General features: G+C 43.0%; 1 protein-coding gene across 1 annotated transcript; it reads left to right on the top strand.

The window, feature by feature from the left end:
* The first annotated feature begins 22,812 nt into the window (after positions 1 to 22,812).
* Positions 22,813 to 50,967, top strand: CDX2 (caudal type homeobox 2). Its single transcript, XM_060767145.2, has 3 exons — positions 22,813 to 23,329; positions 41,325 to 41,470; positions 50,761 to 50,967. The coding sequence occupies exons 1-3, from the start codon at positions 22,813 to 22,815 to the stop codon at positions 50,965 to 50,967; spliced, it is 870 nt and encodes a 289-aa protein (XP_060623128.2).
* The last annotated feature ends 425 nt before the right edge of the window (positions 50,968 to 51,392 follow it).

Below are 51,392 nucleotides of genomic sequence, written 5' to 3'. Positions count from 1 at the left end.
AAATCATGACACTGTAACTGACCCAAGGTGGCAACTGTAGGTTTCTAACTTTTGGAGTTTGAAAATGGAGGAAAGCGTTGGATTGCAACTTGTTATGAACATGAATAAAATTAAAGAAGTTGCAGCCAGAAGAAAATAGTCACTACCAAGAAAATAGTCAGCTTCAGATGTGTGGCTCTTTTTTCAGCATAATGGATTTACTTCTCTAATACATTTCCATTTTCTGTATATGACTGAGCAACACTGGAAAGTAAGCCATGTAGCATAGTGTCTCAAATATATTCTGGTCTAGACAACCCTAAAACAGGCATGGGCAAACTTTGACCCTCCAGGTGTTTTGGACTTCAACTCCAACAATTCTTAACAGCCTCGGGCCCTCCCCCCCCCCCCCCCCCAACCACTTAAGTGCAAAATACATATGATGGACGGAATCCACTATATTGCAGCATGGGGGATGTCTTCCCCCTAAAGGCCCAGTTGATTCCATCCTTGATTTCATTCTTATGATAAGACTTTTTATTAAAGCCTTTGGAACCAAATGATATTGTTTCAATTTGCTAATGTATCTGATTTTGAACTGTTAAAACAGTATCTTGGGAGGTAGGACTTGGCCAAGGTGGTCCACGCTCTGGTTACATCCCAAATAGATTACTGGAATGCACTTCCTTCTGAAGACTGTTTGGAAGCTTCAGTTAGTCCAACACTCGGCAGCCAGGCTGCTTATGGGAGCGGGGTATTGAGAGCGCACAATGCCTTTGCTACGTCAGCTCTACTGGCTGCCTATTAGCTTCCGAGCAAAAATTCAAAGTGCCTATAAAGCCATTAACAGTTCTGGCCCAGTTTACCTGTCTGAATGTATCTCCCTCTATGAACCACCTAGGACTTTAAAATCATCTGGAGAGGCCCTGCTCTTGGTCCCTTCACCATTGCAATCGTGTTTGGCAGGAGACAGGGCCTTCTCTGTGATAGCCCCTCAGCTATGGAATTCCCTCCCAAATGAGATCAGATCTGCTCCATCACTCCTGACCTTCTGGAAAAAAGTGAAATCCTTACTGTGGGATCAAGCATTTACAAATTAGACTGACTTGCTGGCAAAGATACGGTTTTAATGAAATATGATAGACTGCTTTTAGGATGATGACTTAAATCGGTGAGCTGTTTTAATGTTTTTATATTTGTTTTTTTAATATCATATGTATATTTATGCTTGTTTTACTCTTTTGTTGGCACTGTGCTGTGCCCGTTGGTAGCCACCTTGAGTCCCTCTGCAGAGGTTGTGATAGGACGGGAAACAAATACCCTAAATAATAAATAAATAAATAAATAAATAAATAAATAAATAAAATCAATTAAAGTGATCAAGTATTTGATATGCTTTGATTTGTTTCAGTTACTTCTACTGTTTTCAGTGCTTTGTTTTCATTGTTTTGCAAAATATGTATTTATTAGTAAAAGCTGTAGAACTTTACAATTTTTTACATTTTTCATCTCCATCTCCCAGAATTCACACTACCAGCATGGTCATGTGGATTGGGGAAATCTGGGAGTCATCCTTGAGAAAAGTAATTGTCCACAGCACTGAAAAAAATGCATAGGAAAATGCAAACTTTTGTGCATTTTTTCTTTACTCCAGACAGATATGAAAATTGGACTGAAGAGACCCATAACTGGATATGCCTGAAGCTAACATAGTCTGGGCACAGCGCATTTTGTTCAAAATCTATCTCAAATGTTAACATATCCTCATCCTTGAAACTATGTGCACTTATCTGGATCAGAGGGTGCAAAAGTTTGCACTAGACTAGCATGATTGCTGAAGTATTCTGCAACTTGTAGTTAATAGAGTAAATTTTCCAGGCTCAGATTTGGGCCAAATATCCAAAGGATTCTCCAAATTTGAACAAAGAGTATAGATAGCTAAATAAAATAAATAGGTAAATTAAACAGATGGTAGGATAGGTAGGTAGGTAGGTAGGTAGGTAGATAGATAGATAGATAGATAGATAGATAGATAGATAGATAGATAGATAGATGTCGATAGGTCAATAGATCGATAGATCAATACATCAATACATCGATACATGGATAGATAGTAGAGAGATGATACAGACAGATATTCAGATATTCATGTTCAATGCAAGTCTTGAGAAGGCACTGCTTCATTCCCAAAGGTACCCGCAACATGCCTTGCTTGGCCATTTCACTTCTCCGCCTGGATAAACTGGCCCTGTGATCCCAGAGGCATGTATTTCAACAAACCCAATATCATCTCCAGGATAAAAGTATTGGCTTATGCTGCAATGTAATCTACATCAAAGCCCCAGGGTAGCCAGCTTGAAAAGACCCAAGATGCTTTTAAACTTCTTATCGGGCCTGTGCTTAGGGGGAGCCATAAATTCCACAAGTCGGCTCTCACAGAGTTTCTCCTTTTCTTCTCCTCCTCCTTGGCCACCAAAGGCATTCAGAAAGAGCCATTTAAACAAGAAAGCAAGAGGGAGGAATGGCAAACAAAGCAGTGGGAGGGAGGGAAGGAAGGAAGGAAGACAACTCCAAGAGAACCAGGTGGGGTCCTAAATGTGTTTTTGCCAAGATGAAACAAAAAGAGTAACTGGGATCCTATCAGAACTTGGAAAAATGCCTTTTCGGACTGCCTTTTCCAGAACCTCTCTGCCATTCTGGATATTATAATATAGCGGGTTGTTGTAAGTTTTTCAGGCTGTATGGCCATGGTCCAGAAGCATTCTCTCCTGATGTTTCGCCTGCATCTATGGCAGGTATCCTCAGAGGTCCTTGAACGTCTGTTAGAATCCAAGTCAGAAATCATGAAGAACATCTAAGGAAAATGGGAATAAGTCAGTTTCCACTCTACCCCTTGGAGCCCTTGTGTTTACTCCTCTTTCTGTGAATGACTATGGTTAAAAGAACAATACAATCTATTTATTTCAGAAACAGAAAGCTCATTCCTTAAAACCTCAACTACACTGCCACATAATGCTGTTCAATGCAGTTAAACTTCATTACGAAACTGTGCGATATGGCAACGTAAATGGGGCCCAGGAATTAAGACTGTCCTCTTGGAATACAAAAAAATTGTTAGAGTTATCATGTAATAGAAAAATAGACTCAACAAGTGGGCTTAAAATATGTAAGTGAGTTATACCATTTTCCTAGTTTCATTTTGGGCATATCCACCTGCAACATGGCTGAGAATTTTGCACTACACTGAAGATTCACTAAACCAAAAAGCGGCAAGCATTTCAGACTTTAAATCTAATTCTACAACAGCAAATGACTAAAAATTTACATTTTGACATAGATTGAAGCTTGTTGTATGTCAGCAATGGGACTCAATCTGCAATGCCGAAAGACAGATTTTGCTGCAGTTGGGAAGACTCATGAATGCATACCAGAAGCAGGGAGAGGACTAAATAGAGGTGGGAAGGAGCAAATGTTTTGCATCATATCTTTTTCTGTTCACATGCAAAAATTAGAATCCTCCACATGTTAAATGTCCATTAGGTTTGATTACGATCAAACAAGGGCTTCAATGGGTTTCATAAGGTGTAGTAAGATCTTCAAATTTTTAAAATTTTTAAATGTTTCTTTTTATTTGAGTGGAGTTTGCATGCATGCAGATATCTACCCTTGAGGAGAAAGATGTTAACATCTACTTAGATCTCTGCACAACCCAATAGGACACATAGGGGCTGCTTCATTATCTCTACTCCTGTTTAGGCTTATCTCGATTTCACAATCGCTTGTATGTGCGTGTTTTGGTGTGCACTTCTGAGTGAAATTTCCTAAGGCCAAACATATTTGCTGTGTGAAATGAGAACCTCTCTTAAGTTTTCCCTGAGAGGTGTCTTTTGTGCAATTCCTAAAGAACCTAAAAGTGCATGCCCTCCCATAAACCATTATATAAATAGTAGGTAAACAGTAGCAACTAGTATAATTGCAGAGATGGGAACCAGGTTATCGCTAGTTCAGAAATTATGCTCTCTTCTTCCCTATCCTATATCTCCTGTGTTTGCCCTCCCCCAATGGCTGGGAAAATCGAATGAATGTGGGAAGACTATCCCATTTCCTGCCCTGCATTCCTGTCATCAAATGCTATCCTAGTATGCATCTACACTGTGGAATTAATGCAGTTTGACATCACTTTAACTGCTGTGGCTCAATGCTGGGAATCTTTGAATCTGTAGTTTGATGAAGCACTAGCCTTCTTTGTCTGAAAAGGCTACAGACCCTGCAAAATTGGAGTTCCCATGATTCCAGAGAACTGAACTGTGCCACTTAAAGTGGTATCAAACTGTATTAATTCAACATTCTAGACCAGCCATGGGCAAACTTGGGCCCTCCAGGTGTTTTGGACTTCAACTCCCACAATTCCTAACAGCCTACCGGCTGTTTGCCCATGTCTGGTCTGGATGCATTCCTTCTGACATATGTGAGATCTTTTGCCACAGATTATACAATCTGCCCTCCATATTTGCAGGTTTTGTGGATTTGATTATTCATGGATTTGATTAATATGCCATCTCTAGAAATCTCTAAGACTTCCAGCTTGATGCTATAGTTACCTTTTGCTGAAAACTGATTGTAAAGTCATACTAGAAGACCGAGAGATTCTTAAACAGAACATTTTTCTAAGCATTTCTTTCTGACATCCTGCCAAAGCTGACCAGGATCCTGCTAGAGGATCTAGATCAGTGATTCTCAGCCTTCCTAATCCTTTAATACAGTCCCTCATGTTGTGGTGACTCCCAACCATAAAATTATTTTCATTGCTTCTTCATAACTGTAATTTTGCTACTGTTATGAATCATAATGTAAATGTGTGATATGCAGGATATGTTTTCATTCACTGGACCAAATTTGGCAGAAATACCCAATATGCTCACATTTCAATACTGGTGGGGTTTGGGCAGAGGCGGTCCTAGGTAATTTTCAATGGTAAGCAAACAGTATTTTGCCCCCCCCCCCCAACCAATCATTGATGTATATTTTCTGTTCATCATGGGAGTTCTGTGTGCCATATTTGGTTCAATTCCATCATTGGTGGAGTTCAGAATGCTCTTTGATTGTAGGTGAACTATACATCCCAGTAACTACAACTTGCATATGTCAAGGTCTATTTTCCCCCAAGAGCGCCTCAAGAGTGCCCCTGGGCAAAATCAACTATACTGTGAATGCTTACTTTGTGTAATGGGTTGAGCCGCCCCTGGGTTTGGGGGCGGGGAAATTGATTTTGTAATTTGGGAGTTGCAGTTGTTGGGATTTATAGTTAACCTACAATCAAAGAGCATCTGAACTCCACCAATGATGGAATTGAACCAAACTTGGCACACAGAACTCCCATGACCAATAGAAAATACTAGAAGGTTTTGATGGGCACTGGCCTTGAGTTCTGGAGGTGTAGTTCACCTACCTCCAGAGAGCATTGTGAATTCAAATAATGATGGATCTGGACCAAACATGGCATGAATACTCAATATGCCCAAATGTGAACACTGGTGGAGTTTGGGAAAAATAGACCTTGACATCTGGGAGTTGTAGTTGCTGGGATTTATAGTCCACCTCCAATCAAAGAGCATTCTGAACTCCACCGATAGAATTGGGCCAAACAGTTTCCACACAGAACCTCCATGACCAACAGAAAATACTGTGTTTTCTGATGGTCTTTGGCAACCTCTCTGACACTCCCTCATGACTCACCCAGGGGTCCCGACACCCAGGTTGAGAAACAGTAATCTAGATATTCTTCAAGAGATGTTCTTTGAGATACATTTTTAGCTTTGTCCCTAAACCCAGTGAACATGGGAGGCTGATTGTATTTCCCTTCTTTCAAAATGTAGTAGGTTGACCCTACACTGTGTAGGTTTAGAGACCCTCCTTCAGCATTCCTTTTTTGAAGGGGGCCCAGAGCTTTGCCCCAAAGTTCTACCTGGATCACAGAATCTGCAGTGATGAATGATGTCACATCCCTTTGTATAGGGAACCACTATACTACTAAATGGTTCCGATCCAAATTATTTGAAGGAACAGATCATTCCAAATGAGCATGTCTCTGGTCAATTAATTTGAAATAAAATCACACCGAAGAAATGAAAGGTCTAACCATGTGATACCTTAGATCTGAGATGGCTGGCCTTGTTCCTCATTTTCCTGCATCCACAAGCGGATATGGGAGCAATGGAGATATGGAAGAAGCTGAAGGAAGATTCAGGTACTGTACTTCTATTTCTTTCTTCATCACACTAAAGAATGAATCCACTTAAAATCCAGGTTCTCCCTCCTGCAGAATTCTGGGGTTTGTAGTTTAGTGACACTGTTAAAGGCTCCTCCCTAAACTACAAACCCCAGAATTCTGCAGGAGGCAGAACCCAAATTTAAAGTGGATTCATTCTCTAGTGAGATGAGGGGTATCAGAATCAGGGGCATCCTGAAAATAAGGACAGATAATAGCTCTTGAGTTGCACTGCTTCCTTCCAAATGGCCACAGGATTGCACTGCATTTCAGAACAGTGTCTTGTTTGAATTCAAGTTGTGCTTGGCTTGTTTCTTACATATTAGATGGGAAGGGCACTCAGCAAAGCCGATGCTTCCTCTCTCCTGGAAATGCTCAGACCATTTCCTGAAGAGAGGAAATGCTCAGGCTGTTTCAGTACCTGAACAATGCTGGGTGGTCCCTGGCATTGTAATTTATAGCTTTTCTCCTCCGGAGTTTTTGCTTTGCTTAGGCTCCCGCATGAGTTGGCAGAGCATCACTCTGGACCCATTTTATATCAACTGGAAGAGGGGTCCAGTTGGCCCCAAGACCATAATCTAGGAAAGCTCCGGAAGAAGTTGAGTGCAATAAACATTCCAGGTGTTGCTTGCAAGGGCCTGGTTGGAGACACACAAAAAATGGCTCATTCATAGCCCTGTTAGGTCTGAATCAGTATGAAAAGAGATCTTGTAGGAGGTTTGCAACTAACTGGGAGAGAGAAGTTCGTAGTATAAGTGTTCAAGTCTATCAAAGTTTATGCTGTCAACTTTTTTCTCTCAGCTAGTGTGCATCCAGTGGAATTTTTTTTTGTTTGTGTCAGGAGCAACTTGAGAAATTGGTCATCTGCAAGGACGTTGACCAGGGAATGCCCAGATGTTTTCCATCCTGTGGGAGGCTTTTCTCATGTCCCCTCATGGGAAGCTGGGCTGACAGATGGGAGCTCACCCTGCTCCCCAGATTCAAACCTCCAACCTTTCGGTCAGCAGTCCTGCCGACACAAGGACTTAACCCATTGTGCCACCGGTGAATCCAGTTCAACATCACTTTAACTGCCCTGGCTCAATAGTATGAATTCATGGGAATTGTAGTTTTGCAATATCTTTGGCCTTCTCTTTCAGAGAGAGCTGGTGCCTCACCAAACTACAGCTCTCATAATTCCATAGCATTCAGCCAGTGCAGCTAAAGTGGAGTCAAACGGTATTAATTCTACAATGGAGATGCAACCTGAATCCTAAAAGGGGCTACAAAATGCATTTAGTAATTCTGCTTAATTTAACTGCTCTACCAGATATCATTCTTGATCAATCTTCTGATCATCTTGAAAGGGCAGCTTTCCTGACCATTATAACAGGTAAGTATGAGGCATTTGAAAACTGGAGTTGGTCTGCAGGGCATGTAGTCCCCGTCCTTATTCATCTGCATGATTTGCCTTATTTGAGGGAAATAAGGAACAGGGAAGAAGCAACACACTTCAGCCTCCTCTAAAGAAGTTGGTTTGGTGTGTTTGCATTGGACCCTGAGATGCAGAAAATGGTTGAGGTACACATATCTTTCCAGGTTTAGATGTGGATATCATCTAATGAATTATACACAAACAGAGAGAAATGTAGGGTACTCCACTTTGGCAATAAAATGGAATCACAGATGTAAGGTGAGTGACACTTGGCTTGACAATAGTACATGTGAATGGGGTCAGCAGTCTTAATAGATCACACTGCTGAACATGAGTCAGCAGTGTGATGCGGCTGCTAAAAAAGCCAATGCCATTCTAGGCTGCATTAGTATGAGTATGTTTCCATGGAGGGAAGTAACAGTTCTGCATTGGTCAGACCTCACCTGGAATACTGTGTCCAGTTCTAGGCACCACAATTCAAGAACTGTGTTTAGAAGCCAAACCCTATGAGGAACATCTGAGGGAGCTGGGGATGTTTAGCTTCCAGAAGAGAAGGCTGAGAGGGAACATGATGGCCATGTTTACATATCTGAAAATATGTCACATTGAAAAGGAGGCAAGCTTGTTTTCTGCTGCTCAAGAAACATGGAGCAATGGATTCAAATTGTAGGAAAATAAATGCCACCTAAATATTAGGAAGATGTGTCTGATGGTTAATGCTGTTCGATAGTGGAATAGGCTACCCGAGAATGTGGTAAAATATCCTTCTCTGGGTCTTTTTAAGCAGAGGCTGGGTGGCCATCTGTCAGGAGTGCTTTGATTGTGTCTTCCTGCATGCCAAGGAGTTTGGATTGGACTTTATATTTTTATGATTCTATGATGGCCAAGTTTTGAGTGTTGGATAAGATACAGCAGGGTTTTAATCCTGCTCCTACTGAAAACGTGGTGACCTTGGGTGAATCACACCCTCTCAGCCTAAAAGAAGGAGAAGGAGCAAACTGTCTCTGAAGAAATCTTATCAAGAAAACCTTAAGGAGAGTGTGCAGTAGAAAGTTAAATTAATGCCTTAGGTTAAAAGCCTATTTATACAGTCATGAGAGTGGGATAAAATGGTATAGGATCCAGAGAGATGCAAATTATGACCCTTGCTTATCAAAGGTATCAACTGGTCCTTCAAATCCTTACAGTAGTCAGTTGGTGTGTATGTGTGAAAGCAATAAATCCCCTCACCAGAAATCAGTTTCTCTGGGTTTCAAAAGAGTCTGAGAAGATTCCTTTCATTAGATGCGCTGTCATGAGGACACATATGTGCCTATAAGTATGTCACTCTGAAACCGATGTCTTTGTCCATACCTCTGCTAATGGATTAGGATTTTGTAAATATATCCAAATTTGTTGTGTGGAGTGTCTGATGGTGCCATCAGTTTAATAGTAGCATGGAAGGCCTTGCATTGAAAAGTCAATGTTGACTTTTGTGGAGATGTGGCTGCTAAAGTAGCGGAAATGGTCAACGTTTTCTAATGTTACACCATTAAGCTATATTTCTGGCATTGCAGATGGGTTGGTTGGTGACTACTCAGTATAGCAGAGATCAAGCCTGTATCCTCCATTTTATGGCATCTCTTATTTAAAGAGACTTCACTACTCTTCATGGCAGCTCCTTCAACCTCTTCTATGTTTTCTTCTCCATAATTCATACCATCCTTGTTGCCCTTTTCTAAACTGGCTCCATTTTTTTTTCCTGGATCCTTCTCCCATAACTGAATATATGTGGCTCCTGCTAACCATCCAGATACTTTCAGATGGAGTCTTGTGTAATCCAGTCTAATATGTTTCCTCACTAGGTAAGCGAGGTTTATATATCTGTGGGATGTCCAGGGTGGGAGAAAGAACTCTTGCCTGTTTGAGGCAGGTGTGAATGTTACAATTGGCCACCTTGATTAGCATTTAATGGCCTTGCAGCTTCAAGGTCTGGCTGCTTCCTGCCTGGGGGAATTCTTTTTTGGGAGGTGATCACCCCCCCCCCCTTTCTCCCAACATGGAAATTCTGCAGATACATAAACCTTACTTGCCTAGTTTCCAACAGACCTCACAACCTCTGAGGGTGCCTGACATAGAAGCAGGCGAAACGTCAGGAGAGAAGGCTTCTGGAACATGGCCATACAGCTGGAAAACTCACAACAGTCCAGTTTTATAACTTCCATAAATTTTATAAATTCAACCATATATAAGAAACTAGAGCTGATGCAGTCTATCCAATGCAGTTTTCTGAACCAGTGCCCCAAGTAACCCCAGGATACTACCTAAAAACCAAAAATGTGCAGTCTGGAACCCACCACGGATTCTGTTTATCAGAAGTGTGAGGGTGGTAAGGGTGGGGGTGTTATAGTAAGAGTGTTTCTGCGTTTTTGAAATCTTGGAATAGACTTGAATGGAGAGAGCCACCCCTTGGGTTGCTCCAAAAAGCGTGCGGAAGCCCTTGAAAGGCAATCTGTCCCGCGCCCTTGTCAGTTTAATGGCCTTGTTCCCCAGTTTATGGCTCCATCAAATGCACCACAGAGCCATAGATCTGCTTTGTGAGGCCTTATCGGGAGTGGCGATTGCCCGACAGGACAAGGCTGAGCCTGGTGTGTGTAAACCTTTCCTCGCCAGGCTCTGGATTCAAAAGGAGCCCTGGGTGGGCGAGGAGGGGGAAGGAAAGCCAGTGATGATGGGGAGACTTTAAAAGCAAAGCTCTCTAAAGCCCCTTCTTCCCTTTCTCTAAAGAGAGACCAGTCGGCACATTCCCTGCAAGGATCGTTTCCTCGTCTGCTTTTGATAGCGACCCAATAAATCTTGCTGCCTGAGGCTGAGAGGCGAGGAGTGCCCTCCCTGTACCTCATGGTCAAGGCACCAAGTACCAAGAGCCAGCCAAACCTTTCTGGCATCCAAAAGAGATGCCAAGTGACTCCTTCCTTTCCTGATGTTTTTTTTAAAGCTATTATAATATCTCTCACTATCTGGCTATTAATTATGGTCTTTTCATTATAATCAGTGTAGAGCATCAATTAATGCAGTTTGGCCCAACTTGACCTTTTATGTCTCAATGCTAAGCATCCTGGGACTGGTAATTTGGTGAGACACCAGCCCTCTTTTCACTGGGTTGCTGTGAGTTTTCTGGGCTGTATGGCCATGTTCCAGAAGCATTCTCTCCTGATGTTTCGCCTACATCTGTGGCGAGCACCCTTAGAGGTTGTGAAGTATGTTGAAAACTAGGGAAGTGGGGATTATATATCTGTGGAATGTCCATGGTGGGAGAAAGAACTCTTGTCTGTTGGAGGCAAGTGTGAATGTTGCCATAGGCCACCTTTATTAGGATTTAATGGCCTTGCAGCTTCAAAGCCTGGCTGCTTCCTGTCTAGGGGAATCCTTTGCTGGGAGGTGTTAACTGGTCCTTATTTTTTCTTGTCTGGAATTCTCCTGCTTTTTGAGTGTTGCTGTTTTTTTTACTGACCTGATTTTAGAATTCTTTAATACTGGTACTCAGATTTTGTTCATTTTCATGGTTTCCTCCTTTCTTTTGAAATTGTCCACATATCTGTGGAATTTCACTGGCTTCTCTGTGTAGTCTAACATGGTGGTTGTGAGAGTGGTCCAGCAGTTCTGTGCTCTCAAAAGATATGCCGTGTCCAGGTTGGTTCATCAGGTGCTCTGCTATGGCTGACTTCTCTGGCTGAATCAGTCTGCAGTGCCTTTCATGTTCCTTGATTCGTGTTTAGGTGCTACATTTGGTGATTCCTACGTAGACTTGTCCACAGCTACATGATATACAGTAGACTCCTGCAGTGGTGAGAGGATCCTTCTGGTCCTTTGCTGAGCATAGCATTTGTTGGATTTTCTTAGTTGGTAGAAGGTTTGTAGGTTGTGTTTCTTCATCAGCTTCCCCATGTAGTCAGTAGTTCCCTTAATGTATGGTAAGAACCCTTCCTCTGGGTGGATCTTTGTCTTTACTCTCATGGCTAGTTCTTGGTCTTGCAGCTCTTCTGATGTCTGTGGTGGAATATACAGCCCGGAAAACTCACAGCAATCTAGTGATTCTGGCCACAAAAGCCTTCGACAATACATTATTTCTGGGGTTTTTGGTATGGTAAAGCGCTAGAGATGAGAATTCTAACTGCAAATCCCAGGATTCCTGAGGATGAAACCATGGCAGTTAACGTGGAATCATAGCGCTCTAAAAGTGCAGCGAGGAAAGGAAACAACTTTGTCCTCAGATTATTTTGGAGAAAAGGAGTTTTACCGGGTAGGATTGGAAAGATTTGGTTCTTGTTTCTATCCTTATTCTTTCTTCATCGACATTGCGCCCTTGAAGTATACAGCTCTGTACAGAAATAAAACCATAAAACGGACAGCTGGGTCAAAGGCGTGAAGTTTAATTTTCTTTGGAAGTCTGTGGGGCAGAAGTCACAGATAAGGTTAGAAATGTGGGAACTGAACAGTTCAATTTAGTAGGACGAAATTCTTCTATGGGATGGGAAATAACTTTATCCTCACCACTACCCCTGTTCCCTCCTTTCCAGCCTGCCCTGGGGTCTTTCCTTCGAGGTGCTCAAGATGCACACAGGGGCCGTCTACACTGATCATTTGATCAAACCTACACTGATCAAACCAAAATTGAAGAAAGTGGAGATGATTACATAGAAAACCCTGCTTCTTGGAAGAGGATTGGACTGGATGGCCCACGAGGTCTTTTCCAACTCTATGATTCTATGAATCCTGGGACCAGTTGGAAGCTCGGGAAGGAAGTGATTATACAAAGCACCGATGCGCATTAAAGGCTTTCTTTCTTGTGCTTTTGTGTTTGTTGTCTGCCCAGCCTGCATTTAGTGGTCAGTAAAGATGGGGCTTCGGTTTTTGAGCGGCATAGTTTGGTGGAATTTCCAACTCTGTCCAGTTTGGAAAAATTATTTTGGAAGGATTCTCACTTCCGAATTTGGCCGGTTAATTCTGGGAGTTGTAAACACAGAGATACCGTTTCTCCGGCTCTGTGATGCTTCTAGATGTTGTTGTCTCTTCAAGAAATTAAACCTTTCCTTTTCTTCTTTCCTTCCTTTCCTTTCCTTTGTCTCTTCCAAGGCGAAATCTTCCTTTCCTTTCCCCCTCCCTTCCTTCCCTTTTCTTTGTCTCTTCCAAGGTGAAATCTTCCTTTCCCTTTCCTATTCTTTGTTTCCTCAAGAGGGGAAATCTTTCCTTTCTTTTCCCCTTCCTTTCCTTTCCTTTGTCCCTTCCAAGGCGAGATCTTCTTTTCCCTTTCCTTTTCTTTGTTTCCTCTAGAAAGGAAATCTTTCCTTTCCTTTCTCCTTCCTTTCCCTACCTTTCCTTTCCTTTCCTTTTCTGTGTCTCTTCCAAGGCGAGATCTTCCTTTCCCTTTCCTATTCTTTGTTTCCTCAAGAGGGGAAATCTTTCCTTTCCCCCTTCCCTTCTTTTCCTTTCCTTTGTCTCTTCCAAGTCGAAATCTTCCTTTCCCTTTCCTTTTCTTTGTTTCCTCAAGAGGGGAAATATTTCCTTTCCTTTCTCCTTCCTTTCCCTTCCTTTCCTTTCCTTTTCTGTGTCTCTTACAAGGAAGGATCTTCCTTTCCCTTTCCTTGTTTCCTCTAGAAAGGAAATATTTCCTTTCCTTTCCTTTACCCCTTCCTTTCCCTTCCTTTCCTTTTCTGTGTCTCTTCCAAGGCGAAATCTTCCTTTCCCTTTCCCTTTCTTTGTTTCCTCAAGAGAAGAAATCTTTCCTTTCCTGTCCTTTCTTTTGCTTCTTCTTCCCCTTCTTCCTTTCCATTCATGTCATTTCCTTTCTTTTCCTTAAGAGGCGAATTTTTCCCTTTCTTCGTGTCCATTCATGTCCTTTCCTTTCCTTTGTTTCCTCAAAAGGAGAAACTTTTCCTTTCCTTGTTTTTCTTTGTCTTTTCAATAAATAATCTTTATTTACACCCGCCCACCATCTCCCAGAGCGCCTCGGGGGAGGCTTACAAAATGCACACAGTGGTGAAACCTTCCCTTTCTTTCCCTTTCCTTTTTTAGGAAGACAGCGCATAAAACCACAGGCTTGGAAGTCTCAATCCAAACACGCACGCACCAGCTTTAGGTGTGTGTGTGTTTTCCTTCCCTTGAATAATCATCATCATCATCATCATCATCATCATCATCTGTGTTTATACCTGCCACCATCTCCCATAGGAACTCCGGGGTGGCGTACAAATAGCACACAATAGAATAATAATAATAATAATAATAATAATAATAATAATAATTTTATTTTTGTACCCGCCTCCGTCTTCTCAAGGGACTCGGTGGGCTTACATATGACTCTAAGTGCCTAAAACAACACATTAAAATGAACACACAGTACAATACAAAGAAGTCAAAGCAATAGCATATAAATAATGGGTTGTTGTAGGTTTTTTCGGGCTATACGGAGAGAATGCCTCTAGACCATGGCCATATAGCCCGAAAAAATCTACAACAACCCAGTGATTCCGGTAATGAAAGCCTTCGACAATACAGCATATAAATAATTTAAAACACAGATCAGCGCCCAAAAACCTATGGTGACAGCTGCCTAAAAACATGGCCCAACTGTAAACCAGACAAGGGAATGGGATAGTGCAAATTGTAGCTAAGGAACAAGAGCATGGGATGAAAATGCAGTGCTGTAAAATACAATGTATGAACTTTAAAACCAATAACACATTTGACACCAGACATACAAAATTAACAAGCGCAATGGGATCAATAAAATATGGTCATGGCCGTTGATCAAAGGTCCATACAATAACTATAGCCATCCTCCAGCCTCCCACAGTCACAGTGGAGTGTGAATTGCCTCGGTTTCTGGGAACCTTCCCGCAGGCAAAGCTGTCTTTCTGCCCTGGAAAGACTGGAGGCTGGGTTTTAAAAAAGGGAGAGCAAACCTTCCTTGGCCCACGTAGGCAGAGAAGCAAGAGGAAGGGCCTGTGAAGAGCTGGAGCAAAAGGGACCCAGAGGGAGAAAGTGCGGCATTGAGCAACAAACCTCGCTTTCCCAAGAATGATCTGCGCCCAGATTTCATCTGTCCTTGAAAGAGGTTGATCCACATTCATCTCTGGATCGCTTCCCGTGAAAGAAACGCTTTGGAGACTCCGGGTTTCTTTCTTCCAGAAGTATCCTCATAGAAACCAAGGGGATCTTTGTGTAGGCAGAAAGATAGGTGCGACCTTAGCATATACTGTGTTTTAAATCATCTACTCCTCTTATTTCAGTTGATAGAGCTTGACAAAAAGGTCAGGCGTTGGGCGGTTGGACATCCTGTTATTTTCACACACTGGTAAATGCCGCAATTAGTCATCCCTTGATGTATATCTGTAGGCATAACACTGGTACCTATGTGACTGAGACGTCCTGAGACCCAAATTAAACCGGATTGAAATGTAGACACTAGATAGGGATATTTCAAAGTGCACTTAAATAGTAAAGGCACTGACACATAGCCAGAGAAGTAGAGAGAACAAGATACGGTTCAAGGAAGAGTTGTGAGTAAGAGCAAAGACTCAAAAATACTTGGTGCAGATTGAAAACATCATTTTAACTCCTAGATGGCGTTGAAATGTTCATGACTGGGGATGCAAATTTAGGACGGCCATATTAATTTAATTTTACTTTTAATTTAATTTAATATATATATATTATTTTTTTCTTTCAAGTCAACCAAAAAGAGAGATATATGGCTGGGCTCTTGTTGACTAGGCTCGGTTAAAGCAGATGCAGGATGCGTCTACACCAGGTTATGGGCAAACTTGGTTCCTCCAGGTGTTTTGGACTCCAACTCCCACAATTTGGCTCGGTTAAAGCAGATGCAGGATGTGTCTACACCAGGTTATGGGCAAACTTGGTTCCTCCAGGTGTTTTGGACTCCAACTCCCACAATTTGGCTCGGTTAAAGCAGATGCAGGATGCGTCTACACCAGGTTATGGGCAAACTTGGTTCCTCCAGGTGTTTTGGACTCCAACTCCCACAATTTGGCTCGGTTAAAGCAGATGCAGGATGCGTCTACACCAGGTTATGGGCAAACTTGGTTCCTCCAGGTGTTTTGGACTCCAACTCCCACAATTTGGCTCGGTTAAAGCAGATGCAGGATGCGTCTACACCAGGTTATGGGCAAACTTGGTTCCTCCAGGTGTTTTGGACTCCAACTCCCACAATTCCGAACAACATCAGGTGCTTAAGGGGGGGAAAGGAAGGGGCCTAAGGATGTTCTGAATTGTGGGAGTTGGAGTCCAAACACCTGGAGAAACCAAGTTTGCCCAGACCTAATCTATGCTGTAAAATTAATAAAGTTTGACATCACTTTAAAATTGTACGCTTGTTATTGTTTGAAATCTCAGTTTACTTTTGCAGATTACTGCAAGCTGGCATCACTATTAGCCGATTGAATAAAATACATCTGTGGCTTCTTCTTCAACTTGGTGTGATTTATTCTGTCAGGGGTGCTTTGAATGCAACATTCCTGCTTCTTGGCAGGGGGTTGGACTGGATGGCCCATGAGGTCTCTTCCAACTCTATGATTCTATTATTTAGCTTCTTCCTTTGGCCAAGCTCTGCCCACACCAGCCTAGAAGCCTGGATCTCAGTATCCAAGAGCGGCCTGGATCTCACTATCCACAACTGCTCTAAATTGCTTTATTTCACTGCCTTGGCTTAATGCTAGGGGTCCTGGTCTTTGCACTTTGGTGAGGCACCAGCTCTCCTATTATTCCATAGCACTGAGCAATGGCACTTCAAGTGATGTCAATGCATCCTCAGACTGGAGTGTTTTAGCCCCCCCCCCCCCGAAAGGCTCACAAAAGCAGGTGCGTCTTTAACCTACTAAAACTGCCACAAGATGCAATAGTCTGAGCTTTTGTGTGTCAGTAGCGACTTGAGAAACTGCAAGTTGCTTCTGGTGTGAGAGAATTGGCAGTCTGTAAGGACGTTGCCCAGGACACACCCTGATGTTTTGATGTTTTACCATCCTCGGTTGTTGTGAGCTTTCCGGGGTGTATGACTATGTTCCAGAAGCATTCTCTCCTGATGTTTCACCTGCATCTATGGCAGGCATCCTCAGAAATTGTGCAGCCTGTTCGAAACTAGGAAAATGGAATTTTCCTAGTTTTCCTAGAATGGATGGGAGAAATAACTCTTGTCTGTTTGAGGTAGGTGTAAATGTTTTCTGCCATAGATGCAGGCGAAAGGTCAGGAGAGAATGCTTCTGGAACATGGCCATACAGCCCGGAATACAACCCAGTGATTCTGGCCATGAAAGCCTTGGATAATACATTTTTACCATCCTTGTGGGAGGCTTCTCTTATGTCCCAGAATGGGGAGCTGGAGCTGACAGAGGGAGCTCAACCCTCTCTTTCAACCGCTAACCTGTAGGTCACCAACACCAACACTCATAGGGCTCCTGGGCTTTGGACTAAAAGCAGTGAAGCTAGGGTTGAAATCCACACTCATCACACTAGAGAAAAAATCTACTTAATATCCGGTTTCTGACTCCTGCAGAATTCTGGGGTTTGCAGTTTAGTGAGGCTTAATATAGGCCAAACCCCATTGCTCCTCTTTCTTGGGCTCCTCCCTCACAAAAACACCTTTTCTATTCTTATTTTAACATTTTGTCTCGTGCGTTTGGCCTGCCCTTTTGAATGGTAAAAAGGCTGCTATGGAGTTTGTCGGAGTCTCCTTCTCTGGAGGTTTTGAAGCAGAGGTTTTGATGTCCTTGGATGCCCAGGGTTCTTGGATTGTGTCTTCCTGTATGGACTGGATGATCCTTGGAAGTCTCCTCCAACTCTGTGATTCCCTGAAGAGCATGGTAAGGTCGCTTTAGGGTCGCAGCAAGTTGGCAGACAGAAAGCAACAAGGAAAAATCGAGACGGTGACCCTAAGCGTTTCCTCGGTGCTGGGTTCGAGACAACCTCCTGCTGTCCCAGTCGAGGCCCCGAAAGAAGGAGGGGAGCGGGGTCCTTTGTAGCATCCGGGGAGAAGGAAGGGGGATTGCTCTCTGCGTTGGGTATGAAAGGGATGCAAACCTCCGCCGGCCTCTTCCCTTTGTCCTGGCTCAAGGTGAAAAGGTAAAGCATAAAAGGTGAAAAGGTAAAGCATAACAGTGGGTAGTGCCTCTGATCGGGGGATCTGGGGGTGTTTCGGGCGGCGTGTCGCCTCTTCAAAGGGGCAAGTTGTGTGTCTGTTCAGGGCAAAGACAAGAGGGGAGGAGAACAGGAGAGATTCTCATATCAAAGCCACATCTCCCTATCTGCTTTGCAGAGACACTGAGGTCTGGGTGAAAGAAAAAACTCTACAAACTCTTCTGGAAAGTTTGCTCATCGCGGTTTTAACTAGAATATGCATTATTTACGTATTAATACTCTGCTCTTCAGCCAGAAATGGTGCATCTGCATTGTCGAATTTATGCAGGTTGGAACCTCATGGCCCAATACTATGACATCATGGGAAATATAGTTTTAAGAGGTCTTTCACCTTATCCGCTAATGAATGTTAATGCCTCACCAAGATTACACATTCCATCAGTAGGGAGTCTGGTCAGTTCAAGTGGTGTGAAATTAGGTTGCTGTGAGTTTTCAAGGCTGCATGGCCATGTTCCAGAAGCATTCTCTCCTGACGTTTTGCCCACATCTATGGCAGGAATCCTCAGAGTTTGTGAGAACCGCACAACCTCTGAGGATGCCATGAAAAGTCAGGAGATAATGTTTCTGGAACATGGCCATAATAATAATAATAATAATAATAATAATAATAATACTTTATTTATATACTACTCTAACTCCCCTCGGGGGGGGGGGGGGACTCAGGGCAGTTTCCAAACAGCAACATCAAAACATACAAAGTCACAACATGAACAAAAAAAATAACAGTAACAGCAATATAAGCATGAAATTACCCAACAACACATAAATATTAAAAGGAAAAATCCTGCCTGCTCATTTGTTAGGGCATGAGAAAGGAATGGGTCAGAACAATTAAAAGGCTGGGTCAAGATTGATACAAATTGAAATAAGATGGGATGGCCATACAGCTCGGAAAACACACAACAACCCATCCCAGGATTATTTTGAAAAATGGAAATCTGTGAGGTCTGTAGGAAACTAAGCAAGTGAGGTTTATGTATCTGTAGAATAATATCCAGGGTGGGAGAAAGAAGTCTTGTTTGTTTGAGGCAGGTGTAAATGTGAAAGTGTGGAACAGGGGAATTCCTTGCAGAAAACAATCAGGGCCAGCTAACATCTCCCAACAAAAGATTCCCCCTCCAGGCAGGAAGCAACTAGGCTTTGAAGCTGCAAGGCTATTCGATGGATGGCGTGATTTTAATAGCGATTATAATAACTATATGTTTTAATGTGGATTTTAATTGTAATTTTTAAATTCTAACTTAAACGTATTTAATTGTCTGTTGTCTAAAGGCATCAAATAGTTGCCATATGTAAAGCGACCTTGAGTCCCCTTCAAGGGGATAGAGGAAGGCGGGATATAAATAGAGCAAATAAATAAATAAATATTCTTTTTTAAAAAAATTGTATTATTTTATCATAGTTCAATACATTTGTTATACATTGTTTACAGCAGATACATATTATTCAATGCAACCTATCATACTTTAATTTTCAGCATCTACTGTTATTTTTCTGCTTATACATATTATTTATCCCTCACCACTGTAATAAATAAATATTGAATGGGAATCAAGGTGATCAATTGCAGCATTCACACAATTTCAACAGAAAGGAAGAAACCATGAAAATGAACAAAATCTGGCTACCAGTATTTAAAAACTCTAAAATCATAACAGTAAATAAAGAGCAACACTCAAAAACAGGGGGATTCCAGACAAGAAACAATCAGGGCCAGGTAATCACCTCCCAACAAAAGATTCCCCCAGGCAGTAAGAAGCCAGACTTTGAAACTGCTAGGCCATTAAATGCTAATCAAGATGGCCAATAGAAACATTAACACCTCCCTCAAACAGGCAAGAGTACTGGACACTCCACAGATATATAAACCCCACTTGCCTAGTTTCCAACAGACCTCACAACCTCTGAGGATGCCTGCCACAAATGTGGGCGAAACATCAGGAGGGAATGCTTCTGGAACATGGCCATACAGCCTGGAAAACTCACAGTAACCCGGTGATTCCGGCCATGAATGCCTTCGACAACACGGTGTGAAATTACATTAATTCCAGAGTGTAGATGCATCCAAAGGCTCTCCCAGCAGTTTACAGATTGTTCTCTCTCTCTCTTGAATATACTTTGATCCCTCGGTTGGATAAAGGGCGAAGGCTTCCTCGCCACGCGCCCCAACCCTAAAGAAATTAAGATAATCCTTTGACGTTCCCAATTCACTTTTTTTGGAGTTGGGGAGAGTGTCAGGGGTGGTTTGTTGCGACTTGTTTCCTCCTTATCCTGGATTAGCCTGGCAATTGGTCAATAATGAGTAAAGTGATTTAAAAGAAAGGCGAATCTTCCTTCCTTCCTTTCTTTCTCTCTCTCTCTCTCTCTCTCTCTATTTATCTTTCCGACCCTGCGAAGAGGAGACTCTGGCCTCCTGGTAAAGCCAAACCACCGACTGGAACATTTTAACAGGATTTTAGTCAACAGATTAGGCCGAAAACATGTCTTAACTTTGGTTGGGAGATACCTGGGGGATTTGGACAAGCAGATACAGATAGGCCTTGGAAGGCCTTGTGGGGCCTTAGCTTTGTCAACTTCTGGGTCCTTAAAAAAAAGAAGGGGCGGGAGGGGTTTGACAGATCAAATCTCAAATCAAATCTTTGTTTACTGTCAGCAACCAGTATAGAATCCTTCCTTACAATCATCCATCCGCATCTGTGCAGTGTTTACATTAGGTTAGGATATAAATTACAATTCGAAAGCTGACATACGCACAATATAATCCCATCTATACTCTACACACACACATCTAATATAATCTCGTCTATACTCTACATCAGGCATGGGCAAACTTCGGCCCTTCGGCTGTTTTGGACTTCAACTCCCATAATTCCTAATAGTTCAAGTCCAAAACACCCGGAGGGCTGAAGTTTTCCCATGCTTGCTCTACACACACTTCTACTACAACGTGTGGTCAAAATTTTATTTATTTATGTATTTACTTCATTTCTACCCTGCCTTTCTGGACCTGCAGGAGACACAAGGCAGTTTGCAAATAGGCAAACATTTAATGCCGCACAGATAAATAATAAAACACATATCAACAAAATATAAGACAATCTAAACGTATAAGCAACTAGAATACATATCAATCAAACAGATTAAAAACCATATCCATATCAAAGGCTTTCATGACCGGAATCACTGGGTTGCTGTGAGTTTTCCGGGCTGTGGGGCCATGTTCCAGAAGCATTCTCTCCTGACTTTTCACCCACATCTATGGCAGGCATCCTCAGAGTGTGAGGGCTCTGTCCAGATATACAACATATTTTATCTTATTATATATATATATATATATATATATATATATATGGAATCAGCTAGGCTTTGAAGCTGCAAGGCCATTCAATGATAATCAAGGTGGTCAATTGCAACATTCACCCTTGCCTCAAGCAGACAATAGTTCTTTCTCCTACCCTGAACATTATTCCATAGATATAGAAACCCCACTTGTCTAGACTTCACAACCTCTGAGGATGCCTGCCATAGATGTGGGTGAACCTTCAGGAGAGAATGCTTCTGGAACATGGCCATACAGCCCGGGAAACTCACAGCAACCCAAAATAAAATCAGTTTATCATACAAAGTTTTTGCTAGAGACCTAGAATTTAGCTGCAAGTCTTGGCCAAGGAGACACTATAGCGAAAACCTGGGTTTGTTGCAATGCAGTAAATGACTAGAAATGTTTGTCATATAGAAATTGTGAACAGATGCTTTCCTTTTCATTTGGGAGTTTTTAAAATGTAATTCTTTATTTAATTTTAATGTTTAATAATTGAAAACAGTCAGGCCACTTCTACACTGAAATATAATCCAGTTTCTGAGTATCTGCTTTGAACTGGATTATATGGATTAATCTCATATATACACTACATTCATAGGCTCTTTTTACCAAGCCAGATTGTCCTCTTTCTCTCTGGACATGTTTCCTTCTCCCTCTCCTCCCTTGATCCCCTCCTTTCTGGCTTGCTTTCTCTGGAGAGCTTCCTCCTCCTCCTCTTCTTCTTCTTCTTCTGCTTCTTCAGTTTCTTCCTCCTCCTCTTATTCTTCTTCTTCTTCTTTCTCTTCCTCTTCTTCTTCTTCTTCAGTTTCTTCCTCCTCCTCTTCCTCTTCTTCTTCCTCCTCTTCTTCTACTTCCTCCTCTTCCTCTTCTTCCTCCTCCTCTTCCTCTATCTCCTACTACTCGTCATCTTCCCCTCCTCTTCTTCAGTTTCTTCCTCCTCTTCTTCAGTTTCTTCCTCCTCTCCCTATTCCTCTTCCTCCTCTTCTCCTCCTCCTCCTCTTCCTCTTCCTAGTTTTCTTCCCCCTCTTCCTTCCTTCCTTCCTCCTCCCCCTCCTCTTCCTCCTCGTCTTCCTCCTCCTTTCTCCCCCTCCTCCTTCTTCCCCCACTCGTTTGAACCTGCACTCGGGGGTGAAAGTGCGCCTGCTCAAAGGGGAAAAGTAGCCACTCCACTTTCCCGGCGGTGGGGAATCAGGAAGCCCGTCCCTAGCCCTCCTCCCTCCCTCCCACCCGTGGCCAAGGCGAACCCTCCTCAAGAGCAGGGTCGGAACAGCTGGGTTGTCCCTCCCTCCGTTCCTCCCACCTTCTCTTTCCCTGTATCTCTTCTTCCCTCCCCTCTTTCTCTTCTCCCTCCCCCTCCCCTTCCCTCCTCCCTCCAGGCCACCTGCCTTCCTCCGAGGCTCGGCCGCCCATTCCTTCAGCGCTCAATCTGCGGCCGGTCCTGCTCCTTGCACCCTCCGATGGAGCCGGCTCCTTGAGGAAGGGAAGGAGGAGGGAGAAGAGGAGGAGGAGGAGGGAGCCCTGCGAGAGACCCCCTTTTGGAGAGACCCCCCCCCCACCTGGGCCCCTCCCTCCCTCCCCGGCCCCTTGTGGCCGCAGCATGCGGAGGCGCCCCCGGTCCTCCTTCTCCCCCCTCCCGCCATGTACGTGAGCTACCTGCTGGACAAAGAGGGGCCCGCCATGTACCCGCCGGGCTCCTCGGTGCGCCACGCCGCGGGGCTCAACTTGGCCGCGCAGAACTTCGTCCCGGGACCCCCTTACGCGGACTACGGCGCCTACCATGTGGGCCCCGCCGCCGCCGCCATGGGGCTGGACAACGCGGGGCAGGCGGCCTCCTCGCCCGGCTCGCCTTGGCCCTCGCCTCCGCCGGGCGCCTACGACTGGAACGGCTACGGGCACGGGCAAGCCGCCGGCTTGGCTTACAACCCCGTCACGGGAGACTACCACCCGCACCCGACGCACCCGCCGCCGCCGGGAGGGCCCTCTTGCGGGGGCCTGGCCCCCTCTTCCGCGGGGCTGCTCCACTCCCTCAACGCGGCGCCCCTCCAGCCCACGCCCGAGCAGCTCTCTCCGGGAGGAGGACTGGGAGGAGGAGGAGGAGGAGGGCAACGGAGGAGCCTGTGTGAATGGATGAGGAAGCCCACGTCGGGGGGACCCGGTAAGGAGACAGGGAGGGAGCGAAGGGGCACAAAGAAGGGGTGCATCTATAGCAGGCATGGGCCAACTTGGGCCCTCCAGGTGTTTTGGACTCCAACTCCCCTCAGCTTAAGCGGCAGAGGGGGGAAAGGAAAGGGCCTGGGGCTGTTAGGAATGGGGAGAGTTGGAGTCCAAAACACCCGGAGGGCCCAAAGTTGGCCCATGCCTGGGCTAGAGGCTAGAATTGGCCTTGTTGTCGTTGGGGTGTCAGGCCAAATGTTTCAGAATAGTTGAAGAAGAAGCCACCGAGGTATTTTATTCAATCAGCTGAAAGTGATGCATTGAGTTTACAGTGTAGACCAGGCAGGCCCCTAGCCAGGATTTTGATTGGGGGTGGGGGGGCTGAATTTGGTTGGGGGGGGCGAGTCAGTGAAAGAGGGTCTACCCTAACAAACCTTTTGTATCGTTACCCCAATACCCCCATGCATATGGGATATATTGAGCATGGTGATCAGATCATGATATGAATAAACATAACAGTTTAAATAATGTACCAGTAAGGCCTTCTCGCGGACCACCACCCCCACTACATGCCTGAGACCAGGTATGGGCAAACTTGGTTCCCCCAAATACTTTAGACTCCAACTCCCATAATTCCTAACAGTCTCAGGTCCCTCCCTTTAGCAGCTGAGGAGGAAAGGGGAAGGGCCTGAGGCTGTTAGGAATGGTGAACCTTGGAGTCCAAAATACCTGGAGGGCTCAAGTTGGCCCATGCCTGGGCTAGAGGCTAGAATTGGCCTTGTTGTCCATGGGGTGTCAGGCCAAATGTTCCAGAATAGTTGAAGAAGAAGCCTCCGAGGTATTTTATTCAATCAGCTGAAAGTGATGCCAGCTTGCGGTAATCCGCAAAAGTAAGCCAAGATATCAAACAATAGCAAGCATGCAATTTTGAAGTGATGTCAAACTGCATTAATTTTACAATGTAGACCAGGTATGGGCCAACTTGGTCCCTCCAAGTGTTTTGGACTCCAACTCGCACCATTCCTAACAGCCTCAGACCCCTCCCTTAAGCGGCTGAGGGGGGGGGGGGAGGAAAGGGCCCGAGGCTATTAGGAATGGTGCGAGTTGGAGTCCAAAACACTTGGAGGAACCAAGCTGGCCCATGCCTGGGCTAGAGGCTACAATGTTGTCTTTGGGATGTCAGGCCAAAACGTCTATGTAAAGGCAGGTTTTGAAAAAAGAGAGTTCTTAAGACTAACCCAGAGAGGTACTGTTTGGTGATGCAAACTGTCTTGTAGTGTTTCAAGGCATTATAACTGTTTGGCTGTAGCCCCCAGTGATGCAATGGGTCAAATCCTTGTGCCGGAAGGACTGGTTGACCCATTGGTTGGCGGGAGTAGGTGAGCTCCCTGTTTGTCGAGCTCTACCTTCCCATGCGGGGATATGAGAGAAACCTCCCACAGGATGGTAAAATTGTCCGGGGACGTCTCCTCGGGATCGTCCTTGCAGACGGCCAATTCACTCACACCAGAAGCGACTTGCAGTTTCTTAGCTTCTGACACACACAAAAACCTGTTTGGCTGTTTAATTGTGTTTTAGTATTTAAGGGTTTTAAACTGCGCTCTTGTTTCATGTTGTGCCTCAGGGCCCTTTCCCACAGCCCTATATCCCAGAATATCCATTCAGAACATTCCACATTATCTGAATGTGGACTCAGATAATCCAGTTCAAAGCAGATATTGTGGGATTTTCTGCCTGGATGTTCTGGGATATAGCGCTGTGTGGAAGGGTTATACAGTATGAGTCCGCACTGCCACATAATCTAGGATAAACAGAAAACCTGGGATCAGATCCTAGGATATAAGGCCTGCCTGGAAGGGCCCGCATATATGGTTACAATAGGGCCCTTTCACACAGCTAAATAAAATCCCACATTATCTGCTTTGAACTGGGATATATGGCAGTGTGGACTCAGGGCCCTTCCACACAGTTATATAACCCAGAATATCAAGGCAGAATATCTCACAATATCTGCTTTGAACTGGGTTATCTGAGTCCACACTGCCATATATTCCAGTTCAAAGCAGATAATGTGAGATTTTATTCAGCTGTGTGGAAAGGCCCTAAAATAACTCAGTTCAAAGCAGATATTGTGGGATTTTCTGCCTTGATATTCTGAGTTACAGGGCTGTGTGGAAGGGCCCTCCGTTTAGAGCAGAAAACCTGGGATTAGATCCCAGGCCTGCGTGGAAGGGTCATGAGAAACTAACAAAGCAGGCGACAATGACAAACTGCCCGAAGAGAGTCAACACTCCCCTCTGTCCATTTTGGTATAGATCCTGGCATAAGGCTGCAAAGACAAAGCAGTTCAGGGCCCATCCACACAGCTCTATATCCCAGAATATCAAGGCAGGAAATCCCATAATATCTGCTTTGAACTGGGTTATCTGAGTCCACACTATCATGTATTCCAGTTCAAAGCACGGGTTAAACCGCTGAGCTGCTGAACTAGCTGAACTAAAGATTGGAGGTTCAAATCCGGGAGTGGGGTGAGCTCCCGCTGTTAGCCCCAGCTTCTGCCAACCTATCATCTGTTCGAAAAGGTACCTCTTCTGCTGGCCACATGATTTAGGAGGTATCTATGGACAACTCGGCTGGCGGCTCTTCAGCTTAGAAATGGAGATTAGACTTAATGTCGGGGAAAACCTTTACTTGTTATATCATGTCTCTCTCCCAACTCTCCCAAGGCGAGAGTTCCAAGTTTAGATAGGAATAAAAGTGAAAGCAAAATACACTGGGTCACACTGAATAAATAACCACATTTAATACGTTAATTAAAACATAATCATGACGAACATAGTCCATTTTGAACTGTGGATTTTGCAGGGACATTTGTTGGTTTACATTCTTTGGATGGGTTTTAGTTTTAGTTCTCTATTTTTAATATACTATTTTAGTAGTCACGAGCTTTATATGTGTGCGCGTGTGTGTATTTTAATTATGTTGCACTCTGACCCCTGCCTTGAGGAGAAGCGTGTAACCAATAAATTTATGTTGTTGTTGTTTGAAACACAACAAGATGAGTCCACAGCAGACACTCTGCTGGCTGTTGAATTGGATCACACGTCCGACACTTCCCAGGTGTCTAGGACTGTGTGATGTATCTTCGAATGATGCGTGCAGATCCCAATAAGGTGGCATTTTGCAGTTGGCAGATGGTAATTTTGTCAGCGCCCGATTGTGTTTAAGTGCAGGCCAAGGTCTTTAGGCACTGCACCCAGTGTGCCGATCACCACTGGGACCACCTTGACTGGCTTGTGCCAGAGTTTTTGCAGTTCGATCTTTAATTCGTGTCAACTTTTCCAGTTGTTTCTCTTCAGTCCTACTGTCACCTGGGATTACAATTATTATTATTATTATTATTATTATTATTATTATTATTATTTTACTGACACAAAACACAGTATGTCATAGTAAATTAGATCTATATGCTGGATTTCATATCACAAAATCACAAGTCGAACACTTCCCAAGCGTCTAGGACTGTGTGATATATTATTATTATGTGATATTATTATGTGATTATTATTGTTAGATACATATCAAGATTAATACACAGCAAGCAAGATCATTATGCTGGTTTTTGTATTTTCCAAGTGTTATTGTTGTTATTGTTATTGTTATTGTTATTATTATTATTATTATTAGAACTCCTCTGAGAAGTCCTTTCGGCACAAAAAAGTGAAGCACAAAAATGCATTTCCTCTGGCGCTCTTTGCCTGTTAGCTAAAGTAAACCCATCTCATCCATTCTTGGAAGGCTGAGTCAACTCATAGCAGGCATTTAGGGGGGGGGGAGCTTTGGGGGCTTCACCCCCCCCCCCCGAAATTCTCATTGTGGTCTGCGAAAAGGCCTTACTGGTGCATTATTTAAACTGTTATGCTTATTCATATCATGATCTGATCACCATGCTCAATATATCTCATATGCATAGGGGTATTGGGGTAACGATACAAAAGGTTTGCTAGGGTAGACCCTCTTTCACTCAGACTCAGCCCCCCCCCCCAAAAAAAATCAAACTCAGCTCCCCCCACCCCATTCAAAATCCTGGCTACAGGCCTGACTCATAGTAAACCCAATTGAGCCAATAGGCTACTTTGGTCAGGGCTACCAATGAGATTTTGGCTTAGGGGTCCCTGGGGTGCATCTACACTGTGGAATTAATGCAGTTCGACCCCACTTAAACCGCCAGGGCTCAATGCTAAGGAATCCTGTGAATTGCAGTTTGGTGAGGCATCAGTAGTAATTGGCAGAGAAGGAAAAAGACCTTGTGAAACGATTCCACAGCGTTGTGGAACTCCAAGTTTGCAGAAATCATGTGCGGGAATAGGCCTGTCGTTCTACTTCCTGTTGGGTTTTTACATATGTCCATTCGGACTTGAAACCATTTCCGAAAAAGGGGAAAGTTGCGAAGTCTGTCGCAACGAGAACACCCAGAAATCCCATCAAGACGTAATAATAAATGTCTCTTTCTCTCTCTTCAAAGTGCCACCGGGTTCTATGCTAAATCTCAACCGAGACAGGCAGATTTATCTCCCAGCCAGCTAAACTGAAGCATGGGGGCTATAAAACTGCCATTCTAAACCCACTCAACACATTTCCTAGGAAATCACTGCTTTCAAACCTTCGGAAGTCAGCAATATCTGGCTGGGTTTGAGCTTTGTGAGCAGCGGGGAATATCCTTCCCTCTTTCTCTCTCCTCGAATTTGGCAAATGCGTGTTAACCCCCCCTTCCCCCCCCCCCCCCCCACCTTTATTGGGGATGCTAACCTTACTACTCCATTAGCATTTGTGTGACTTTTCCTCCCTTTCAATGTAAGGAGTTTCCCTATCAATGCAAGGTTGTAATGTTTACAACTCGGTTTGGTAGGCCTTTCAGGAGATAGGTGTGGGCTCTTAGAAGGGATGGGGCGCCCTTCACTTCTCAAAGCATGGAGACAAGTTCTCTACAGAGAGGGATATTTTCCCCTTAGAAAGGATAACAGAAAATGTGTTACAGATGCGAAGCAGAATAGAGGATAGGCCTATAAATGAAGTATTATTATTATTATTATTATTATTATTATTATTATTATAGAGATGTATATGCCAATATGGAGAGAGATACAGAGAGAGATCCATATATGTGTGTGTCTGGTATATACCCAGATCCATCTTTGTCTTCCTTCAGATCAGTAACATATTTTCTACTTTTTCAGCGTGTGTATATATGTATAATATATATGTATATATGTATATGTGTATATTGTTACGTTATATTATTTATTACAGAGATGTGTATGCCAATATGGAGAGAGAGAGAGAGAGAGAGAGAGAGAAAAGAGGGATCCATATATGTGTGTGCGTGTGTGTGGTATATATATATATATATACCCAGATCCATCTTTGTCTTCCTTCAGATCTGTAACATATTTTCTACTTTTTCAGTGTGTGTATATATGTATAACACGGGTGTATGTGTGTGTGTGTGTGTGTATATGTGTGTGTATGATTTATATTATTACCATTATAATATTATTTATTATAGAGATGTATATGCCAATATGTAGAGAGAGAGATCCCTATGTGTGTCTCTCTATAAATGCATACACACACACACATATATCTTCACATGCATGTTGTCTTCCTTCAGATCGGTAACCTATTTTCTACTTTTTTCAGTATGTGTAAGTATGTATGTGTGTGTGCACGCATAAATGTATAATATATGTGTGTGTGTGTAATATATTATATTTGTTGTTGTTGTTGTTATTATTATTATAGAGATGTATATGCCACTATGGAGAAAAAGATCCATATGTGTGTATGTGTGTATATACCCACATCCACCTTTGTCTTCCTTCAGATCTGCAACATATTTTGTACTTTTTTCAGTATGTGTATGTATGTATATGTGTGTATGTATAATATATGTGTATATGTGAGTATATGTGTACTATTACTATAATATTATTATATTATATTATTGTTTATTGTAGAGATGTATATGCCAATATATAGAGAGATCCATATGTCTGTGTGTGTATGTGTGTGTGTATGTATATGTATATATAGTATATACCCACATCCATCTTTGTCTTCCTTCTGATCTGTAACCTATTTTGTACTTTTTTCAGTCTGTGTATGTATGTATATGTGTGTGTATGTAAAATATATGTTTATATGTGAACTATTATTATACTATTATATTATTTTTATTATAGCGATTATATGCCAATATAGAGAGAGATCCATATGTGTGTGTGTGTATATAGTGTATATAGTATATATCCACATCCATCTTTGTCTTCCTTCTGATTTGTAATCTATTTTCTACTTTTTAAATTATGTGTATGTATGGATAATATATACACCCATATACACATAATATATGTGTATATGGGTGTATATAGGTGTATGTGTATACACACACACACACACACTATAAAGGATTTTAAAGAAATATATATTCACACAAACAGATCTGGCTCCCAGATACCCTGCCATATAATGCAGTTTCATAGCCTGACAGTTGTTCAGTGGTAGTGCAGATGAGAGGCCTCTGCCTTGAGGAGAAAAGGAAGTCTTGAACAAGACCAGAGAATCTCTACACGGTAGAAATAATGCAGTTTGACACCACTTGCACTACCATGGCTCAGAGGAGTTGATTCCCCAAATCCCAGGATACCCTTGCACTGAGCTATGGAGGATAAAGTGGTGCCAAAATGCTTTATTTCTACGGTGCAGTTGCATTCTTAGATTGAGAGCCAGAGTGGGAGTTTGGGAAAGAGTTCCTTTCTGGGGAAGAGTTGCAGTTCAAAGGAGGAAGGAACTTTTCCAAACGTCAGGAGAAATGCCTCTAGAACATGGCTCTATAGCCCGAAAAAACCCACAAGAACCTAGTGATTCCAGCCATGAAAGCCATCGACAATACAAACTTTTCCAAAGTCTGACCTTCGGTCCCAAAGGCGCCAAGTTCTCGGGTCTGAAGAGCTGGGGAAAAATCCTTCCGGGACCAAAGCTCAAGCCTTGGAGGCGGCTGAGTTTCGGGCTGAGGTTTCTCTCTTGGTGGTTTGTTGAACCCGGTGGCCTGGGCGCTGCATCGTGCATGCCTTCGGGGGGATTTCAGGGGCTTCCCTCTCCACTGAAAACGAAAGGGTTTGGTGCCGCTTTCCCCCGTGGGCGAAACGCGAGCGGGAAGGCAAAGGCAGGCATTTGAGTAAACCCAGGGGCCTTGTCTTTGTTGTACTGTGTTTGGTTTTGCTCGCTGAGATTTCCTAAGTCGTAGGAAAATCCGAATCTAAAAGACCATCTGAAAAGCCGACAAGGTGGAAATATATTTGAGAGCTCCTGTCTGACTGTCTATGCCAGGCATGGGAAAACTTCGGCCCTCCCTTCAGGTGTTTTGGACTTCAACTCCCACCATTCTTAACAGCCTCAGGCCCCTTCCTTTCCCCCCTCAGCCGCTTAAACTCCATTTCTAAGCCAAAGAGCCTGTGTTGTCGGTAGACACCTCCAAGGTCATGCGGCCGGCATGAATCACTGTCCTATAAAACATTGCCATTGCTTTCTTGCTCCCTGGGCTCCTAGCGGGAAATCCTAGCGCATTTCCACCAGCTTCTCCGTCGCATCCCGCGGTTCCAGGAACCAGGATGAAGTCCTGAGTCCGGGAGTTCCTCGGGCGCATCCTCCGGCTTCTTCTCTTGCCCTTCCCCAAAAATCTGGGACCTATTGTTCCCTCTAAATAAACTCAATCCTCTCAAAAGATCCCCATCTACACTGCTAGAAAGTTCATACCACTTGATCTCTCATCTTGAGAAATCCTGGGGTCTTTTTCGAGATTCCTGAATGTTTTATGGACGCAGCTACTTTGGCACCCCTTTAGCTGTCAGGATTCGAAGCTATAGAATAGTGAGAGGTGTAGTTTACCAAGCTCTTGAGTTTTCGCTGCCAAAGAGTGCTAGTGTCCCAGCAAGGACTCCGTAGCCTTGAGCCATGGCAGTTGAAGTGGGGTCAAACTACATTAATTCGCCCTTGGCTTCTCCCCAACCGACTTCAGGGAATTGCTGCCTCAACTTCCCGGAGCTTCTGAAGCCAAGACCCTGGGAGATGCCTTTCTGCCTTGGCACTGAAATGGAGCCACCCCCTCCTTCTCCTTCTTCTCCTTCCCCTTCCCCTTCCTTCTCTTCCCTTCTCCTTCTTCCCTCCTCATTCTCCTTCCTTCTCCGCCTCCTCGTTGTCTTTCTCCTTCTTTTCCTTCCTTCTCCCTTCTTTTTTTCTTCATTTTTCTTCTTTCTCTTTCTCCTCCTTCCTTCTCTATCTCCTTCTGTCTCCTCCTACTCCTTGTCTTTCTCCTTCTTTTCCTTGCTTCTCCCTTCTTTTTCTTCTTTCTTTTTCTTCTTTCTTTTTCTTCTTCTTTCTCCTTCTCCTCCTTCCTTCTCCTTCCTTCTCCCTTCTTCTCTTTCTCTTTCTTTCTCCTTCCTTCTCCATCCGTCTCCTTGACCATCCTTCCCCTTTTTCCTTCCTTCTCCTTGTTCTTTCTCTTCCTCCTTGTCCTTCCTTCTCCTCCTCCTCCTCCTTGCCTTTCTCCTTCTTTTTCCTTCCTTCCTCCTCCTCCTCCTCCTCCTCTTCCTCCTTCTTCCTTTTCCTTCTCCATTCTTTTCCTTTTCCTTCTCTTCTCCCTCCTCCTTCCTTCTTCTCTTCCTCCTTTTCTTTCTCCTTCTGCTCCTTCTTCTGCTTCCTTTTCCTTCTGTCTCCTTCTCCTCCTTCTCTCCCCTTCCTTTTCCTACTCCATCCGTCTCCATCTCCATCCTTCTCTTTTTCCTTCCTTCTCCTTCTCCCTCCTTCTCCTTTCCTCTCCTCCAACTTCTCCTCCAATTCCTCCCTCTCCTTTTCCTTTTCTCCTTTTCTTCTCCTCCTCCCTCCTTTCGGGAGACCCTCATCCGTCAAGAAAAGGAGGCTTCAAACCTCTCTCCCTTTGACATACACCTTCCTCGCTGTTGTTTCCCCCTTTCCTTCGGCCGGAAAAGCCTCGAAAGGAAGAGGGATGTTCGCAGTCAATACTGAAAAATGCCATTCCCGCAACAAGGGAGAAGTAGGATGCGGAAAGAATAAGAGCCCTCTCCCTCCCTTCGGCCATCACAGCATTTCTTCGAAGAATTCCGGGTTGTATCTGTTTTGTAGTATTACAAGTAGCTTACAAAAAACTCAATATACGCCCAAATAAACTCAATATACTTTAATGAGGGAGAATTTCCGTTGAGTGTGGATAGTAAAATATATCTTCTATTTAATTTATTTCTGTGTCTTGTTATTTAAGTATAGGGTCTGATCTTGGAAGCTAAGAAGGCTCAACCGCCCTGGTTAGGACTTGGATGGGAGAGCTCCAACGAAAATCAGGGGCTGTAGGCTATAATTCAGCGGAAGGAGCTAGCCAAACCACCTCAGAGTATTCCTTGCCTAAGAAAACCCTATGAAATATTGGGGTCAACATAAATCGACAAGAACTTAAAGGATCTACAGACACTCTATTCGTCATCACACTGTGATATAACATATATTCGAAAGCGATGCACACACATGCACAGTATTTAAGTACATGGTATATTTTACCAACCGCAGGTACATCTATGCCATGGCAAATTAATGCACCATATACTTAAGCGTATGTACTCCTTGGACAATCAATGGGTTAAACTCGGTTGTTGTAGGATTATTCGGGCTATATGGCCATGTTCTAGAGGCATTCTCTCCTGAGGTTTCGCCTGCATGAAAGCCTTCAACAATACAATGGGTTAAATCCTTGTGGCGGCAGAACTGCAGACACAAAGGGGTGAGCTCCCGCCTGTCAACTCCAACTTCTCATGCGGGGACATGAGAGAAGCCTCCCATAGGATGGTAAAACATCCAGGTGTCCCTAGGCAACGTCCTTGCAGATGGCCAATTCTCTCACACCAGAAGGGACTTGCCGTTTCTCAAGTCTCTTGACAAACCCACACAAATCTTGTATCAAGTGGCACAGGAAGGTGGAGGTCATTAAACCCACATTGGGTGATTTGGGCAAGTCATACTCTCTCAGCCTCAGAAGGAAATAATAGCTAATCTTTTCTGAGCAAATTTTGCCAAAGTAGGCTCGCCTTAAGGTTGCTATAGGTCGGAAAGGACTTGGTGGTGCACAACAGCAACAATATCTGAGCTATAGCATTTCAGACTCTGGTTTAGAATACATTTTAATTGACTGTGGTGGAAATCCATTGGGCGAGTCTCTCTCTCTCAACCTCAGAGGGAGGCCAAGACATACCCCTTCTGAAGAAACCTTATCAAGAAACTCCCAAAAGTCAGGACAACTTGAAGGCACACAATAATAACAAAGTCCAATTAGGACTAACCAACAGATTGCCGGTTTCTGAGTGCAGGGTCTCCTTGAAGAGAACTAATGAATGTCACGATTTTTCTCTGTTTTAATACTATTATACCACCTCGAGTTTGCTGTACATGGATGACCTGAAGCTGGATGAGGAAACCGAAACTGAACTCCAGTCTGACTAACACTGTCCAAATCTTTAGTGTTGATATTATTATTATTATTATTATTATTATTCTGCCTCATGCCCACATCTCCCTATCTTTGTTACCCCCCCCCCCCCATTCAACATTCTTGTTGTGCACTTTCAAGTAGTTTTTGATTTAAAGCAAATATATTATGGAGATTTGTTCAAAGAGGTTTTTCCTTCGCCTTTTTCTGAGGCTGAGAGAGTGTTACATGCTCTGGCTCACCCCTGGGCAAAACGAGGATGAGAACTTTGGTCTCCAGAGTCATATGACTACCCCCACAATGGGCACACACTGAGCAGCTAAGGTTGGGAATGTTGTCAAAAGCTTGCTGAAGGCTGCCTTGCCACCCTCGCAAGTGTTAAAAACAGCAGCCGATTTAAACTACCGGGCAAACAAGCAGGAGCGTGGCAGGTCTAACAGCTCATTTGGCTTTAAATCAACGCTCCCCAGTCCATGCAGAAAAAGGATAAGAAGATAAGAGAGGACACTGGTGGGTGCCCGTTCACGAGTGGGAAAATGCCCACCCATTACTATTGTCAGGATGGTTTTGTTATGCTATTGTGTGCCTTCCAGTCCTTTCCGACTTATGGTGACCCGAAGGTGACCCCATGATTCTTGGGTTTTCTTGGCCAGATTTGTTTGGAGAGTTTGCCTTCTTCTGAGGCTGAGTCATCCAGTAGGTTTCCATCATCAGGATCGAATCTGATCTCCAGAGTCCAAGTTCGGCTCCAAAATCCTTATGTCTTAAATGGTTTTTTTCTTTGTTAGGAGCAACGTGAGAAACTGCAAGTCGCTTATGGTGTGAGAGAATTGGCCGTCTGCAAGGACGTTGCCCAGGGGACGCTAGGATGTTTTTTTGATGTGTTACCATCCTTGTGGGAGGCTTCTCTCATGTCCCCGCATGGGGAGCTAGAGCTGACAGAGGGAACTCATCCGCGCTCTCCCTTGACGCCACGGGGAGGGCGGGGGCTCCGAATCATAGAGTAGGATGAGATTACATGGGCCATCTAGTCCAACCCCCTGCCATGCAGGAAAAGCACAATCAAAGTGGCAGAGAAGATTGCTGTGCTTCCCCATAATTCAACCAAAGTCAACTCCAATGAAGAAGTGAGAAACAGGATTGTGTTGTTGTTGTTGTTGTTGTTGTTGTTGTTGTTGTTGTTGTGTGCCTCCAAGTCGTTTCCGAGGCTGGAGCCCTAAAGCAAGCCTTGGCATGGTTTGTTGGGGGGGGGGGGGAGCTTGGCTTTGCTTGCCTCTGAGGCTGAAAAGTGGTGACTGGCACAAGATTACTCAGTGGTTTCTGTGGTGGAGTAAAGAGGATTGGAACCCTTGTGCCAGCAGGACTGCTGACCGACAGAGAGAGTAGGTTGAGCTCCCTCTGTCAGCTTCAGCTCTCCATGCGGGAACATGAGAGAAGACTCCCACAAGGATGGTAAAACATCACAACATCTGGGTGTCCTCTAGGCAACGCCATTCAAAACATCCGAGCATCCTCTGGGACGCGTCCTTGTAGATGGCCAATTCTCTCACAGCAAAAGCTACGATAGTAGTTTTACACGTTCTTTCGCCTTCTCTTCCAAGGACCGTAGCATTGAGCCATGGCGGTTCAAGTCCTGCCAAACTTTGGGATGCACCCCTGCTTCCCAGAATGGTGCTCCAGCCCTCAAACTACTGCCAACACCCCAGCAGTGTGCTCTCTTGCATGCCTTGAAATGGAGTGAGGCAACTAGCTTTCCCTCCACCGCAATCCGAATGAAAGGCACCCGGACCCCTTTCTCTTCCCACCTCTCCTTTCCTTTTCCTTTGATGAGGCTAAAGGCGTTGTAAAAAAGACAACTCTCCAGATTCACAGAATCATAGAATCCTAGAGTTGGAAGAGACCTCATGGGCCATCCAGTCCAACCCCATTCTGCTAAGAAGCTGGGAAATCGCATTCAAAGCACCCCTGACAGATGACCATCCAGTCTCTGTTTAAAAGCCTCCAAAGAAGGAGCCTCCACCACACTCCGGGGCAAAGAGTTCCACTGCTGAATAGCTCTCACAATTTGGAAGTTGGGTTGTTGTAGATTTTTCAAGCTATACGGCTATGTTCTAGAAGCATTCTCTCCTGACGTTTTGCCCGCATTTATGGCAAGCATCCTCAGAAGCTACAACAACCCAGTGATTCCAGCCATGAAAACCTTCGACAATTAGGAAGTTCTTCCTAATGTTCAGGTGGAATCTCCTTTTCTGTAGTTTGAAGTCATTCCAGGGCAGCAGAAAACAAGCCTGCTCCCTCCTCCCTATGACTTCCCCTCACATATTTATACATGGCTATTATCATGTCTCCTCTCAGTCTTCTCTTCTGCAGGCTAAACATGCACAGCTCTTTAAGCCGCTCCTCATATGGATTGTTCTCCAGACCCTTGATCGTTTGAGTCACCCTCCTGTGGATATGTTCCAGCTGGTCAACATGTCCCTTCAATTGCGGTGCCCAGAATTGGGCACAGTATTCCAGCTGTGGTCTGACCAAGGCAGTGTAGCATGACTTCCCTGGATCTAGACAACACTAGACCCCTATTTATGCAGGCCAAAATTTCCTACCATTGAGCCTTGGCAGCTCAAGTGTTGGCCAACTGCATTCATTCCGCGGTGTAGGTGCAACCTTCGTCCTAGTGCGGATGCCCTTGGAGTGGTCCGCCCCTTCTTCCCTCCGTGGGAGACTTGTTGTTTGGGAGTTGTTGTTTGGGATGAAAGCGCCGCCGCCTTTTGTGGAGGGTCTGGAGGGGGTCATGCTGGTCTCGGGGGCGGAGGGGAGGCTCCGGAGGGCCTTTGATAAGATCGACTTGTAGCTCCTGCCTGGCTCCAGGGGACTTCCCTCTGATCGGCCTTGTCTTCTCCGCAGGGAGCTTTTGTCGAGGGGATGCGGGAAAAGGGGGGGGGGGTGTGTGCCTTGGCTTTGTTTACCTCTAGCTCGCCAGCCTGCTTGCTAACTTGCTTACTCGCTAGCCTACGGCCAGAACAAGGCGGATCACCTCAGATGTTTTCCCTTCCTTTAAAAAAAGGCTGTAGATTGTGGGGAGACATATTGGCCAGGAGAACAAGTTGAACCAGAAGGAGGGCGAGCAAAGGGTCTACCGCTGTTACTCCACTTCCCCAGCAGAACAACTGAGGCAGAAGGGAATTTGAGTGCATCTACACCAGGCATGGGCAAACTTGGTCCCTCCAGGTGTTTTAGGGTCCTTCCACACAGCCCTACATCCCAGAATATCAAGGCAGAAAAATCCCACATTATCTGAGTGAATATCTGGGATATAGGGCTGTGTGGAAGGGCCCTTGGACTTCAACTCCCAGAATTAAGCAGCTGAGGAGGAAAAGGAAAGGGCCTGAGGCTGTTCAGAATCCTGGGAAGTCGAAGTTCAAAACACCAGGAAGGAGGGCCCAAGATTGCCTATGCCTGATATACATTGTCGCAGGAACACCTCAGCAAGCAAGAGACCAAAAGTGGCAGGCTAAAACCCAGCACCTCAATCTATGTCTAATACCAAATGAGAGACTCCCTTCCTCAGCTCCTGCACAGGGCCCTTCCACACAGCCATATAACCCAGAATATCAAGGCAGGAAATTCCATAATATCTGCTTTGAACTGGAATACATGGCAGTGTAGACTCAGATAACCCAGTTCAAAGCAGATATTGTAGGATTTCCTACCTTGATATTCTGGGTTATGTGGCTGGGTGGAAGGGCCCTCAGACATTTAATGAAGTTCTTCAAGACTCCTTTTACTTCCACTGCTCTTTATACTATGAAAAAACCCTAATATAAGCATCTCTTTGGATATAAAGGTTACCTTGCTAAGTATATGTGCCATCTAGTTGCCCCTCAACTTGTTTCATAGGGTTTCTTTCAGCAAGGAATACTCAGAGGTGGTTTTGCCAAATACTTACTCTGAAATGTAGCACACAACATCTGGTATTCCCTGGAAGTCTCCTATCTAAGTACTAACTGTGTCTGACCTTGCTTAACTTCCAAGGGCCCTTCCACACAGCCATATCACCCAGAATATCAAGGCAGAAAATCCCACAATATCTGCTTTGAACTGGGTTATCTGAGTCCACACTGCCATATATTCCAGTTCAAAGCAGATAACGTGGGATTTTCCACCTTGATATGTGGAAAGGACCCAAGATAAGTCCAAGTCCTTTAGGATGCTTAGGTCCTATTATTTATTTCTCCTGAAATTTGTTGATGTGTCCATTTAAGTCCTTCCAATATATCAGTGTTTCTCAACCTGAGGGTCAGGACCTCTGGGGGTCACAAGAGGGGTGCCAGAGGGGTCACAAAGATAATAAGAAAACACTGTATTTTCTATTGATCATGGGGTTCTGTGCGGAAAGTTTGGCCCAATTGTATCATTGGTGAGGTTCAGAATGCTCTTTGATTGCAGGTGAACTATAAATCCCAGCAACCCCCAAATGTCAAGGTCTATTTTCCCCAAACTCCACCAATGTTCACTTTGGGCATATCGAATATCTGAGTATCCGTACCAAGTTTGCTCCAGATCCATCATTGTTTGAGTTCACAGCGGTATCCATAGGTGAATTACAACTCCGAAACACAAGGTCAATGCCCACCAAACCTCTCCAGTATTTTCTGTTGGTCATGGGGGCTTTGTGTGCCAAGTTTGGTTCAATTTCATTATTGGTGGAATTCAGAATGCTCTTTGATTGTAGGTGAACTATAGATCCCAGCAACTACAACTGCCAAATGACAAAATCAACCCCCCCCCCCCAACTTGACCAGTATTTTGGGCTTATCGGGTATTTGTGCCAAATTTGGTCCAGTGAATGAAAATACATCCTGCATATCAGATATTTACATTATAATTCATAACAGTAGCAACATTACAATTATGAAGTAGCAATGAAAATAATGTTATGGTTGGGGGTCACCACAATATGTCACGTCATTGGGAAGGTTGAGGACCACTGCAATATTTGCAACCCTAAAGCGATTTCTTAGCAAGATTGGTTCAGAGGAGGGTTGCTATTGCCTTCATCTGAAGCTAAGAGAGTGTAACTTACCTCAAGAGCAGACAGGAGTTTTTCTTCCAAGGGCCTTCTGTAGTCCAACACAAAAAATCACTATACCATACTAGCTGTCTCCTGAATTGAGTTGAAGCTATTTGTGAATTGTGGGCACTTTGTTGTTATATTTTGCTTCTGTAATATAAATGGTATTTAAATAATAAACAAAACCTTACCTTTTAAATTATTTTGAAACCAATGGGATTAAAGGCCTAGAACACAATAAAGAATGCAATCTAACAGGACCAGATCTTTGGGTCTTGATTTAAACATCTCAGTCTTTTTCTTGTGTGCTGATATTTACATCCTAATTACCTGCACTTGGAAGAGAATCCCAGGGAATTTGAGGAGGGAAGATAAAACTGCAATCCCTTTAAATATGATATTGCATACTAATATAAAATATGATATTGCATACTAATATACCTAGGTCCCACCATTCAAATAAAAATTTATATAGCATTTGAACTCAAATATGATATCTGGTAGATGCCCTGCTTTGAGAGGGTTGCGCTCAGCCTAGCAGATTTACTACAGTCTAAGTGTTGGTGGAAAAGAGATTTCTTTAAAAATTAATAATGATTACTAAAGATACTTGCATTTAAGCACCATACAGAAATGTTGCAGACAATATATTAAGCATTTCCTGGAATTTGGACCTGCTATCTGAATACCTCTCAGATAGAAAAAGGAATTGGACAACTTGGTGATATTCAAATGTTTTGAAACCCTGCTGTTGCCCATGTTGGCCAGCACTGATTGAAGTTGGGTACATCAGACTGTGATACGCAGTCCTGAGACCATTTCACATTTTGGCCTTGGATAAGAATAAAGCTCTGTTACCAGAAGTGTGCAGCAACTTAATTATTGATCTTTCAATAAATTTCCCCAAAATTTGGATACTCACACTCCACCCAGGCTGGCACATGTTTCACTCTCTCCCTATCACTTGTAATACATGAGGATTAAAGTGGCCAAGTATTATAGACTGAATCGTGTTCTGAAGCTGTGCTTCATAGAGGAGGAGAATAGAGAGGCTGAAATTAAATTGCTCAACTGTACAAATAGGATTTGGAAATGTATCTTATTGTGGGGATTTAATTCCAAACTGGAGAAACAAGATTACTATCAGCATATTAATTGCTTTCCATTTAGCTTATTGAATATTTGACAGCCATCCTTATTGTTATTTGAAATATTTTTTTGTCATGATTGCTGTTTAGTACTAGTTCAAGAAAAAAAATGTGTATTAAAACCTAAAGGTATATATTTGTGTGTGTTGAGAAAGTCTCATTCAGTTATAGCACTTTGAAACTACTGTAATTTCCATGGCTACATCCTACATAATCCTGGGATTTGTAGTTTGTGGTGGCACTTGACTTCTTTGGCCAAGAATTCTAAATACTTTATAAAACTACAAATCTCATGTTTCCATAAAATGGATTCATGGCAGTTAAAGTGAAAGAGACCTTTGAAAACATGAAAGAGGGCTGTGGTCCCAATCCATCAGAAGGTAAACAAACTCCGGTGAAATAGGAATTGCTATGCTTTTGTATGATTATTCTTCCCCTTTTCTGATTGCAAAGAAAATTTGTGCCATGCTCATGATACCATGAAAAACAGTTAAAACACTTGCTTAGAATTCAATGACACTCAAAAGTCTTTGTCTAGATTGCATCCCATATGTATCCTCAGCACAGAAAATTCTGCTGCATTGCTCATTTGGTCATTTGGTTCTGTTAAAATTCTTGGGATTTAATTCCAAGGAATGGTTTGTACAATGGATCCAATTACGGCTATCCCAGTGCTGCTTTGTTCTCTATATATGCATATAAACACCTACACACACCAAGCTAGCACACACATTCACACAGCATATACATGAGTTGGTTTGAGTCTCTGTGTGTGTGTGTGTTGTGTTTAATTTAGGGACCATAAACTCAGCAGCTGCTGACTTTTTACAAGCGTGCATTGTTTGAAAATCACTTCCTCTCCAAGCCAGACATTTGAGGGTTTATAATTTAAACTACCAGGAAGAAGGAGAAAGAGCTGTTCAAAACTGTTGTTTGGGGAGTGTCATGGGAGGTGATAAATACCTAAGTTCCAAAAACTGGGTACTGAATTTAGAAAATGCAGAAAGCTAAGCCTCTGGATGGGCATGCATCTTCTGTAGTCTTTTCCTTATCCAACTGTCACCAGAAACCCCCTTTTGCAAGAGACTCACTCAGAAGGGCCAATGAGCATATTTTAGATTAGAAGGGAATAGCCAAAGTCAAATGGAATAGTTCATTGATGTGGCTTCAAAAGGATTCATGGTGCATTTTCTTTGACCATCTTCATCTCTCTCTCTCTCCTCAGTGAAAACCAGGACGAAAGACAAGTACCGGGTGGTCTACACAGATCACCAGCGGCTGGAACTGGAGAAGGAGTTTCACTACAGTCGTTACATCACCATCCGGAGGAAAGCTGAACTGGCAGCCACTCTGGGATTATCAGAGAGACAGGTGTGAATTCTGCTGGTTCATTGCATTGTAACGTTTGGGGGCCAAAGTGTGGTATAGAGGGTTCGAATGTGGTTAGTGATGGTCTGAGTCTTGCATTGCGACTATGGAGACCAGGGTTTGAATCCCCACTTGGCCATGGAAGCCTGCTGGGTGACCTTGGGCAGGTCACATACTCTCAGCCTCAGAAGAAGGCAAATCTTGTCAAGAAAACCCCACCAATAAAGTCACAATAACTTGAAAATGACTGGTAAGCACACAAGCAAATACTAAATCTTATATCACTCTACAATGGCAAATGCCTTTGGAAATGTTAGGTTACTCTTAGGGTCATCTTAAGTCCAAAATGACTTGAAGGCACACAAAAACAATGAGTGATATAAGCTGGTTATTAGCTGACCCATCCTTTCCCAACCCAGGTTCTCCAGATGTTTTGGACTTCAGCTCCTATCAGTCCTTGCCAATTTGGCAAAAGATCAGAGATTCTGGGAGCTGTGATCTGTAACATGCAATGGGCAAAAAGTCAGGGAGGCTGAATTAGGCCAATGTGCTTGAGCTGAAAAAAGCTTCATGACTTTTAAAAATATATAACATAGGTCCATCAAAGTCCAAATTACAGTCTGCTCTTGGAATGAATTTTCATGATACTTAGACCATTGGCCCATCACAGTTTGGAAAGTTACCTACTTGGCTTATAGTTCCCTCAATCTCTCAATCAACATGTTACTAGCTATGTTGGGTTGGTGGGGTATTCTGGGAATTCTTCCAAACTGTTCCATGTATTTCAGAATTGGGAACCTGGAGGAGCTATCCAGGGCTTTCCAATCTTGCTTCCAGATAAAAAGGATTGAAGTTAGAATCTTCTGCACTGAAAATGTGTCCTCTGTTATTAAGCCCTGGATCGTCTTTCTAGGTAGATGTATGAAATAAAATAAAACCAATTTTGTCAAATAAAGATATTTGTTAGAGACCTAGGATTTAGCTGCAAGTCCTGGCCAAGTAGACACTATAAGGAAAATCTGGGTTTGTTGCAGTGCAGTAAATGACTAGAAATGTTTGTCATACAGAAATTGTGAACACGAGCTTTCATTTTCATATGGGAGACTTTAAAATGTAATTCTACATTTAATTTTAATTTATAATAATTGAAAACACTGAGGCCTCTTCTACACTGCTATATAATCCAGTTTCTGATTCCAGAGTATCTGCTTGTAACTGGATTATATGGCAATGTAGATCTAGTCTGGCTCTTCCTATTTATAAAACTTAATTTTTGGAGCCCCCATGGCGCAATGTGTTAAATCCTTGTGCCAGCAGGACTGTTGACCGATATCAGTGGGTTCAAATCTGGGGAGAGCTCCCTCTGTCAGCTCCAGCTCCCCATGAGAGAGGCCTCCGACAAAGATACTAAAACATAAAAACATCCGGATAATGTCCTTGCGGATGACTAATTCTCTTACACCAGAACCAACTTACAGTTTCTCAAGTCATTCCTGACACGAAAAAACCCTTTAATTTTTGTCTCTGTGTATATTCTGAGCAAAGTATTCCATTCCACATTAAAGCCAACAAAAAACTCCTGATGTATGAGCAACTTTGTGAAAGACAAGGACATATCCATTTTAAAGGTGACTATATATTAGACATCATCTGAGAATTGAGGAAATTGAAATTATTCCTCTGGACTTACACTTGAGAATTTTAAGCAAAAAATATTTGGACACTGGGTGTCTTTATCTAAAGCAGTGATTCCCAAACTCTAGTACTCCTGGTGTTTTGTATTTCAGAAGTTCTAGGTATTGACCAAAGTGGTTGTGGGGCTGAAGTCAAAACACCCAGAAGACTCGGGAATTGCTGGTCTAAAGCTTCAAGCAAGAGCATTAGCCCAGAAATTATTTCTAATGTCAGGGTTCACAGCAAATTACATTATGTTAATCAAGATGTTTGTGCCTTCATATATAATCAAAAATTATTTGCCCTTTATTACTGAACACAGCAATGATGGGCAATGTGTGGATCTCTCAAATGTTGGACTATGGCTCTTATTATTTCTAACTACTACTAGCCACTCTAGATAAAGCTACATGAGATCTCAGATTCAAAAAATTCTGGAGAATGTTAAGTTGTCTGGTCCTGAATTATGAATATTGTTAATTTTTCCTCAGAGGACTTGGTTCCTGGGCAGAAATTTGAAAAGGAGAAGGATGTGTGTGTCCATGTACACATGCCTTCAAGTCTTCTGTTGACCTCATGGATTCCATGGGTTTTCTTGGCCAACCAATACTTGCAGGTGGTTATTTCTTTTGAAATATAGATTGCAGCACCGGTGATTCATTTCCAGTCTTCCATTACAGTCCTAATCAGAGCTGACCCTACTAAGCTTCTAAGTTAATACAGGATCTGGTGCTTCTGAGAATTTCAGTCTGTGGAAGAATGTAATTTTAGGCAGTATAGTCTGTCCCCACCACATTCTCTTCTTATCTCTTCTTCCATTTTCTTTTGTTCTAGAGTTCTCAATTTTCATAGAGCACACTTTTCCAGAGCACACTTGGCCAGCTACCAATGAGACCATCAGACTGTGTTCCAGAAACAAATGAAACTTGGTGCTTGGATGAAATCTTGAATTTAGTGCTAGCATGAACAATGGGCAATTAAAAAACAATGGAATGCCTTTAGATTTCATCCTGCACTCCCGTGGAAAGGACTTTCTATGATCCCATCTGTGTGGGGAATTTGTTACTGATGGTCTACTTGTCCACAGTCAGAAAATACATTCTTTTCTTTATTACAGTAAGCTATCATAGAAAATAACAACAACATTTTATTTATATCCCACCCTTCTTCCTGAGGAGACTCAGAGTGGATTACAGCATATAAACAGACACAGGCAAACATTCAATGCCTTGCTACAGTGAAATACAATGAAACACAAATAACGCAGACAAAGACAAAGGCTTCTCCTTTCATTTCCAGCTTCTGGAGGTGGTGCTCATCTCTGGCTCTGGGAGAAGTGATCTTCTCCATTTCGAAGATGAGGAGCTTGCATTGTCTGTAGATATCTCCTAGTCGTGTGGTTGGCATGACTGCATGGGATGTCCTTTTGTCTTTCCTGCCGAGGTGGTACCTATTGATATCCACATTTGCATGTTTTCAAACTGCTAGGTTGGCAGGAGCTAGGGCCAACAGCAGGAGCTCACTCCAACCCATGGATTTGAACTGCCAACCTTCATGTCAGCAGTTCAGCAGCACAAGGGTTTAACCCATTGCACCACCACGGCCTCTATAATGGAAAGGAATGGTTAAGAATGGATAAACAAGGAGTAAAAAATCCCTTATTAAAATCTAACCTCCTACACATAGTTCACCAGGTGAGCTACTATTCTTTCCTAGCCCCGTTTTTGTCTTATAGGCACACAAATGTCCTTGGTGAGTTTATTTCGTTGTAGCTGCAGTCATTGAAATAATATATATGACAAACTTTTAGCACCGCAACCACACATTTTCCAAAAGACGATACTGCAGGTTTGGAAACTGTTGCACATTCCTTTGATCTCTATGGAATCTGTGGATTGTGCCCATATTTATATAGAGGTGTTTGGAACAAACATCTTAAGTCCAAGTGTGCAAGTTAATCCAGTTTGAATAATGGTTTGTTGGACTGCTTTGTGTACCTTCATGTTCAGCAAGGTGTTTGTTTATCCCACTCCAGTTATCAGTAGAGACATTCTGGCACTTGCCTTCTCTCAAGCTCTTGCAAAATCCTTGCACCTTAGTTCTCAAAGTCCAAGAGGCATGCATTTCTGACATTTGAATACCGCCCCTGTTCCGGGTGTCCTTGAGTTTCCTGCAAAGGCAGGATTAGTTCTGAGCCAAGCTCCTACGTAAATAATGCCTTTGCTCTTTCCCCCTCTCACTTATCATCTTAATATTTCCTGCATTGATTTCTATACTCACAAAAACTACACAGAATGTTGTCTCTTGTCTGTTTTTCTGCTACTATTACTGTATTATACACACACACACACACACAGAGGGAGGGAGAGGGGTGCTTTGTCTTCCCAGTTCTATCTTCCAGAATTTTTCATTAGTCTCCCAACTTCTGAGTGTCTGCATACTCTTCAAGTAAAAAGAAAAAGAAAAACTTCCCTCTGATGTTGGTGAGGCTTGGGAATGCTCAATCAAGCAGGTCCCTCACTTCTATGGGAGCCCCCGGTGACGCAATGGGTTAAATCCAGGTTGCAGGTTCAAATCCGGGGAGAGGCGGATGAGCTCCCTCTATCAGCTCCAGCTCCTCATGTGGGGACATGAGAGAAGCCTCCCACAAGAATGATAAAAACATCATCTGCGTGTCCCCTGGGCAACGTTATTGCAGACGGCCAATTCTCTCACACCAGAAGCGACTTGCAGTTTCTCAAGTCGTTCCTGAAACGACAAAAAAAGGGAAAGAACCTTCCATCAGATATTCTTTGAGTGGTTTAGGAACAAGCAGAATCAGTGTAGTCAAAATATTTGTTTGCACTGTGACCAGTATCCATAGAAAATCCATTAGCAGGATAGTGGAAAAAATATTTCTTGTTCATAGTCTTTGTAACTGATATTCAGAGGTATTCAGGGACTGTCTTAGTATTGGAGAATTATTGGACCAGCTCTAAACATTGAATTCTACAACCTGAAGGATCTCTGGTTTGGAAAGGTGGACATAGACAAATATGGAAGTGGACAGATCTTGATGGGCTGATGGCTTGGTTTAGTAGGAGTCAGCTTCCACAGCTGAATGTGCATTCTCTGTGATTTATCATCTATCCTCAAGAACAAGCCAAGTTTTTCACCTGTTTTTTGTGCTGGAAAAGCCTCCCTCAGCTTATACTCGGGTCAAGGTTATTTATTATTTTACTTTATTATTATTATTATTATTATTATTATTATTATTACATGTATTATTTTACTCTATTTATTATTACATGTATTACTTTATTATTATTGTTGTTATTATTACATTTATTATTTCACTCTATTATTATTGCATTTATTATTTTACTCTCATTATTATTGGAAGGATATGTAAGCACATTTACATTGAAGGTTAGAATAATGATTTATTCAAAGTTGGAAAGTCATATCTTAAATTACAGCTTTATGTAAATATTAAAAAAAACATTTAACCTACTGATGCCTCAGTTAATGTAATTTGATTGGTATCTATTTTTATTTTGAAATTTACCAGCAGCTGATGCATTTCCCACCCTTGGTTTATAATCCTGTCAATACATTATCCCAGTTTTTTTGTGGCAAAATTAGATACCTCAGCTTATATTTGGGTCGGCTTATACTCGAGTATATACGGGTAAATAAAACATGTATTGCATGATATACTTATCTAAATTTTGTTAGATATTTTGAAAAAGGCAAATATTATTCCATTAAGATATATTGTGTTAATATGTACATAGCCGTTACCTGGTTCAGATTGTAAAATTACCCTTTTTGACCTACAATGCAAGAATCCACCAGCAGACATGGCCAGTAGTCATGCTCGCAGGGGCGGCTCAACCATTACGCAAAGTAAGCATTTGCAGTATAGTTGATTTTGCCCAGGAGCGCTCTTGAGGCGCTCTTGGGGGAAAATAGACCTTGACATATGCGAGTTGTAGTTACTGGGATGTATAGTTCACCTATAATCAAAGAGCATTCTGGACTCCACCAATGATGGAATTGAACCAAATATGGCACACAGAACTCCCACAATGAACAGAAAATATATATCAGTGATTAGTTGGGGTGGGGGGCAAAATACTGTTTGCTTACCATTGAAAATTACCTAGGGCCGCCTCTGCATGCTCGCTTGTGGATTCTGGACTTATGGATGTTCGATTTCCCCAGAAAAATTAAAGTCTAAATTGATGGTTCTATTCATACTTAACAGTGTAGTTTATGGATTCAGCTTGTTGAAGGCTTTCATGGCCAGAATCACTGGGTTGCTGTGAGTTTTCTGGGCTGTATGCCCATGTTCCAGAAGCAGTCTCTCCTGACATTTCACCCACATCTATGGCAGACATCCTCAGAAGTTGAGAGGTTTGTTGGAAACTAGGCAAGTAGAGCTTACATATCTGTGGAATGTCTAGGGTGGGAGAAAGAACTCTTGTCTGCTTGAGGCAAGTGTGAATGTTGCAATTGACCACCTTGATTAGAATAATAGAATCATAGAGTTGGAAGAGGCCTCATGGGCCATCCAGTCCAACCCCCTGCCAAGAAGCAGGAAAATTGCATTCAAAGCACCTCATCTCCTGCATCTATGGCAGGCATCCTCAGTGGTTGTGAGGTCTGTTGGAAACTAGGGAAGTGAAGACATTCCACAGATATATAAAACCCACTTGCCTAGTTTCCAAAAGACTTCAAAACCTCTGAGGATGCCTGCCATAGATGTGGGTGAAATGTCAGGAGAGAATGCTTCTGGGACATGGCCATACAGCCTGGAAAAAAGAAAGCCATTTGGTTCAGCTTTTCATCTAGTGGTTTGAAATTCTCTTGCCCACCCCACTACATTTGTTCTACAATAAATTGGATACATGTCCACACTTTTGAGCATATGTGTAATTATCATGTTTGCCCCTCCATTTGTACTTCAGGTGAACATTCTACTTTTATTATGTTTTAACTCTTGCATGTGACAGTTAAATATATATGTGATTAAAGCTTAATTAAGTTCTCTTCATTAACTGTAAACCCCAATAATTTATTTATTTGAATCTGGGAGGAGTTGTGAGCTCCCGCTGTTAGCCCCAGCTTCTGTCAACCTAGCATTCAAAATCATGCAAATGTGAGTAGATCAATAGGTACCGCTTTGGCAGATGGTAACGGTGCTCCATGCAGTCATGCTGGCCATATGACCTTGGAGGCGTCTATGAACAACGCTAGCTCTTCAGCTTAGAAATAGAGATGAGCACCAGTCCCCAGAGTGGCTAGACTTAATGTCAAGGAGAAACCTTTACCTTTATATATGCGTGCACACAAACACACATATACTTGTCCTAGGAGTCAAAAGGGGGGAATCAGAAATTGTATGTTGACTGTGATAAACAAAAGCTTTCCTTTCCAACCTGGAGAACTTGTTTGCTCAGAACTCAGCCAAGGAGTGGAATCAGAGCCTGAAAATGCTATCTCTCACATAGTATGCATGGTCACGTAGTATGCACGGCCACATCTAGCTGCAGGATTCTGGATGTTTTAGTCCACCCTCCATTTCCTAAATTTTCAGTGGAAGAAGTATGTTGGAACAGATACCATAGGACAAGTTTAGTCTCAGAGTGCAGAGTTTTCAAAACGTTCAAATAGACTTAGCTAACACACTCTAATTGAAATGGATGTGACTCGAAAGCATCTCATATACTTCTATATTTGTAATGAAAAACAATAAGACTTATCTCACCCAGGATAATGGTACAATGTACTAAGAAGGTGTGAACTTCATGCTACCAATAAGATGATCATTTCCATAACCAGAAAGTTTGACCCATCCCTTCCTTCCTCTAAAACCGTGTTATCTCTTTGCTTTGAAGATGAGAGCTTAGATTCTCAGGAATTTATGAGGAGCCCACCCTCTTTCTACACATTTCTATTGCTTGTCCTTTTTCCGGTGGAGAGGGGGACAAGGTAATTAATGGTCATGCAGCCCAATCTGCTGCATGTTTACTCAAAATAAGTGTTGCTTGCTGGACTTCACGGCTCCTATTAATAATCAAGCATCTTTCCTAGGCTGTTGCTTTTTGAATGTGGCCAACAACAGGCTATTATCCTGAGCTGGATAAACCATTATTTGTGGGTCACACTAAGTTCTAGTCCAAGAAATTTGCAGGGCATCAGGTTCACCAAGATTGACACCTAAATTGAAAAATTTAGAGTGGGAAAGCTTCAGATTCCCAGTTTTTCATGAAACTCCCCACAGTTTCAATCAAGGAAGGCAACAATAAAGTACAGAAAAGGCTGGAGTCCCAAACATCCTAATAAGTACAGACTAATTGATATTTAAATTGTTTTAATTCTATAAATTGGTTAATTGCTTATAAAATAACACCTCTCTCTCTCTCTACACACACACACACACACACATATACACACACACAGGAAAATAGAAGGGGAAAAGCTTAGTAGCTATTAAGATTAACATGCTTTTTAAAATTTTGCATGTGCTTTTGTTGATATAAATCCACCTCTTTTGTTGCAGTACATATAACTGGTTTTGAACATTTTGCATTTTAGCTCCAGAATTGGAAAAAAAAGTGGGATATAAACTAATCTAGTCATTATTATTCAATCCAATTGAATCAAAGCAAATTGGGAAGGGGAATTGGGCTCTGGATTCCAAGATAGAAGCTGAAACATTTGATCATTCAGAATTTGGTTAGGAAAACCTGATGATGATAGCACTTGGTATCAGTAGAGGCCAGGTTGCTTATATGGGCTACAAATTTCACAGTCCCCTAATCACAGAATGGCCTGGGTATTAAGGGAGCTGCTGTAGTAATTTGAGTGACTTGGGCACCTCTCATTCATAGAGACATCATAGGCTGAAGTCAACTTGACAGCAGTGAACAATAATATATTACAGCATGGATTACAGAATACATATATGGCAAACATTCAATGCTGTTATACAATTAGCAACAAAGACAGACAGTACATAGACAGAGGCAAGGCTTCCCTCTTTTTCATCACCAGCATCTGGAGGCTGTGCTTGACCCGGCCATGGGGAGGTGCTGTTGTTCCATTTTTCCATGCTGAGGAGCCTGCTGTCTGAGAATGCTTTCCTGGTTGAACTGCTGGCATGTTTTTTCAGGGGTGCCTTTTACCTCCCTGCTGAACCTATTTATCTACTCACATTGCTATTTTCAAACTGCTAGGTAAGAAGAAGTTAGGGCTGACAGCGGGAGCTCATCCCAGCCCATGGCTTGAACTGGCAACCTTCTGGTTGACAAGATTTTCTGTAGCTGGTGGTTTAACCTAGTGTGCTACAACCCCAAAGACCATGGTTTGATTCTGTGTTTGGTCTTGGAAATTCACTAGATGGCTTTGGATAAGTCATAAACTCTCAGCCCCAGAAAACATGGTGATAGGGTCACTTAAATATTGCCACAAGTTAGAAGCGACTTCAAAAATGCATAATCTCAAAAACTGATTTTTTTTAGGTTTTTGCATCATTGATATGAACACAACATGATGTTAGCTAAGAGTTTTATCTAGTTATTCTAACTCTCTGCTTGACCTGAACTTCTTTTATATTCCTCTTTTCCCCACAGGTAAAAATCTGGTTTCAGAACCGGCGGGCCAAGGAAAGGAAGATCAATAAGAAGAAGATGCAGCAATCCCAGGCAGCTGGTGTGCACAGTGGCTCTGAGCCCATGAGCCCTGTCTCCTCCATGCAGACGGGGACCAATGGCCCTGTTGTACCTAACGGAGGCGTGTTGGGCACAACAGGCTTAGTATCACCTCCCACTGCACAGTGACAGCACCTGAAAGAAAAAAAACTTGGAAGTTCCACGGTCTTTATTACAGAGGAGTTACACACATGTGCATATACCAGCCCTCAGTGGGAAAGACCACTGGCTCATTGACAGTTGATGTGGATAAGCGTTGGCTCTCCTTCCCCATCTGTGCACTACAATGGACTTTGCTAAGCTGCACCACACTCCAGTTTGTGTGTGTGCATGAATGAATGTGTGTGTTTTATTTTTGCTGCACAATTTGTACAAAATATACTGTGAATTACCTGAATTCTATTAGGGGAGAAGGAAGGGAGATGTTGATTTTCCTTAATTTGCTTCATGTAATATTATTATTAATATTTCTATTTTTCTCCATGACACAATAGAGATGGCTTGTCACTGACACTTCTCTTTGCAATGGAAATGCCACATCTCAGGGAATTTGG

This window comes from Anolis sagrei, chromosome 3, assembly GCF_037176765.1.
Source record: "Anolis sagrei isolate rAnoSag1 chromosome 3, rAnoSag1.mat, whole genome shotgun sequence".
NCBI classification, from domain to species: Eukaryota; Metazoa; Chordata; class Lepidosauria; order Squamata; family Dactyloidae; genus Anolis; species Anolis sagrei.
Note: the sequence above shows the minus strand (reverse complement) of the source record. Positions and strands in the feature narration are given on the sequence as shown.

Coding starts and splice junctions, on each gene's coding strand:
- CDX2 (XM_060767145.2), top strand. CDS start 22,813: ATGTACGTGAGCTACCTGCTGGACAAAGAGGGGCCCGCCATGTACCCG. Junction 23,330..41,324: donor GCCCACGTCGGGGGGACCCG/GTAAGGAGACAG, acceptor CTCTCTCCTCAG/TGAAAACCAGGACGAAAGAC. Junction 41,471..50,760: donor TGGGATTATCAGAGAGACAG/GTGTGAATTCTG, acceptor TTTTCCCCACAG/GTAAAAATCTGGTTTCAGAA.